The following is a 51,285-nucleotide window of genomic DNA, read 5'->3' as shown; positions in this document are numbered from 1 at the left end:
TTTTTTTTGTTGAAAGCAAATACATTAACTTAAGAGTCTATTACAGTATCCAAATTAAAAAACAAAACATAACAGTAAACAAAGTAATACAACAAAATACATAATTGAGGAATTGCGTAAAATAGCTTCTAGATTGAAAGATGAAACTAGTATTTGTCTTCCTGTAACATTGAAGATGGATTAACAAACACCCGGAGTTCTAGAACGAAACAAGGGTGTCTGTAGGGTGGAACCAAAAGATGGTTCCAAGTTATCCCGCCAGTATTCTCCATATGCAGAAACCATATTCGTTCGAGTTCCACAATGTAGAATTTGATCAGATACCTGGAAATTGGGAACGCCGTCATAGCCCGAGTATAAATACTCCGCTAATCTGACAAAAGATCGCAAATGAGTTGCGAAGAGGGGTGGAAGTGAGCATGTTAAGGACCTTGGATAGTTAAATCTATTCGAACATCAAACACGAAAGAATTCGACAGAGATTGAACTGAAGCGTATGAAACAAAAAGTGGGGTACCAAGATGAACAAAAATATTTGAAACGAAGTGTCTTCCTGGGTCGAAAGGTAAGTTAATACTAATGTTAAATCTTTTATAAGACAGACGATATGAGCTCCTAATCCATAAGGTTAAGCGATGAATCCAAATTAATATGAATTGATCCCAAACGTTAAAACCTTTCTTGGTGATGCAATGTAATATAATAGATAACGGTCTGAGGTTAAAGTAATATTCAGTTAAAGTAGAAGAGAAATTTGAACCTAAGGTATGATCATCGGTAAACCGGAGGGGGGTAAAAACCGCCAACCGATGATGAACTCTAACTAAAGATGCACATCTAAAAGCCAAGAGTGATAGAATACCTAATTAATAAAACAATATTTTAGTGTAATGTCCAAAATATGCACCTTAATGACACAATAAGGCTACTATTAGCACTCCTTAACAAAAAAGAAAGACCACTATTAGCACAAAGTCTGTCAAAAGTAAAAAAAAAAAACACGAAGTTTAAAATGCACAAAAAGAAAGAAATCATTTTTGTATAATACTATTTTGTGAGATTCAACAAGTAAATTATCTTTGTATGACATTGTTATCTTATTGCATCAAACAAAACGTAAATAATCCTATACAGTTTATGGCTAACTTCACACAATTTGGTTTGTGTTGCGTACAAAAGAAACCTGTTCCTATACAGGGGCGGAGCCACGTAGGGGCCCATGGGGGCGCGGGCCTCGCGGCTCCGAGATAAAAACATCTTTAAGTGTGAAAGTTTCAGGATCGACTTTGGTAAAATACATGTGATTGGCAAATTATATCACAAAGTCTTAGTTGACTTGGTGGTTGAGTCACTCGCTGTTCACATAGCACATCATGGGTTCAAAACCACTGTCTTATTATTTTTAGATTTTTTGGGTGTTTTATTGTGAGATCTTTTAAAGGTGCCTTGTTTTAGTGTTAAAGGCGCCTCTCTCAAGTTTGTCCTGAGGGAGGCGCCATTAATACTTATAAGGGGACTTTCTAAAAATTTCAATTTATTTTTGCCTATCTAATTGGTACCTCAAATTTTCTTTTTATTCAACAAAAAAAAACTCTTACTTTTTTTTTTATCAAATTTCTTTTGTTCCAATTTCTTTGTAAATTCATCCAACTTCAGATAGAGTTATTTGCATCCCCATATTACCCTTAGGTCCTATTAATTCTTCATTCTTATGTATATATCCAAACATTATTTAATTTAACTGCAAATGTTATTTATTTATGTTTAGATTTTAGTCAAAACAAGTTATAGTTAGTTGTAGCCTAATTAGTTGATAGTATTGCTAGGACATATAGAAGTCATTGGTTTGAAAAACATATGATTTTCTTTTTTTTGCAATTTAGACTTATAACTGATTCCGATAGAGGTTAGTAAAGAAGCTCTGCAATTCGTCATTAATGACGGTATTCCTTTTTTTACTGTTCAACAGTGCCATCCCAAACAAAAGTTTTTGGCTTCGCCACTGTTCCTATACATATCTAGATATTCACTGAACAATCAACACATTAGTAATACATTTGTGTATTTATACGAGACAAAAATAAATATTAAAAAAATAGATTTTTTACCTATTTTATATTAGACCTTAAACTTAATATATTTTTTATTTTGACTAATGGCCATTGGCGACCCTTAACAAACGTATATAAATAAATAAAATATTAAAATGGTATTGATATTTAATTATAGTAATCTCTGCGAAAATTTGAAATTAATTAACTAGTTAATATTTAATTATAGTAATCTCTGGGAAAACTTGCATCACATCTAGCAGCTACATGCAATTATTTCAAGATACACCTTAATACATTTTTATAAAAGCCAAATAAAATTTAGTCCTACTATTTACGCCACAATTTGGCCTACACCCTTTTCTCCTTATTGCTTTTGATAAAACTTAATAATTTATATATCTTGCTTCTTTGATTGTAGTATTAATATGCTTTATGAACATAACAAATATATGAAGATTTGGCATCCCTCTACTTCTTTTCTTCTTCTTCTTCTTCATAGTCTTGATTATTATAAGCACTGAAGGCTTCAGAGAACCAATTATTCTTCCGCCAAGTTTTCCAACCCATTTCTGCACATATTTCATCGCTATGGTTTATACTAAATGTAGAAATGCAATGTCTTTTGTAGAATCTAGTGGTTCTCTTCGCCACTTCAATTTCTTCAGATGTTTGATCAAGCATCTTTTTTATCGGTGGAAGTTTAAATTTATCAGCAAGGGCACGTGATAGCCATTTACAGCGTAATTCAGAAGAATGCAAATTTGACACACTTTCAATATAACCAACAAATGCCATCCCTGGAATTAGAGGATGGATTGTACCCCTACAATATTGTTATAAAAATTTGGTTAGTTTTACAAAGGAAACTATATTTAGAACAATAAACTAAAATTGAACTTGGGTACCTAATTTCTACATAAATCAACACAAGGCCAATTCTTTCTAGAACTACATAAATAGGGCTTTTTGACCTTGACCTTGACCATAACAATGACCAACATGTTTGACTGTGTAGTTTTCAAAATTCAAACAAAGGCATATTCAACTTCTTTTCTTTTCTTTAGGCACATTCGACTTTCAGCTGAAAAATTTAATCGTCAAACAAGTTGAATTATGGTCAGTTACGGTCAAGGTTGGATAGAAAGACCTGTAGTTAATTACGCAAATATTAGGGACTTAATTCAAATATGTAGGAAAAATATTTGGAACAGACCTGTAAAGAGGCATAATCCCAGAAGTATCCTCAACTAAACTGCAAAATGGCTCGGGTAATAAAGATTTAAGTTTTTTCTTGCCATCAAAACCAGTAGCAAGAACTACAACATCAGCATCCAACTTTGTTTGATCTTCCAATTCAACCCCTCCTTTCCAGAAATTCCATTTTGAGGACTTCTTAAACAAAATCCTTCCTTCATCTGCCTCTTTGAAGAAATTCTCTGGCAAAATTGCCATTTGACAGGATGCATAGTCTTCCTCGAACGAATGCTCTGGTTTCAATCCGTGCTTGATCAATGGAAGCTTCCACGTTAAATAGGACTCAATAAATTTTGACATGCCTCGTCTCTGTTCCATATATATTCAAATAAAAAATACATTCAGTACCATATACGAACGTGTACCTATTCTATTGTTTTAAGCAAAATCAATGTAAATTATTTTAGCCGGACCATTTTTCCCTTTTTCGATTAAGTTGAGTAAATATAGGTGAAAAGATATGTAAATTGTTTACCATTGGAGATAAAAAGAAGCAAAGGAGAGCTTTCAACAAGCCTTCATTAGGTCTTTCATGGAGGAATTGAGAGAACCTTGTTGAATAAAACAAGAAAAAGGGTAGGCCCCAAATCGAGTATGAAGGGACAGTCCAATGCAAAGTCCTTATCACCATGGTGCATGGTTGCCCATTTGGACCTATAATTTAATCAAAATAACAAAAAATGAGTCAAGATCACCAACACAAGGCATTTAAGCTCAAAAATTAAGAATTAGTCAATCATATAAGAGCTTATAAATTTCCAATTTTCTTTTATGTACTTTGTTTTTATTGACCTTATAAACTAAAAAAATTATACTTAAATTTTTTCTTAAGTATTAATTCCTAGGTGAGTGACATTCAAAGTAGAAAATAATTTGTCAATTCATGTCATTTTGTTTGATTCCATTGGGTGTCACAATTGTGCTCCATTTAAGGATATTTTTTTTCTTGTGAAAATTATACTATGGATTTAGGAAATGTCATTGTTTTTACTACTTTTCTTTTTAATTCTTGACCAGACTCTAAGTAAGTTATTATTTTGATTCACTTCCATTTCAAACAAACAACATGTGAAGGACGAAAATATAAGAAGTTTTTCTATACATTTAACCAGTCAATTAAGGAAACGGAAAGCTTCCAAGTGCTAGTCAACATTTTCGTAGAGTCTGCATAGGACATGATCTTTTTCGAAAATTTTATCATTCTATATTAGGGTTTATTCTTCGTAACCCCCAACTTATGATTAACCTCACCACTTTAGGTAGTCTTGTTGTCCAATTGGACATTTTTTCTCTCAAGTAAACAAAATTAGGTACTAAAGTGTCAAAAAAAGTTGTATGCTATCCATTAATTAATGGAACCCTAATATTAATATTGATTTAAATCAAACACTTCAACTTCACTCTTAATTGAGTGATGATCTTAATATACCTTGGTTGGCTTCAGCACATTCTGTGGCTAAGTCGATAGCCGATTTCTTATAGCCCACCACAACAACTTTTTTTCCTTCAAGGAGTTGATGTGTTTCTTCCTTGTCGAGTTTACAATAATCAAGAGAATGCAAGACTTTGCCATTGAAGATCTCAGGTCCTTTATGATTTGGAAAAACAGGCATTCTTGGTATATCTCCATACTTCCCAATACATACCACCACATACTCAAATGCATACCACTGCTTTCCAAATGATAAACAAATTAATAGGGTTTAGTGAAAATTTAATGTATATTTATAAGACAGGAAACATTAGTGTTCGTAGTACGAATATTAGATGAAGAATGTGCATGAAGAACAAGGTTAAGGTCTAGTAGGAATATACGAAGAGTAAGATAGATAAAACATAGACAAACAAGCAGAGCTAGAACGACGCATGCTCATAAATGAGTGCCATTACCTGCATGAGTTGAAATTTATTTTCTTTCATGTATAAATGTATAAGAATCTTGTCATATCTATCTCAATATATGAAATTTTCATGCAAAAAAGAATTTAAAGTTTAAAAGACTAATTTAAAAAAATAAATACTATATAATAATAATAATGTTCTAAGTAGTTAAAGAGGAAAGAAACCTTTAAAATGCAGAAAAACTTAACAAGAAAAATTAATAAAGAAAGATGAAAACCTCGATGGTCTCGGATTGATTAGTTTTGACACCAACTTCCCAAACTGGTTTACCAGTCAAGAGACTTCCATTCTCTAAAGATTTCCCACCGACGAACCGAAACTCAACCGCTTTTGTGTTGAACTTGATGTACTTCAACACATCGTTATGGTTCGCGTAATTATACAAGTAATCAACAATCTCAGTATGAGTAGGGAACTCCGGATTATCTCTTTGAGGCCATGGATAATCTGAAAACTCATAATCGTATCGAGGCGTTTGAAGTTTGGTGGAATTATATGAACAATGTTTCCAAACACCACCAATGGAATTTGTAGCCTCAAAAACGACAGGGTTGTAACGCTTTAGCTCTTTAGCTGCAGCAATACCACTTATTCCAGCACCAATTATCCCAACTTTATGAACTTGTATAGTTTTTTTCACACTTTCCATGTTGAAGAGAACTAAACAATAATAAATAGGTAGAATTCAATCGATAAAAAAAAGTTGGATATAAGTTTATAAATTAAATATTATGTGTAATATATCAGATGATATAAGGTAGAATTCTTTGTACACGACTTCAACTACGGAGTTTAGTTGAAAAAGGATATAGCTAGGGATATAAAAAGATGTAGAGAAGGGAAAGGGTACAAGTTGATTTAAGAATGCAGAGGATTAGGTTTAGGAAGTTTGAGAGAGGATGAGTTTGAGAAAGAGCTAGGGAGGTTGGGGTATTTATAAGGTTTGATAAGGAAGGAGTTAGGGTTTGGGTTTGTATTTTATTAATGTGAAAGTTGCATGTAAAGTTAATGGATTCAAATATATTGGTCAAAGAAGAAATTTCCATCTCATGGGGAATAATGTAGTCTATAGTTTTAGGTAGTTACTCAATTTGATATCAGAATTGAGCTCCCTCTGGACACTCAGACCATCCAAAGAAGAAGAATAAATTAGGTTTTTTAGAGGACTAATTTAATATTTGTCCTTTCTATGATTGTGTTGGACCATATACACTCATTATAGGCAGCTTGATATAGTTATTTTCCTTCACCCTCAGTCAGAAATTATGACTAATTCTCATTCAATTCATAACTTACTATGGGCTTAAAAATTTTCAACGTTCAACTCTATCATGTGTAGTACTAAATATATGATAAGACGTATCATGTGGTCTGATCGAGGACATATCATAAGACATAAATTTTTTTATTCTTAAAATTTAAAATCTTGAAAACAAGACGATTAGTGAGGAGAGTCGAACATTTTACTTGTCAAAATGAAAAGTAGGTATTATGACTTATCAAGTCCCCTTAGGGCGTATGATGGAATGACCTTTTTTCTTAATTAGGGATAAATCTAAACACTTTGGATTAGATGATGTCCATTACCACTTGAAGTAGTGGTTGGACATAATCTCTGCACACCAGAAGTCTTAAGTCCGATTTCTATGTAAGTGGAAATCTATGATTTATTGAACTTCCATATAAATTAGCTAAATGTAAGAATGGATGGGCTCCCATGCCCCATATGATGACCGTAAGGGGCTTTATATGATTCGTAGGGTCAAAGTGTGTCTGTGATAATAGTTATTGAGTTTGTCTGATTCATGATGTATATATAATACATGTCATGTAATGATGTAACAATTCTTTAGGATAATAGACACTTCAAAATATGAGTTGAAATGAGGTTTAGCACTCTAGATGGCAGACCCAACACTTGCTTAGGTACAACGTTTGATGTATACAATGTAGAGGCACATTAGACCTTAACAAATTGAAAACCTGTTAATTTACCGGAGAGACGGACGTATTAAGAATTGTTTTTTCTTAATTATATTTACTTTCCAGCATTTTAATATTATATATAACCTCGAATTATGTAATTAATTAATTTTGAAGTTGTTGTCAAGTTTGAAAATTAAGAATCAAAATCCCTAAAATTAATTTTCTTAACAAAATGATTGTCCCAACTCCCATGCCTCCTGTACAAGCACATGATAGCTTTGTACTCACCAAGTGCACAAATCTTTAATTAAAAATTAGTTGAAGTTTTTGTGAAGATGAAGATTTAATTATATAATTATCCAAGTTGTCCGTTTCCCTAGTGAGTGAATCACAATGAAGGCGAATTCAGGAGAAATTTCATAAAATTAATCAACTTTGACTTGAAGTCTATATCACTAACTGATTAATCTTATTATTCCTCTAATTCTTTTTTATTTTCTTAATTTTTTAAAGGGATAAAAATAATATAATTGGACTCTTGGCGATTCAGTTCATACATATTTAAAATTTAAAATTTAACTCTGATCGGATGTCTGCTGACTTGGTTCATGTTATGATGAGTCACCAAACCTAAGCAAAAAACGGAAGTATAACACTGGGGAATAAGAAAGACTAGATAGATCTTCTGGACAGATATATTATGTGACTTGCCCTCACACTTCTGATAATTTTGATTCACTAAAGTGCAAATCACGACAATTCACGTAAGATTGTTATCCAGAATATGTCTCGTTTTCTTGTTCCATAGTTAATTGAGCTTAGACTTGGTGACTTCATCAAAACATAAACAAACTTAGCATACATCCAGTATGATCAGCCAAGAAACACATATATGAGGTTGGTTAGTGTGTCACATACATAATTGGTCCTACCATGTGAATGATCCAAAAATATATTACTAATTTAGAGCAACTTTTAGTTTTGATTAAATCTTATTTTCTACTACATAAGTGTGTTTACTAAATATATTCTGTTCTCACTTAATTCAAATAACCATTAAAATAGTCAGGAAACTATAATTCACTAACGGTTGGGCATACAGTTCATGATCCAAACCTTCCTCCAATTACTAGATTGGCCAAGCAATATTCGGAGCATAAGAGATGCGATGGATGATCTAAAGTTTAAATAAAATGTAATTTCATTTTTGATCTCTATAAACGAAGAATATTCGGAACAGAATAACTAGAAAGAAAGTTGAATCTTGACTTATTAGAAATACTTACTAAAAATAAAAAAAAATTGGCTTTTAAAATGAGAAATAAATGCCATTCCACTCAAGTCCCTTTCCATCTTTTGGAGGCCAAGGTAGTCTCCATATAGAGAGGCTTATCCTAACTTTTGTTAGGGACATTTAGAATTGGGAAAAGAATCTCATCCGGTAGTTAAAAAACTTTGCAATCCGACAAACCAAAGAAATCAACAAGAAGTTTGAGAACATCCAATTCACATTTACGACACGCACTCAGAATACACATGCGGACAAACTAGCGAAATGGTCAAGGAAGGCAAATAAAACTAAATTCTGGAAGTGTGTTTTAGTATATGACCCTCATTTATTTACCTATATTAGGACTACACCCCTAAAAGCATTTTCGTTTAGTCGTTAACCCCAAAAGCCCATTTTCCCATCAAATAGATGTTAATGTGAGGGACGTGCGAGTCACATGCTCAATCTCGGACCAAAATACCCCCGTCCTAATCCCACAGCTGGAAACATTTTTAGTATATGACTCCCATTTATTTAGCTATATTAGTACTACACCCCCGACCAAAATACCATTTGAGCTTCACAATCACCTATTTCTCAAGTATCTTCTTCCTCTCAGCCATCAACTTCACAACCTGCAGTACATAAGGAAGGTTGTCTAACCTACTTTGGGAGGAAACCAACGTGATGAAGGGTCTTGATCTAATCCCCCCTTTTTGTAGCTGTTGGAACATCATTCCCAGATTGCCCTTCACCCCCTTCAACGGCCATAACGCATCCTCTATAAACCCAAAGCCAACACATGTCATTCACCTTCACTTGGAAATCTTTGCATATCTTTAAAGCAAAAGCAAGTGTTAGTCGACCGATTCCTACCATGACATATAAAACCAACGTATAAAACCCATCATGTTTACAAACCCATCATGTTCTTGGATGACCTAAACACCTGACCAATAGGCCTAGTTGGTTTCCTCCCAAAGTAGGTTAGACAACCTTCCCTATATACTGTAGGTTGTGAAGTTGATGACTGAGAGGAAGAAAATACCTGAGCAATAGGTGGTTGTGAAGTTCCAAGTGGTATTTTGGTCGGGGGTGTAGTCCTAATATAGCTAAATAAATGGGGGTCATATACTAAAAATGTTTCTAACCGTGGGATTAGGACGGTGGTAGTTTGGTCCAAGATCGAGCATGTAACTCGCACCCCCCTCACATAACGACTATTTGGCGGAAAAATGGACTTTGGGGGTCAACGCCTAAACGAAAATATTTTTAGGGTGTAGTCCTAATATAGCTAAATAAATGGAGGTCATATACTAAAAAACCCCATTCTAGAAGTACATTCTCAATTATCTGTCTGATATGTATTGTAACTATACTCTTGTGAATTAAATGCGATGTATCTTTCAACATAAAAACAAAAAAAAAGCCAACGTGCTTAGGTGTTCTAGCAATTAAAAATAAATTTAGTTGTTGATAAATCTGAGGCGATTGCATTGGGCACAAAAAAGACCAATAATGGAAAATAAAAGCGAACCGTGTTCCACAATGGCAAAAAGAAAACCATTGAGGTAGAAATTATAGAAAAAGGTATAAAAAATTAAAAATGATCCGGAAGTCTTGCCTATAAATCTCTGTTGTTTTGTCTTCAACCATCTTCAACCCAAATAGGAGGATTCTCTCTCTCTCTAGATTCTAGTTCAGGCAAATAAACTACTGTTTCTTGTCATTAGTGTCCTAACATATGTTTGGTCAGGGGCGGAGCCAGGATTTCTTTTTAGGCAGGGCTGGCTCAACTAATGTTTTGTGCATGAAATTTGAAGGCATTATTACTTTGGAAAGACGATGACATTTTTTGTGCAATACAATTGCTTCTTATATTATTATTTTACGACAAAATTTTCTACTTTCTACCGTTAGGCATACCCAGAGTTTGAGAAGCGAAAAAAGTAAATTTTGAAGTTAAATTTTTGACAAAAACACAAAAATCAAGGACGTAAACTCGTTTGTCTTGACAAGTAGTTGAAATGAAATATGGTAGATAGTTAGACATACCACGATAATTTCTCTAAGAAGTAGGGGAGAGGCCTATGGTTGAGGTTGAAGTGCTAATAGAAAAAAATATCGAAAAAGAAAAACAAAAAAGGAAAAGAGGAAAGACAAAAATATTAGGAGGCGAAAAGAAAGTCTAGACACAATTAGAGCCAAAAAACAGTTGGTTAAGTGTTAGGGGTAAAATCAGGACTTCGTTATAAATTAGGGGCCAAAAGGTGATATTAAAACCTAGGTAAAATATATATATAAAAAAACCTAAGCTGAAAAGTGGATTCAAACCTCCCACCTTAAGTATGTGAGGCCAAAATTCGTCCAGTCGGGCTGCCTCCAATTGATGTTGGTAACTTGGAGGGGAAACTTAAGACCTAACCCAGGCTATAGCCTGGGTTAGTCTTCACATAGTTCCGCCCGTGTGTGTGGTTACTGTTTGATTTTGTTTGTCTTGAATAAAATGGTATTTGTCTTGAAAAAAATTGTTGATTGCTCATTTGTTTTTATCGTTTTCCCTTATCGTCATTTTCTCAGGTAACCTGTTTGTTGCATTAGCGAACATTTTGCGTCGAGCAAACAACAATTTGCATTTTTCATACTCATGTACACGAAAGTCGAACTGTCTTTTTTAAACCTCAGTCAGAATAAGTTATTTCATATGAGAGGATAATAATATAACTATAAATATCGACCAATTATTCATCGATGTCCACATATATCTGGATGCCCAGGAAAATCCAAAAATACATTTTTGAATTATTCGAAAAACTATGTTAAATTATATGATGATAACATAATATTATTATTATTAATAATAAAAAATATCAACAAATTGTCCATTAAGATCCACAAATGTTATTATTTCTACGAAAATCCAAAAATATCAGTACAAATATGTTATTTTATAGAGTTAATTCCTATTTGGCACCCTACTTTGTGACCAGCTTCCTTTATGGCCCCCTATTTTTTGTAAATTCAAATATGACCCCCTTTTTTTGATGTAAATGTCCTAACTACCCTTCCTTTAAATATTTTTTCAAAATAAAATTAAAATAAAACATTAATTCTACCTCATTTCCCTCTCCACCACACATCTCTCTTCACGTCGCCCCTCTCTCTCTCCACTCCACCTCTCTTCCCAACTCACCTCTCTCTCTCTCCAACTAACTATTACCTTCTCTGACGAAAGTCGCCGGCCGAAAACTTTTTTGGCCGGGGGCCTTCAAATTTTTTATTTCTCTCATCTCTCTAAACACTCCGGCGAAGGGGGTTTCCCTTCGCCGGAGTGTTTAGAGAGAAGATGAGAGAAAAAAAAATGTTTTTTTAAGGTCGCCGGACAGAAAAATTTCCAGCCGGCGACTTTCGTCGGAGAAGGTAATGGTGAGTTGGAGAGATGGGGGGAGTTGGAGAGAGAGAGAGTGGTGAGTTGGGAAGAGAGGTGAGGTGGAGAGGGAAATGAGGTGGAATTAATGTTTTAATTTTATTTTGAAAAAATATTTAAAGGAAGGGTTGTTAGGACGTTTACATCAAAAAAGGGGGGCCATATTTGAATTTACAGAAAATAAGGGCCCATATTTGAATTTATATAAAATAGAAGGTCATAAAGGAAGCTGGTCACAAAGTAGGGGGCCAAATAGGAATTAACTCTATTTTATATAATAATAATAATAATAATATTAATAATAATAATAATAATAACACTAATAATAATAATAATAATAATAACAATAATAATAATAATAATAATAATAATAATAATAATAATAATAATAATAATAATAATAATAATAATAATAATAATACTAATAATAATATCCACTGCACATATTGTCTACTGACTCATTACGATAATTTGTCTATTATCCAATATCTTGAAATGTTTACAGGATATTTGTCTACAGACATAACATCTTGAAATGTCTGTAACATATTTTCTCCATAGATGAATTGTGTTCAAATGTCTACCATACATTTTGTATATGAATACCAACAAATCTCTTTATCCAGTACCTAGTATATATCTCTAACTAACATCATTATCGAAGAACTCTCCGCATGAAACGAAAAACAATTTATTTAGAAGGATCCACGGAACTCACACACACACACACACACACACATAATATGTTGGAATCAAAGCCGATATTGACTCGATCTGACTTGTCAAACTTACAATTTGAATAATCCATTGCGTTTGTCTTGTCGAGATCTTAAATTTTGAGCCAATAATCACTCAAATCCGATTTCAGATGAATGAGAAATCCAGGTTTGAAGTTTTTTGGTTAAAGTAAGGACTAAAATGTAAGATGGAAAGTTAGGTTTAGGGTTATTTTTGAAATAACTTAACCCCAGATATGACGGCTCCGATCAGATCTGAAAACAATAATCCTAACGGCCCGTTGTTTTAGTCTCCGGGACACTTTCTGGCTCAAACTAGATCCTATGAATCACGTTTTACTCGCCCCTTGCTTCTCGATTTGACGGTCAGGATGCTTGTTATATCGGGATTCTTTCGGTATAGCTTTGTAGACCAACGATTGGCGTTTTTTCTGCCATTTTTTCTTGATCTAACGTCTAAATGTAGCCGATAGTTAAATCAGCAAAGTGTGACCTTTCTTCATAAAACGTTGCCTTTGTTCCAACCAACACGTCCCTACGGTGAGTACGCATGTCCCAAATACTAACACTTGTTTGATTCTTATAAATGAACCAAAAACAACTCCAAAATTCATTCTATCTTTACCTGTACCCTTAAATTTGTAGTCATCCAACTCAAAATCAATTGGCAATGAGTGGAGAGGACCTATACATTATATTTTTGGTTGCTAGTTACCCCTTCTCCTATGTGGGACTATTCTCACACGCCCCCTCAGGTGTGGCGTGGTTAGCCTAAAACATGTTCTTTTTTGTTTTAGGTGGCGTGGAGTACGTGTGGCTTTTAAGCCTACCACGTGTGGGCCTAGCTCTGATACCATGTTAAATTTGTAGTCATCCTACTCAAAATCAATTGACAATGAGTAGAGAGGACCTATACATTATATTCTTGGTTGCTAGTTACCCCTTGTCGTATGTGAGATTATTCTCATATGTATATTCAACACTAAGAGTTCTATATTCTTGTGTGTCAAGAATATTGATTCTAAGACGTTAGGAGCATTCTAGTGTCTCTAGAACAGCACCTCAGTCGGAATAGGGAAGGACTCCATTTTGTCTGAACTCATCTTTTGAGTTACTTAAGCTTTCCATGTGTGTCTATAATTCAAGATTTAAATCAAAATGGAAGCAATAACATGGAATCGAAATCATTCTAGTATGTCTAGAATATGGAATCGAGAGTATTCCATAATATCTAGAATCTAGAAACAAGAGTTTTCTAGTATATCTAGAATCTAATCATGGGCATTCAATTGGATCTAAAACTTGGAGTTTGGAGCATTCCATTGTGCCTAGATGACAACACCAAAGTCAGGAGTTATCTCAAAAACCAAATCCGGAGTTATCTAAAAAACCAAGTCAGGACGAGGAGTTAAACAAAAAAATTAAGTCAAGAAGGTCAAGTCAAGAAGTTCATATTGCTTACAAAGGTTCGTCCGCTTTTAGAACGGTGAAATACCATTGATCACAACCCTCAAAGAAAGTCGTTCTATCATAGGAGAAACGTCCAATTATTGGTACTGTTACATGGATGTAAAATGTCTCAAGAAAATATAATAGGGTTCGTGGGTATATGGCCCAAAATAATGTTCAAAAAGGGTTTAGGGTCCAATCTTCCCCAAAAATGGATTTTTAGTCCTTTTGCTCTTGGGACTAAAAACCCTTAATATATATTACATAATTCCTTCCATGTCCCAGTCGTTTTTCACGGGATTTTAATGTGTGGGGCCGCACAAAAATTTCAAATGGTTTAATGTACCTTGATTTTAGGATAAATTTAGGAAAAAACGGTTAGATTCTCACGAAAATTTCTCTCTCTTCTATAATCTGTTTAGAAACAAAATCTAAACTTTCCCAAATCAATTTTCTCTCTCTTCTTTACAGATTTAATATGGAGATTTATTAGCCAAAAATATGGAGATTTATTAGAAAAAAAAAAGATAGAAACAAATCATAATTTCTCTCTCCTCTAAACAGATTTGGAAATCAAATTATCTCTTTCCTATTATCTGAATCAATCTAGGATCAATTTAGCGTGATTTGAGGGTTAATATACAAAGGCCAGCGCTTTGGGGAAAACAAAATAGTTTCCGGGGTGTGAAGACTTGGTAAAAAATTGGTCAATTTTGTTTGACAATTTTATTTAGGGGGAAAGCAAAATAACTTCTCCACCTCAGCTCTCTCTCTCTCTCCACCTCACTTCTCTCTCTCTCTGCCACCTCATCGTCTTCACCGGTGAAGGTCGTCGCCGGCCGATTCCGGCCGGCGACCTTCAACCATAAATTTTTGTTTTTCCTTCTCCTCTCTCTCTTGATCTGATCTAGAGAGAGGAGACCTCCATTGGAGGTCCGAGCAGACCTTCAATGGGTCTGTTCCAGACCTCCATTTGGAGGTCCGAACAGACCTCCATTGGAGGTCCGAACAGACCCATTGAAGGTCCGAACAGACCTCCAATGGAGGTCTCCTCTCTCTAGATCAGATCTAGAGAGAGAGAAGGAAAAAAAAAAAATTCTTATGGTTGAACGGCGCCGGCCGGCCAATTTCTGGCCGGCGACCTTCACCGGTGAAGACGATGAGGTGGCGAATACATGAGGTGTTAGAAAATATTCCCCATAAAATATATATCCCCGGAAAATTTTCAAAACTTTACATATTCCCTTTAAAATTTCACACCCGGAAACTATTTAGCTTTCCCCAAAGCGCTGGCCATGTACAAAACATATATATCACTTTCTCTCACTTAACTTTCAGTTTTGGAAATAGTATATTTTTCTGGGAACATTAAAGCAGCATTTGTTTTCGTTTTTACTCATACATAAATACAAATCGAATACAAATTATGAAACAAATACGTAAATTATGTATTATTTATGACGAATAAACCATCATTAGTCAAGTATACAACGTAATTTATCAAATGTATTTGGGTCTTGTTCAGTAAATTACACATAATTTCTATTACATAACACATAATTTCTTTTACATTACACATCGTTTACATTCTGTTACCAAAAATTCGTTTACACTATATTGTCGAAGAGCATATGTAGTCTTGAGCAGGACAAACAACATTTACACTATATTGTCGAAGAGCATATCCAAATGATTTTGCACCACCAGGAAACAAATGACCAACTTCAGTGGCAAATTCCATAAGTAACAACAAAACTGCAAAAAGAAAACATATACATTTGTTAACAAAACAAACAATTTACTAGAAACGACATGTATAATGGAATAAATTATGCATACTGTTTGTTAAACTTCATAATGTGTTAGGAGACAAACATAACGTTAGTTCGAATCACAAGGTCACTGTTATGTGAAAAAATATGTATAATGTGCAATAAATTACATATAATTTTTGGAACATTTATTGTACTATAAACGGCAACTGTTTTGTGAAAAAAGTACGCGTAATGTTGAATAAATTATATTTAATTTATGCAGATTTATAAGATGTTTTTGATATTATTTATAAAGTATGTATAATTTGTAACAAAATACATATATTTTACATTCTGTTATAAAAACATCGTACAAAAGACGTCTGCGTTATGTATGTGTTATGTTCAGTAAACATCATGTAATGTCGTGTAAATTATATATCGTTTACATTCTGTTACAACCAAATCGTACTAGATCTACTCTGGATAAAAAATGATATGTAATTTATTGTAAACGATCCGTAATTTATGTTAAATTATATATCGTTTGCATTCAGTTATAACAAATCTTACGAGATCTTCTCTGCATCAAAAATTGTACGGAAACCTTGATGAAGATTTGAAGAAATGATCTAAAAATCTGTAACCTAAAACTACTAAAAAGTAACAAAATACATAGATACAAACACTTCTTAATCGCATTATCTTCAGTAAAGACGGATTTAACATTAACATAATAAAATCGGTTATGAATCTTAGAGAGAGAAAATCCTGAATAATGATGAAGATTTGATTAGATGATACAGAGAGAAATTCGATATTGAATTTGTAAGAATCAGTCATGAAGGATTGTCTCATCAAAATATATATCATTCAATAAATTTTTAGAGAGAGAAAGACAAGAATTTCATATTCATTTGAAACAGAATCATTTAAGAAGATGATTGTTAACCTGTTTAACAATATTAAGAAACTGTTTTTGAATATCTCTAATGAATATTAAACACAAATTTCTTTGCTTTAATGGAAGATTTTCAGTAGATTAAGGTGTAGAGAGATAATCAATTATCATAAAATAAAACAAAATCACAAAAACTAATAACTTGATTAATGTTTTACCTGATTAACAATGGTGATTTGATTTCAGCAAATCAAAAGAATATGAATCAAGGTGTCTGATTTAATAGAGGATTTACTTTCGAATCAGATGAAGAGAGAGAGAGAGAGAGAGAGTGCAGAGACAATAAGGTTTCGGTTAGAAAACTTACTGATTATGAGAAGATCACGGTTTCTTAATATAAAAACGTGATTGGAGAGAGAAACAGGGAGATAAAAATGGAAAATATATTTGGTGATTTTGATCTTATAACTATTTTTATATTTAAGAAAGGTTAGTATAGGTATTAATATTTAATAGTTATTCTCGGGATTTGTGTTTTCTCTCTAGATTGAACCAAATGGACCAGATATCTATTTGTAATATTATTTTGGTTTTTATACCCTTTATGGGATTAGAGAGGACTAAAAGTCCTATTAGGACCTATTTTTTGGGCCATACACCCAAAAATTCAATATAATATATTATCGCTTTGCCTTAATTTTACGTCTATCTCTCCGAATGAATACTGGTAGGCAGCAACATTGTATATCACCCTAATAATTAGAGAAAAAACCATTTTGGTCAGAGTACTACAAAAAACTCTGCTTGAGAAAATAGATTAGGTGACAACTCAAAATATAACTAGAAGCTTCTATTTTGATTGAGAACAAAAACTTGATTTTCATGATTCAATCAGAGAACGTCAAGCCTCTAACCGAACCAAGAAAAAGACAACATATATGTACTTATGTAGAGCATTGACTATAAATAAATTAAATATATATATATATATATATAATGAAATTGGAGCAAACAAACAACACAAACATATTGTTGGTAGCTCTGGCATAGAATGTGTGGATGGAAAAAAATAAACGGTTTGTAATGAGTCTGCAAATGGAAATCAAAGTGTTTCCCAACTGGTTATATCAAAAATTCCTTATGATCCTATCATTCCTTGAGATGCCCTAGCTACTTTGCAAATGGAAATCAAAGTGTTTTTCACAAGATGTAACTTTATACTTTATTGACTCTTTAACCCTTTAAGAGATGTAATTATTGTCCTTGTGGATGTATATCAATACATAATTTGCCGTTTCAAAAAAAAAAACAAGCTGCTTCTAGTCATGCATGTAGAACGTTTTGAATGCATTTCAAAGTTTTAGTCTCCCATGCATGAATCTGCCTCTCTCTCTCTCTTTCTCTCTCTCAACCCCTTCAAAGTTTTAGAGGAAGCACCCAGGAAGGAGAGGCTTTCTAGACATCTCTCACTTCTCTACATTCTTTTTCAACAACTAGAATGTATAAACAAAATCTAAGTGATCACATTGTCACAAAGAAGAACATTAAGGAAGCAACCAAGAAGAGTAGAGATTGTAGAACTAAGGAAGCTTCAAAGAAACGAGCGAAAGTTGATTAATCATCATCTTAACTAATAGTTTCTTGAGAATCAAAATACTCCGCCGAGAATAATACACTTGGATCAATAGAGTTATTACAAAAATAGTTCAAGGGAAAGTTTTTAAAACTCTTTATAAATTTTTTGTTTTGGTGAAAAATGATTACTCAGTTTTTTCTAGTCTTCAGCTCCTTAAATATTTTTGTAATTAATTTTCGAAAAGTGATCGCTCGAATTATATTCAAACTTAAACTCCTTGTAAACTAAAAGTCCCTTACATGCTAACTTAATTTTGTATCTAGTACGAGTAGTCTCGCATGACCAACACACATTGTTACCACCACCGGGCATATTTATGTTAACGGTTAGGTCTTTTCCACTCATCATGCCATCACCTGTTAGTGGCTAACTGGATTTCTACAAACTTAACCTAGACAGTGGTGGATCTAGACATACACTAATGTGATAGGAATAAACTAAGGTCCTCACTTATTTTTAGTTAAGTTGTGTTCTTTTTTTCTTCCTTCATGGAACCAATATATGGGCCAACTAGCTTATGGGTAATCAACCCAAGAATTAATGAAGTTTTTTTTTTGTTGAAAGAAGAATTAATGAAGTTGAACCCTTCAATTCAAGGTCAAGGGAACCAAAAGTAGCTCTCAAGTTAATAAATGGTCATTGTGTCTACTTCTAGAATGCCATTTCCCAACAAAATTCTAGTCCTAGAGTAGTAGCTGCCAGATGTAAGTAATGGCAGTGAGAAATCAAATCTTAATCTTCTGGTCTGCAAAATTTGGTCCAAGGCCCATCTATATTTTTCTTTCCTTAAAATGACAATTAATACAACTTTTTAAATACTCTTAAAACCAAATCTAATCAAACCCCGACAGACTTCAGACCCATCAGTCTTCTTAACACCTCCTACCAGATTATTACCAAAATTCTTGCTAATCGGCTGAAAAAGTATTTGCCTGACCTTTTCTCCCCATTCTCAAGCCACATATGTTCCAGGCAGACAAATTACAGACAATATCATCATTAGCCAGGAACTGGTCCACTCCTTCAAAAGGTTTCGGGGATCCAAATTATTTTGGTCTCAAACTTGACATGTCCAAAGCCTTCGATCGCAATGAGTGGGACTTCTTGGAAAGCATTATGGCTAAGATGGGTTTCTCTAACCACTTGATTCAACTCATTTACTCGTGTCTGACGTCATCTTCGATGGTTGTTCTTATCAATGGTCGTCTGGGACCTACTTTTGAGGTTAGCAGAGGAATTCGTCAATGTAACCCCCCTATCACCTTTCCTGTTCACTATTGCCATAGAAAGACTTAGTCGCCTTCTAGATAACAATGCAGACCGAATCATTTCGTTGGTTTCCCTGTCCCTAATTCCAGCTTAATTATCAAGAACCTGCTAATCATCTTCGGTTAGAACAAGCTGGAAAACATTTATAAACCTTAAACAGATCCTCAAAAGATTTAGCGAGGCTTCTGGCCAAATGATCAACTATGCGAAATCCACCATCTTCTTCTCCAAGAATTCTCAATCTAAATTCGAAAGAATGATCATTCGTAATCTCAAAGTTCGTCAATCCTCTACTCTTGACAAATACCTTGGCACAAACCTCTTCATTGGTGGAAACAAGAGGCAAGCGTTCTCTTCTATTCTTAATCAAATCCAGAATAAGTTGTCCAAGTGGCAAACCAATCTTCTTTCCCAAGCTGGTCGCTCTTTTTTTATCTCCACAATAACAGCGACCGTTCCCCGATACCAAATACAGTGCTTTGCCCTTCCAAAAAGTATAAGTAACCGCATTGAGATCTTCAACGGTCTTTCTGGTGGGGAAAATTCAAAACCATCCATCGATCTGCCTCCCACGCAAATTAGGAGGTCTCGACTTCTGCCTTCCTACTCTAGACAACCAAGCCTTTCTCAGCAAGCTGGTCCGGTGCATGCTCAAAAAACCCTCAAGCTATTTGGGCTAAACTTCTCAAAGCCAAATATTTTCCTAATACCTTGAAACCTTCTCCCCCTAAACCTAATCACTTATGGATTTGGAAGTCTATCCAGAAACAGTACAATCAGGTCAATAGCCTTATCTTTTGGGACATCAATTATGGCACTAATATTGATATCTGACACGATTACTAGATCCCAGATCAACCCCCTCTAATTCTTAACCCTATGAACATTAATTTAACTCGGGTGGCCCAACTCATGAATAACAACGAGTGGGATATGAATTTAATAAACTATTGTTTTACTTACGAGATTAGAAATGCGATTTTAAGCATTAATCTGTAGAAAAACGGAGAAGATACAGTCAGATGGTCTTTAACAAAATCAGGTAACTATATTATCAACTCTATTTACCATAACCTCAAGACTACAAGGTACGCTACTCATAACGATACGATTGATTGATTTTTATTTAGAATATTAATACGACGCCTAGGATCACACTATTTATATGGAAATGTTGTACGAACAGTCTACCGGTCAGAGACAAAATTGGGAAATACATTTGAAATAACTATAAATGCCCCAACTGTAAAAATAACGAAACTATTGATCATGCTCTATTACACTGTGATCATGCTATATCTATATGGTTCTATTTGAACATACTGACGGACTACACTAACAGTGTTAGAGATTTGATACTTCAACGGAACGATCTAGATGATGATTTGGTTAATCTTTATGCTAAAATTTGGTGTTTTATATGGAAGGCTAGATGTGAGAAATGCTTCTCTACGTAGACAGAAACCCCAACACAGGTAATAAACAAAAGAGTTAATTCCTATATGGCCCCCTACTTTGTGACCAGCTTCCTTTATGGCCCCCTTTTTTTCGTAAATTCAAATATGGCCCCCTATTTTCATGGAAATGTCCTAACTACCCTTCCTTTAAATCTTTTTTCAAACTAAAATCAAAAAAACAAACATAATTCCACCTCACTTCCCTCTCCACCACTTATCTCTCTCCACCTCACCTCTCTTTCCAAATCATCTTTCTCTCTCTCCAACTCACCTTTTTCTCTCTCCACCTCACCTCTCAACCTAAAAAAATAATTTTTTTTTTTTAACTCTCATCTCCCTCTCTCTCTAAAAACTCCGGCGAAGGGGGTTCCCTTCGCCGGAGTACGGGTCTGTTGAAGAACAGACCAGATCGGTCTGTTCTTCAACAGACCGGAACTGGTCTCATTAGGGTTTCAATTCCCTCCCCATTTCTTCACACACTCTTCGAGTTCAATAACATAAGGAAACACCAATCAAATTCTCTCACAACTTGTCTAGGGTTTCACCTGATCTTCTGATGTACTAATTGTTAAGTTCTCTCTCTCTTTTTAACTTATCATGCTTTGATCTTGCTGGTAAAGCTTCAAAATTTGCTAGAATGGATGCGAAATCTCTTGCTAAATCCAAGAGAGCCCACTCTCAACAACATCAAAATAAAAAACCTCATCCAAATCAAAAGGCAAAAGCTTCTGTAATCACTAGTCCGACTGACGAAACTCAAAAGAAGCCATCTGGGAAACCAAATTCCCGCCAGATTCGTGGATCTTCAAGTAAGCTTCCATCCAATTGGGATCGGTATGAAGACGAGTTTGAATCGGGATCAGAAGACCCCTCAGTCGGTAACCCTAGCCAGCCTACTGATATTGTGATGCCAAAAAGTAAAGGAGCTGATTTTGCTTACTTGATTTCTGAAGCTCAATCTCAATCTAGCTCCACTTTGGATAACTTCAGTTCCTTTCATGATTCTCTACCTGGTAATCTCTTTTCTTCTATTAATTAATTTGTTCTACTCAAGTTACTCAATTTCAATTCTGTATAACATTTGGTCCATTTGGAAAGTGAAGTATTTTGGGTTGCGGAAATGATGACCAATTCATGGAACTTTGTTTGAATGATGGGAACGTTGTGTAATAATGGAATTTGGAAGCACTACGGAAAGTTCTTCAACAGACCCGTACTCCGGCGAAGGGAACCCCCTTCGCCGGAGTTTTTAGAGAGAGAGGGAGATGAGAGTTAAAAAAAAAAAAATTTTTTTTTTTTTTTTTAGGTTGAAGGTCGCCGGCCGGAAAATTTTCCGGCCGGCGACCTTCATCGGAGAAGATAGAGTGAGGTGGAGAGAGAGAGAGGTGAGTTGGAGATAGAGAAAGATGATTTGGGAAGAGAGGTGAGGTGGAGAGAGATAAGTGGTGGAGAGGGAAGTGAGGTGGAATTATGTTTGTTTTTTTGATTTTATTTTGAAAAAAGATTTAAAGGAAGGGTAGTTAGGACATTTCCATGAAAATAGGGGGCCATATTTGAATTTACGAAAAAAAGGGGGCCATAAAGGAAGCTGGTCACAAAGTAGGGGGCCATATAGGAATTAACTCTAAACAAAATCAAGCGACGTCAACCAAACCACTAAAAGCAAGCACCAGGGCCCACAACAAACATTATCATTTCTGGTACACCCCATCCGCACCATATATCTCAAAATCAATGTATATGCCTCATTCAAAAGTCTAACCGAATTAGCAGGCATTGGTTGCATCATGAATGATGATCAAGCAAATTTCATAACAGCCATGATAAACACAACCAGAGGGCAGAAAGCAGAAAAATGCGAATGTATAGCAATCTGGTGGGCAATTCAATGGGCAATCGAGCTACAAATCACCCATTTGCATATTAAAAGAGACAACCTCAATGTCATCAACCATATTCACGATTCTAGTAGATCAATCCAATGGCAATCAAGCAAGCATATACAAGAAATCTTTAATCTCAAGGAAAAATTTAGCAACATCATTTTCTCCTACATCCCAAGAAGAAACAACAACCAGACACCATCAGAAGCGCATATGGAACTCCCCTCCAGATTTTCTTACTAGTTCCAATTTGTTGTAATTTAGTTGTTGCTTTTTTTTTCTCTAAAAAAAAACAAGTGCAAAGGCAAACTAATGCAACCATTGCAAACTCAGTAAACCACTGTGAACCTAAACCCACTACAAACTCCGTCATAACATAATTTTTTTTTTGAAAGAGTGCATGAAAAGTCCAAAATCTAGTTCTGTGAGGGTGGGAAATCGCGGGTCAAGAAGTCAGCTGGAACGGGCCGTTGACCGGATGTCGAACCTCCACCTGTTAATATTTTTGTGAGCACCGACGACGTCTTTGGGCCTAACCTGTGACAATAGACACAAGAACAGACGTGACCGTGAGATCTTAGGGGACACCGAGATGGTGCCGGCCTAAGGGGGCTCCGACGGTCAAGTCAGTAAGCTTGCAAGAGAAATAATATATTCGTGGATATTAACCTTAGGATGTTACCGTTAGTTGGATGATGGTCGGAGTTTAGGCACGGCTCGTAGAGTGGCCGGAGCTCGCTCTCTACGGGCAGACTGACTTGTTTGGAGAGAGATTATCAAGCCTGCCTCGTGTATGAGACAACCCTGGAGAGTTTTGCTTGTTCAGGGGTATGTATCGTAAACAAGTGGGAAGTTTTAAGGACCCGACCTTGTAAATATTCACGTGGATGAGATATGGAAAGCCTGCCCTCTAGGAGAGATAAAGTAGCTTTGCCTACGTTGATCGTCAGGAGAGATAATGGTAGGTCACCCTTCCTTGGTTGTCAGGTCGCCCAATAGAGCAAAACTAATAAAGTGATCACTCAGTACGCTTGTTGATGATTGGATGGTTGCTCTGTATGAGAGAGACAGTAGTGGGGGTGTGTTCGGCGATAACCAGATGTTCGAGTGTTTTAGTCGGGAATTCGATGATAGTATTGAGTCTGTACTCGATGTGTTTACCCGGAATCAGATGATCTGTATCATCTTCTTCTTGGTCCTTTTATAGAGTCTTCGATCGACTTCTAGTCATCTTTAATGGTGGTAACGCATGAGTTGTCACCATTAATATGAATTTCGTAACCCCCTGATGGATATATCCGGGTTATTGTCATCTTGAATGACTGTAACGTCCTTCCAACGGATATATGGCAGGAGGTCCGTTGAGGATTTGAGGGTAAACCTCTCTATCCAAAGCTGGATGTGCTTTCGTACTTTGGTTGTCGAGGAGGCGAGGGGGACCTCTTCCTCCAGGGCTGGAAGTGGTTCAATATTTCAGCCTGGTAAGGGGGCGAGGGCGGACCTCTTCCTCCAGGACTGGAGGTGCTTCTTTACTTTTGGCGTTGCTTAGGAGCACCCGAAGGTAAATGTGTCGGGGACCATTAGCCCTTAGTTCATGGGCTTGATCACCAAGTAAGCCCACTAATCATGAATTTCTCGGGGCACTCCTGGTGACGTATTTTGGCCCATACAGTTCTTGTCTCAGAAAACGTACATCGAGAAGGTATTAGAATGTTTGGTATGACTGAGACAAAACCTGTCGGTACTCTATTGGCAGCACACTTCAAGCTTTTGGGTGAACTGTCACCAACAACTAATGACGAGACAGAGTACATGTCTCGGGTGCCTTATGCAAATGCAGTAGGTAGCATTACGTATGCTATGGTGTACACAAGGCCTGATATTTCACATGTTGTTAGTGTAGTAAGCAGATACATGGGTAGACCTGGGAGAGGTCATTAGCAGGTTGTGAAATGGATACTGTGGTATCTGGGAGGAACTGCGGTATCTGGGAGATAATGCGGAGCTTAGTTTGGTTTACGACAGAAAGGCTAACACTTCTGGTTCGGTAGTTGATTTGTAGATTCAGATTTTCTGGGGGATCTTGATAAGAAGAGGTCGCTGACGGGCTATACGTTCACACTCTGCGGGAGTGTCATTAGTTGGAGAGCAGTGCTGCAGTCAGTGGTAGCATTGTCTACAACAGAAACAGAGTACATGGCAGCAACAGTGGCAGTGAAGGAGCCAATATGGTTGAGTGGTTTAGTTCGGGATTTTGGGCTGAAGCAGGAGGTGACAAAGGTCTACTGCGACAACCAGAGTGCGATTCATTTGACCTGTATCATGAGTGAACTTAACACATTGACGTCAGGTATCACTTTATCAAGGACTTGATTGAAGAAGGGAAGATCACGATGAAGAAGGTGTCTCCGGTAGATAATCCAACAAATATGTTGACAAAGGCAGTTACAACTTTTAAGTTTAAACATTGCTTAGACTTGATTGAGATTTCTAGGTGTTGAGCCCTTTTGAGGGCAAGCCCTGACATGGCTGGAGCGACAATGGCTCAAAGGCGTTGAGCTATGATGGTGCCAGATTTAAGTCAAGATGAGCATATTCAAGTCAAGGTGGAGAATTGTTGAAAGTGTATTAAATACGGGTTGATATCTAACGCGGTTTACGACACACCAACCCGCTTAGGTCTCGGCGCGGAATTTTGGACCTTGTTAACGGAGCCGATTACTGCGACAAGGTTGGTATGTGAAGCAAGGCTTAGAGGCAGAGCTGGACTCTAAGACAGAGCTGGAATGCGGAGCAGAGCTTATGTCAGTTATTAGTGTTAACGTATCCATGTGTTTTCGGATTTAGAAAGAGAGGGTCGGTGAGGCGGTGGGATTAGGGTTTTAGCGTCTATATAAACTAAAACCCTAGGAGATATCTGTGTCGAATTCTCACGAATCTCTTGTGTAACTTGGTTGCTTATCATAGTGGCAATCGTCGCGCCGTTGTCGCCGTGCAGTAGGTCTCACCAACCAAACCACGTAAATCTCTTGTGTTTTGTGTGTGATTGTTCTTTATTTTCTATTGCTTTTCTTGGATTACTTGATTCCGGTCATAACAAACTCCAATTGTCATAACAGTCATCAACCTAGACTCATTGCAAGAAGAAATTCGAATATAAATCATGACTCATGGGGTTCCCTTCATTCCATATTTCTTTGAAGTTTTAATATAAACCCTTTCTTCGCCGTACTCTTTGTCATCTTTTTCATCTATAAACTTGATTGTTATGAAGTTACAGGAAGATACAATTTTGGAGGTGGGTATAGTAGACGGTGAAACCAATTGTATTTTGAAGGTAACCATTTATATAAACTAATCTACCAACCCTCGTTTACATCCAATTTTCTTTCTTGTTGTTACCATTGTTTTGTTTTTCTAATTATAGTAAATAATCATCACTGCCTGAATGTTAAATTTGAGACATATTTTACTATGCTTTTGACGTGGGACTACAAATAATGATGGCGTGGAGTAGTCTTCTGTTTACAATGGTTTTCTAGTAAATGAAAGGTAGATTATGAATATAAGTTGGTCGTTTGTGATTCTTTGTTAGAATAAAGGATACAATTTCATTTTCATCTGGAACACATAATTATCTACTCTCACTATTCCAAATAGAAATAAACGACTTTGATGGATGATTTTCAGTCATGAGACATTTTTTTAAACTATAGCCCGTGAGGCATAATTTTCTGTCATGGGTTTGATTTTGTATGTTTTGAAATGTAGGAAGATGTCTTTCTCACATGATTTTGAGATTGTTGCATGGTTGTCTATTGTTGTTGCATGGATTTCCTACCATAGATGTTTGGCGGAGTTGTATGTAGATAGAGAATCACCTAAGAGTCGTGAGTTTGAGAGACATCAAATACTTGCTTGATTGTACTCTGAGGCTGATACCACCAGATTTGTGTTATATGTTGGTAGCCAAAGGGTTGAGACCTAGTAAGTGGGTTGGTGTGAAAGAACAAGTAGTTATACTCCTCACTATTGGTCACGACTCGGGTATGAGGTACAATGGGTTCAACTTGATTAGGTCCTCTGAAAGAGTGCATCGACATTTTAATAATGTCTTGCGATTTATCTTGAGACTTGGTTCTGAGGTAGTGAAGCCGACACGTGAAAGTTTTTCCCCAGAAATGGGTAATAGACATGGTTGGCCATTAACATATTTTAAGGATTGTGTTGGTGCAATAGATGGTACATACATATCAGTAACTATACCTATAGAAGACCAACCACGGTATCGTAACCGCAAAAGAGATTAGACATAATATTCTAGTAGCTTTCTCATTTGATATGAAGATAACATATGTTCTAGTTGGATGGGAAGGGTATGTCCATGATAGTAGGTTGCTGAGATCTGCCGTCACAACTTGTGAAGACAAGTTAATAGTTCCTTCTGGTATAGTTATGCCTAGGGGTGTACTCGAGTCGAGCTGAGCCGAGTAGTAAGATGTTCAAGCTCGGTTCGTGTATTTGACTGTCGGGCTCGAGCTCGAGCTCGTTCGATTAATTGTCCACTTGTTCAAGCTCGGTTCGTATAAGTTTGAAAGAGCTCGAGCTCGAGCTCGAGCCCGCATTCTTTTAAACTCGTTTATCAAAATACTTCAAATTAAAACTATCTAAATTATCAAAATACTTCAACGATCATTTGTCACATACAATAATAATGATTAATGATTAATATTCCGATAAGTTTTTAATGGTTTATATTTCATGTACAAGTTTCAATACTAATACGTAATTATGTACTACAATATTATAAGAATATGAAACGAGTTGTTCACGAGTATCTCGTGATACACTAAAGAATGATCAAGCTCGGCTCGTTTACATAAACGAGCATGATTTTGGGCTCGTGTTATGCTCGTGCTCGTTAATATTTGAGTCGAGCACGAGCAATAGTCGAGCCGAGCTCGAGCAGTTCGTTAAGAGCTCGGCTTGTGTACACCCCTAGTTATGCCACGTTTGAGCTTTATTGATAGTTGACACCATTGTACAATTTACTAATGCATAATTTTTGTTTGATAGACAATTACTACCTTAGTGATGCATGTTTTCCATTTGCATCGGGCTTCCTGACGCCTAATCGTGGGGCTAAATACCATTTATTTGATTATAAAGGACGTAAACCAACGAACCTAGGGGAGCTTTTCAACCACCGACCCACATCTTTACGTAATGTGATAGAACTAGTGTTTGGAGTCTTGAAGAAAATATTCGCCTATTTACGAGCATTTTCGTTTTATTCGGTGGATTCGCAAATAAAAATAATACTAGCTTGCTGTATTATGCACAATATAATAAGAGATGTAGATCCTGATGATATAATGGTGATGAATGGGAAGATGTCATCGAGGAAGAACATGGTGAAATAACTAATCAAATGGACGATGTAGTAGGACCCGAGCCGAATCCGAATTGGACAAAAGTTAGAGATGCTCTTGCGCTTAGGATGTGGAATGAGTATCATCATTAACATGTTTTAGAATAATACGAACTTATATTTTAGACCAATGTGTATTTGATGTTTTAAAATAATATGTATTTGGTTTTTTAGAATGATACATATTTGATGTTTTAGAATGATATGAATCATGAATTTGTGTGCTTGTTTCATTTACATGTTTATTTTGTTGAACTATTAGAGGTGATTGAACCTGATTCGCAAAAAAAAAAAAAATGTGACATTGATTGTTCCAATGGACAGAGCAATGCTTGACACTTTAAACGAACAAACTATTCTTGGAAACAAAGGTAGGGGTGGTAATGTCGGTTGGAAAGGACCTGCTTTTGTTGCTATTGCAAATGTTGTTCAACCCTTGTGTCGAAAAATCAGCAAGGTCAACATTTAAAATCGAATAAAAATAATGAAGAAGTAAAAAAAAATGTGGATGAACTTCTTAAACTCAGCGGATTGGTTGGAGCTCTAATAGGAATATGGTTATTGTTGAGGATCTAGTATGGGATGAACTTCTACAAGTAAGTGAATATAACTTTATCTAAGTTTAGTTAGAACAACATTTCATTATCTTACTTATATTTGCTAGATAGGTTTGATTAAGTTCATTCATGTCCGATCATTATATTTGATTAGTTCCATCATATTTGATAGCATGAAACATAGCATGAAAAGGAAACATTAGCATGAAACATAGATTTTCTCATTATATTTGATTAGTTTCATTATATTTGGTAGTTTGAGTGAAACATAGCATTAAACATGGCATGAAACATAGCTTATCTCATTATATTTGATTAGTTCCATTTTGTGGATTTTCTTACATTTTTCGATCTTTTATTCGCAGACAAGACCACGTTTGAAGTTTTTAAGATAAATGTCTGTTGACTTATACCTAGAGATGCTTGAAGTGTATGGAGACGAACCAGCGGTTGGGGATAAATAAAATATAACACAGTTTACGACAGATGATGACTCTAACACAAATGAAGGAACTCCTTCTACTGGAGTTGATGTTGACTGTAATTCTTTTGTGGTGGTGATCATTGTCGCTCATTTTCGTCCAAACGGGGTGGCTACGGGTTAGAGTCACTTAATAAGCGCAACCGTTCTATTTCGGCAACTTGGAGCCAAGAGATGACCGGAGTACGTGCTACAATTGAAAATGTTGCTAACTCAATGGCCCAAAGCCCAAAGGAACAACATGGACAACAATTGTTGGAAAAACGTAAAGAAAGCACTCGACACCCTCGAGGTAGATACAAAAACGGAGATCAATTGCTTGGGATGGTTCCATCATGATGTTGAAAAAAGAAGATTTTTGTTGACTATGGAACCAGATGAACAACTTATGTGGATCGAGAGAAAATTATTTTAGCACGAATAACAAATTACTTTTTTAATAGTATTTACATTGTGAACTATTTTCTCGCTTATTTTTAAGAAAATGTTTGGATGAGATTTCGTTTTTTGGATATTATTCATGAGTTTGAAGGATATTATTTCAGTTAGAAATTTATTTTGTAAGAATCCAAATATGGTAGCCAAACAAGTCAAAAGACTTTAGATGAAAGAACCAAGAATCCTATAATTCTTACCAAACAAACCAAAAGAAATTATTTGGGCTCATGAATCCTGCAACCAAACCCAGCGTTAATTTATTTTCCATGTAAGTTTCGTAATTTTTTTATTGTTTTTGTCTCCATAAAATATTTCTTTTTCCATAGATTAGCCACCATTTTAGTTGGTTATGTTTTTAACAAAACTCCTACACGAAACAGAAGCAGCTCACCAAATAAAGGCCGGGGGAGAGCTTCTCAAATATAGTGGTCATAACAAACAGAAGTTAGAAACAAATTTTAGTAAAAAAAACAATAATCAAAGGCGTCTCGAGGACAAGATATTTGGATTGTACAATAATTTTAAATGGTAGACTACTTTAAATTCAAGCTAGTATTAGCGTAAGAGAAACGAAGTCTGCCTGATTAAACAAATCAAGATAAGAACATAACTTGTCCATAATTTGAATTTATGTTCTTTTGTACCTTATTTCACTCATACAAAAGTAAAATGTCTCTCCTAATTCATCTAATTGCTTGCCTTGTAAATTTACACATATTTCTAATGAGTAGCGTAACTCCATCCATCAACCACAACAAAAAATAAAATCTTAGTATTGGTCAAATACAACATGTGTTTAATCATGCACCTTAATCATTTGGTGGTATTTCATCAAAAAAATAAATATAACCTAGCTACTACCAATCACCACCCATATTGCAATCTTATAAAAATGGGTTTAAAATTCGGATCTACCTAGGCATCTTCGTTTTTAGATTCTTGGCATGTACCATTTTAGATCCCTTTTCCCGGCAAAAATAGATATAATCCAACGGTCTAAATCCATTCACAAAAAGAAAATCTAACTCCTCCCTCTCTATATTTATATACATCAATTCATTTAGGTTACCATACCCTGAACCAAACAAGAAATCATAAAGGTACAAACAAAATTGAAATCAAAGTCTAGGGTTGTTAGATTTCATCAAGAAGTTTTGGTAGCCATGAATGTTTTAGAATCACAAGTTCAAGTTGAAGCTCTCATCTTCAATTATGTTAGTGATTGTTTCCATTCAACTTTTAACAATTTTGTAACTCTAGTTGCGGTTTTAACAGCTGCTATTAGTTTTTGGAGATTAAGAGTTGTTGGTTTCCTCGTCTTTATTCCGGATAATGTACCCGACGCTTCTCCTCTGCTCGATAACCATGGAGATAATACAGGGTTAGGTTATGACCAAGAGCTGGTACAACATGAAGAGGTAAAGGAAGTTGAAGTTTGTTCATGTTCAATATTTGATAGTACTGACTTTATCGTTGACGGAGCCGTTAAGGGTGGTAAGTTTACCAAACGTTTGGAAGAAGTGCTTGACGGAGTTATTAACGATGAAATAACGGTAACGAGGAATTGGGATGAAAATGAAGGTGGTCTTTTCGAAGTTAATGGAATATTTAGATTCGATATGAGTTGGGAGCAAATTTTGGTGACGAGGTCAGGGGATTTGGGGTGGTATCGTTATCAGGATCTAACGGTGCTTAACGGAAATGTTGTAAAATTATGGGACAGTGTTAGACATTGATCGAATTCATATCATTAGTTAGGTTAGTCGAGTATTAGGGGTGTAAAAGCAAGTGTACATACATTATTTTTGTTGGTGTTGTAGCTGTTGTAGAAGAAAGGTTGTATTTCTCTTAAGGGGATAAATTCCTCAATAAAATCTTCCTTTCCAATTGAATAAACAAATTTACACAATTCTATTTAGTCGACATAATCTGTGGTTTTGGGAGAAATTAATTACTAGAATTTTAAAGTTCTCAAAACTTTTAAGAGATCTGGGACAAAAAAGTTCTGAAATTTGAAGGTTCTGAAACTTGAAAGTTTTGAAAGATGAAACTTCTGAAACTTTAAAGCTGTGAAACTTTAAAGTTTCAGAACATTTTAAGTAGAACTCCAAAGTCTTGAAACTTTTATTAGAAATTTAAAGATTCCATTTTAAATCTAAGACGTTAAATGTAATGATCGAGATGAAAACAAGCTATAGAATATTTGAAGACCTAAAATTAAAAAAATATTTGACATCTTCATCGAGGATGTCTGGTTCCCAGATTTAGTTTCGTCAAGGTTTGAAAATCAGACGAAACCAAACCTTGAAGGTATAGTTTCTAGACGAAACAAGATCTGGTTTTCGTCAAAGTGTGGTTTCCAAGGAAAACCAGACCTTCCCGGTGAAGGGGCATTTCCCCCTTTCCTCGAAAACGAAGAGAGAAAAAATATAATAGCGGAAGATGAAATTTAGGGTAAAAGGTCGTTGGTCGAAGGTTAATGGTCGACGATCTTCTACCGAAGAACAAGCATGACATGGAGAGAGAGAGAGAGATTAGGTGGAGGAGAGATGGATTGGATGATAGAAGGGGAAATGATTTTGCAATTAATATTTTTTAAATTTGCTAGGATTAATTCTAGTTTGGCTCACAAGGGTAGTTACGAAAAAAAATAAAAAAAAAATAAAAAAAAAGGTTGAAATTTTGGTTTTTGGGGCCAAAAAGGCATGTTGACCACAAATTGGAGCCAAAACAAAATCAACCTTACTTTTTTATGTACACCCTTGGTGGTTAGAACTTCAAAGATCCACCTCAACAGGTGGAACTTTGAATTTGATAAATTTGTCTCCAAAAATTCTTGGCCCAAATTTTGAGCTAAAAATTCTTAATTTTTCAAAAAAAAAAAAAGAACAAGATTTCAAAGTTCTTAAAAATGTAAATCAATAACACTGCACTTCAAGTTCTGTAAAAAGACTAAGCCAATAACGCTAAACTCTAAAATTCTTAAATAAAGTTCTGAAGAAATTACATATATATAGAGAAATAAATCAAGTGGCAGACTTTCTTTCCAAAATGAGTTTACAGGTGGGTTATACTGAGATGACACCAAATGAACTTCCGGACGAGTTACAAAGGCTCATACGGGAGGACAAAAGAGGAGTAATAAGAGTGCGGCATCCTTAGATTTTCATTGTTTTCTATTTCTTAGTTCAGTTTTGAGTTGTAAGAGTATGGTTTATTTGATTTCTTAGACTTACACTTTTTGGTTTCTTTCTTTGTAAGGGTCGGGCCCCTAAATCCCGTTGCCAATTTCAAATATAAAAAAAACAAAATTTCGAATTAAGTTCTGACCAATAACGTTAAACTATAAGGTTCTTGAGAAATTTGAAGATCAGATAAAAATTCTGAATAAATAACCCCCACTAACTAACTGCAAGCAAAAGTATTGTGTACTTCAATGTTATCACAAATGTGTTTTAGTTATGTTATATCAAAACATCACCTTATTGGATATGCTCAAGTGGTCTGGTTAAATCAAGATTTTATTAATTTTACTAATTGTGTGGTTGTATTGAAAGTTGATCTTGTTAACTACAAAGATAGCTAGTCTCTCTTAAATATATAAATTTCAAAGAAATCCAGCATCTCCTCTAGAGTCTGAGATTTCAATAAAACGAACTCCACGACGTTGGCAAGTAAGCAGCACCAAGAAAGTGGTGGTAACCCCTCCTACAATATTTACAGGCACTCTGCTTGAGCAATGGGCCTACGAATATACTTAAATTTAAGTTATGTTACCCGACACCCACTTGCGCGAAGCCCGACTTTTCTGTGTCATTAACCGGCCATAGGTAGGATTTGAGCCATCACAATTTGGATCTTACCCACCAGATTCACCCGAGTACAATAAGCCAATTATGTAATTTGTCAGACCTGCCTCAACCCGAACCAACACTGTCAGTGGGCCTTCGTACCTGCCTGATTCTCATCCCTAAATGGACCAGAGCACTTGGAAATGCATATATAATAGGGTTAATTTGACATTGACTCTCAATTATTTAGTGATATTAGCACTTCACCACCAAAATGAAAATTGTGTTGGCGTTAACCCCCAATTGTCTTTTTTCCGTCATGTTCTCGTTAAATGGTTGTCGTGTGAAACATATGCGTGGTTCGTGACAAAAAATACCCTCCATCTAATCCTCTATCTAATCTAACGGTGAACAATCTTTCTCGTGATCAACGGTTGTGAAATAACCCTTCAAAGTAGTTGTTGAAATATTATCCTAAAAAACCCTTGAAGCTGCAACTGTTGAAACCCTAAAGTTGTATAAAAGCAAGAGTTTCAATCAAGTGATACTGAGGTTATGTGAGGGTTGAACCAAGGAAGTAAGTATTTTTGCCAAAACGATGGGAGGATGAGCTAAGTCTAGTTCATCAAATGAGGTACACTTTCTTCTCTTCTATTTTCGGTTGGGGGTCTCTAATTAACTTATTTATAGTGGGGTGTTATCTCAATAACATGTTTTGTTTTCGTTTACATGAAGTCTTGTGTCAAGTTTGTGAGATGAAGACTCAGTAGCTTTAAATTGTCCTTTTCTTTACTCGGCATGTACGAAGAGAAATTACTATGGCATTCGAAAAATGTTGGTGTTGAGTATTTCAAAACCCCAACATAAAGTATTTGAGATGCCAACACCTCAAATGTGAATGTTTTCAGTGGCTTAGATGAAACCATGCTTCAATATCAAACTCAACATGTAAAATCCAATCATTAAATCTCATTAACTTCCTTAATCCCAAATTGGAAGAAGATCCAAATTTGAAATCCAATCATTGAATCTCGTCAATCATTTTTTCTGAATTAATGGTCTAAAAATCATGAGTCGGCTAATGTTTTTTATCTTTGTTTTTGTTTTGATTGGAATTGTGAAATCCCAAACCGAAGGAGGTGAATGGAGTTGTGAATCTGACTCTGAGATTCGAATTGGGGCTCATTTAGAACCTGCTATTATCCTTGATGATCATACAGATGATTGGAACAATATTGATGGGTTTGGATTCTCTCTCCTTCCTGCTCTTGATCCACATGAAGATGATGAGTACCTAGGTAGAAAATTGATTGTTACGGTATTTTTATTGGATTTCAATTCTACATGGGACTTCAAAATTTGTAATGCTAAATTATTGATCTAGGGTTTTACTATTTGTTTGAAACTTGTAATGGGTTTGTTCTGTTTTAGACTTTAAATGATGAAAATAATGTATTCTTCTTGTTGCAAGTTGATGGGAAGTATGTTCTAAAGGGTAAAGGTTAATCTCAATTCTTTGCTTCACAGTTTTCGCTTAATTTTGATTTGTTATACTTCAAAATCCAATTTTGATTTAGAGTTTACTGCTATAAGTTTCAGTTGATTCATGGGGTTGGAAAGTATAGTATATATAAATAAGAAGATGAGTGGGTTATTTTCGGGTGTGATTGGGATTGATAAGTGGATTTTTGGTGGTTTACTTTCTTACTCTATAGACTAATTACTTGGATCTCGTTCATCTCTTAATAATAAGAACGGAGATTCTCTCTCTTGTAGTTTCTTAGTTTTGAATTTGTATTTTGAAAAGAATTATGGAAATGGTGGCGATGATGATGGTGGTGGTAGTCCGTGAAGATAACGATGGTGACCATGGTCATGGTGGCAGTTGAAGATGAAAGATTGTTCACCGTTGGATTAGATGGAGGGTATTTTTGTATCAAACAAAGTGTGTGTTTCACACGACAACCATGTAACGTAAAAATAACGGAAAATAGTCATTAATTGAAGGTTAACACTAGAACAGTTTTCATTTTGGAAGCGAAGTCCTGATATCACTAAATAATTCGTGGTCAGTGTCAAATTAACCCTATATAATACTATACAATCACATGAGCAACCCCTCGTGGACATTAGTACAATCACATCCATATATTTCTTTAGTTTTCTTGGATCTACTCTACCACAATTTTCATTTTATAATATTCTTTGGCATCTTCCACCTCCTAATCCCATTTTCGCCACAAACTATCAAGTGGTTCTGCTTTACTCACCTAGCTAACCCTCTCTCTCTCTTTCTAGATGTCTCTCTCTCTATATATTAATATATAATACACATTACATAAATTGTCATATCGAAATCAAAGTTTTCAAGTAAACAAATCTAGGGTTTTCTATTATCACCTGTCATGGATATTTTAGAATCACCAATTGAAGCTCTTATCTTCAATTTCAACCTTGATTTTTTCTTCAATAATAATTCACTTCTTCATAGTTTCTTTACTTTTCTTGCTGTTCTTACAGCTGCTTTCAGTTTCTGGAAAATCAAAGCCGTTGGATTCTTCCTCACCTCTATTCCCCATAACAAATCCTACGCTTCTCCTTCATTAAATGATTCTGAAATAGAAGCTATTGAGGACCTAGACGTAGCCGAGGATGAAGATATAGAGGAGAAAAAGTTGGAGCCAGTTCAACTTTGTTCTGGTTCGTATAATTTTGGTTCCGCCGTTAATGATGATAGCATTCCAACTAAAGAGGTTAAGTTTACCCTCCGTTATGACAGTGATGATAACGGTTTTTGTAACGGTGAGGAGTTAACGGTGACGGATAGCTTGAATTACATCATGGAAGACGATGGTATTGTCTCCCTTAGGGAGTGGGATGCTCATCGGTACTACTCGCCCTCGGAACAAGTTATGGTTCGGAGCCAACTAGCCGGAGCTTTGGGGTGGTACCGTTATCAAGATTTAACGTCTCTTAGAGGAAGTGTCGTTAAGTTATGGGACGGTGTTAGACGATCGTCAAGTTATCCGTCATGTGGGATACAGACCAGGCAAAGAATTAAGTAGTAGGATATACCTGTATTTTTTTTAATTTGTTAGAAGAAGCAATGTTGTACAAAAAATTGTGGTGGTACCATTTTTTATATCTATGAACTATGATACGATATAACATTTTTGGGTAGTAATCATGGGTTTGTTGATATTCATGACCCACTAGATTGTTCTTTTCTTTTTTATGGTTTTATAATGCTCCTTCACTACTCGAAATGATTCAGATTGTTTATTGTAAATTATCTATTCATTTCGTATATGATATCTACCTGACTGTATGCGTTTAAGATTTTTATGAAATAATTGAAAGACCGTAATAAAAAAAATAAGAGGTGTTATTTCTTTGTTTGGCCTTAAATAGAAATTGCATTAAATATTTTTATTTGTGAACACAGATTTCGTATTATTGAAGTTTTTGATTTCATTCCTAGTGCACGCTCGTATGAAAATTACAATGAAATTTGGCGCTATAAACTCTTGTGACGGTGTCAAGTATTGCAAAATTTAAGAACAAATGACATTATTATTACGAACCAATGATTCAGTTAAGCGGACTCAACATTTACTTATATATCCAAGTATATCCAAGTTATCTCTACGGGCGCCAATTAATCGTATCCTTGCTTGACTTCAACAAGAAAAAAAAGAAATAATCGAAAATTGTTTAAAGAAAATAGTTAAAACTGGTGAAAATGACTAGTCAATAGTTGTTGGCCTAAGAATTTGTGGTGGTTATATTATCTAATTCATTTCTTAATGTCGACACCTGGTTGCTCAAGTGGTTGAAAGTGTTGACATAAACTCAAAATTTTTAGTTATCGTGTTTGTCACATCTTTGATGTATCAAATACCGTTGTAATAGGGTGCTTCTAAAGGCAGCGGGCCAAAAGGCTGTTAGCATCCGACAATTTTATTGACTCGGGTCAATCGTCATTGACCCGAGTTCTCTATAAGCATCGGTTTTTAATGTGGGTGACGTTCACCTCCGTTTGCTTCTTCCATCTTCTTTCAAAACCAAAAGAATCACAATTAATTTTTCTTCCAAAACAAAACTCTAGAAAAGAATGCAACATTCTCCGGTGACGGCAACGGCACTTACCCGCGACCATTCTTTTATTCGAAACCATCAATCCGAGTGATTTGTTCATCATTCAACTAACAAAAGAGTCCAGGTTTTAACCACCAATCCATAAATTCACAACCAAACACACGGATTAGCCAATCCGTGAGTATGTGAAGAGAAACGGATTAGCCAATCCGTGAGTATGTGAAGAGTAACGGATTGGCTAATCTGTGACTTAATAGAAACAGACGGACTGGATGGAGGGGATAAGGTTAACTACACTTGACTGGTGCCTACATAGTTGGGTGGTGCTAATAGAGAAAGGAGCGATTGAGCTTGGTGCTGACAGAGATGGATGCTAACAGCTTTTTGGCCCGGTGCCTTTAGAAGCACCCATTGTAATAACTTTTGTAATCACCTTCCAAAAAAAAGTGTGTTAATTTGCATTGTTTTTTCAACATGAACTATATGTCTTGCAATTCCATCTAGATTAGCTAATTATGGGTTATTTCCCTAATGGCCCCCTACTTTGTGACCAGCTTCCTGCCTAGCCCCCTACTTTACGAGAAATACCCATATGACCCCCTTCCGTTATAACACCGTCACTCTCTCTCCTCCATCATGTTTTCTCTCTCTGCCAAGTCATGTCACAAAGTAGGGGGCCATTAGGGAAATAACCCGCTAATTATTTATTTTATATTTTTCTATCACGTGGAAAGAACACATGTTAAGACATTAATTCCTTTTATTTCTGAAAAATAAACAATGAAATCTAACCCAAGAAAAATCAAACTGATTCAACAAAAATAAAAAAACAAACTTTTATTTGTTAAAAAGTTAAAGATTTGATATCTTAACTACACAAAAATAATTCCCTTTATTTAAATACACCAAAACAGCCAAAGCCAGGATCAATCTTATGTAGATAGACATTTCCTTTTATTTCCAATTTAATGTATGGATCAAACTAGCACAATATTTAACAAGGGATTGTGAGAATCTACAGACTTGATATAGTCTAACTATAAACCAAACAAAAGATTTTCGAAAATAAAAAAACTTTTATGTTCTTTCTCCTTTTAATAAGCCAATTTTCAAACTTCCTTCAATTTTCTTACAAAATGTACCTCTTTTCATGATAAAGAATATTTCAATGAAAAGGAAAATATCCCATCCAAATTCTAACATGAACATTTCATTAACTTTTATAAATAGTAAGGCCTTAAAATCCAAATCTCTATTTCTCCCTTAAATTCCCAATTAGCTCGTTCCTAATCATTTTCATGCAGTATCTTCCTTGATTATTCTCGGCATCTTATCCCATATTCCATTATTTTTCATAATATTCCTCCCACCCAAAATCAAATATATAAATCAAAACCCAAACCTAAAAATGTATCAAGCAATCAAATCTTGGGTTTCACAAGGGAGAACGAAAAAGTTTTTGAGAGATAGAGATTTCAATATCAAATTCATTGAAGGTATTATGGGCGTGCAGTTAGAGCCATCCCTTGAAGTTGTCATCATTTTCGACTACATTTCTGTTAACACATATTGGTCAGTATTCTTTGCTGTTGTAACAGCAGCTCTTGCCATTAGCTTTTGGAGATTCAAAGTTGTTTATATCAATGTTACCCATACCGAATCCCACGCTTCTTCTTCCTCTCCCATTTCAGAGCCAATAGAGGATAATATCGCAGAGTACAAGAGAGTAGTTCCAGTATGTTTGGCTTCTTATAATTTTGGTTCCACGGGCCGAGAAAATGAAGAAACCGTTAAAGTGGGTAAATTTACCCACCACTACGACAATAACGAGGATGACTACGACAACCATGATGATAATGTATTTCTCACGGAGTTGGAGAATTTCATGTCCCCGGCCTCACCAAAACAAGTAATTGAGAGGAGCTTGTCAACTGGAGACTTGGGGTGGTATCAGTGTCAAGATTTAACGTCTCTTAACGGAAGTGTCGTTAAGTTATGGGAAGGCGTTAGAGGGAGGTCAAGTTCTCCTACATGTGGATACAAGATCAGGCATACCGTCAGCGGACTAAGGGCATAATTGGAGTAAAGTGGTGAAATTTTGTTACAAGATTTAAATTTGACAAGGATAATGCTAGTCAGACTCTCAAAGTGCCGACAAAGTCACGAAATCAGGCACTTTGGTAGTCTGTGTTGTAAACCACTTTGACCAAAGTGGTTTGGGTTTACAAACCCACCCTCTCAAAGTGTCTGATTTCGTGACTTTGTCGGCACTTTGAGAGTCCGACTAGCATTATCCATTAAAAAAAATTAGAGAACAAGTAAAATCATGTAGATTTTGGGGAGAATTTATGTAGTTTATTGTAATTCGAGTTTCATAGCATTATTCTTATAACTTCATACTATTTCTTGTTCGGCTAACTAATTCAAAACACATATAGTTTGTCTTTTCGCAGATCTAGAAATATCTATGCCATTTCTATAAGCATAATACGTGCAGTTATGACCATTTACTTTATTCATTTGGAGATCTTAAAGAAGTAATAACATGTTAAAAATGATAATTGTAACCTCTATAGTCATAATAATAATAATAATAATAATAATAATAATAATAGAGATTTTATTGGTTATTTGAAGAGGATTTTATTGGTTATTTGAAGAGAAAGAAGAAGAAACAGAAAAAAAAAAAAAAAAAAAAAAGAATTTGGGGAATTTAAAGAGAAAGCCGGATGAGAGAGAGAGAGAGTGAGAATTTATATGAAGTGGCAAGGTATTTTGATTTGGGAGATTTTATAGGCAATCCCCAAAGTTGTTACTGGTAATCTCGTTAAAGGCAATCTTAATTTTCGTTAGAGCCTTGTGTTTAAGAAGTAATGCCTCAACCAACGTTTATAACGAAGCCAATTGTCGCGAGGTTGGGCCGGCTACCGACCGCCGACCTTGACATAATTTTTTTTTCTCTCTCAAGTTAATCATTGAACTTACGCTATTTAGGTTTAAACAACTGAAATTTTCATCAATTGTTACCTGCAGTATACATTTTCCACTGCAATTGATGTCTCCAACCATTCGTCCATAACGATCTTCCCCATAAACACGCATCAGCAAACTCTTTTCCTGAACTAGCTTAAGTGTTTAACCAATGCATCCTTTGCCTTCTTTCCGTAAGGTATTTCACCTTTTGGTGCATCTATACTTTTGTTCTCTATTCAAAGAAAAACACCCAAAAGTTGCCAAATTATACACTGTATATGCCCTAAGCTCCATAACACCTGATTTTACTTCAATCGGATTCGGGGCCTTGATTGTAGGTTGTACGTTAAAAAATGAGTCCTTGTCGTCTGGAAATTATGCCGCTGGCGAAGGGGGTCCTCCCCTTCACCGGCAATAGAGAGTGATGAGAGAGAGGAGAAAGAGAAGATTTTTTTTTTTAATTAAAATCGCCAGCAGGAGTTTGCCGCCTGACGATTTTTTACCGGGTGGGTGAACTTAACCCTTAAAGGTAGCATTGCCTCTAACCAAACTTGGTCATAATGAGTTGACCAAGTCAAATATGCAAAATACATTGTTTTTAACAATAAAAAGCATTGCCTTAAAATCTCCCTTTTGTTGTAAAGCAATCCCACATTGGTGGTGATGCGGTGGGGTGCTCCTCTTAAGAGGTTAAGCACCCTTCCCTGATGAGGCTTTTTAAAACCATGAGGTCCAAGTGTGTCAAAGCGGACAATATCACTAGCATCCCAGAAGGTTGGTCTGCACCATCCTATAACACGTTATCAACACGATTTGCTCTACTGTGATGTGGTCTTAAGAGGATGTGTTGTAAAGCAATCCCACATACGGAGTCTGATGCTCCTTTTAAGAGGTTAAGCACCTTTCCCTAGTGAGACCTTTAAAAACCGTGAGGGTCAGGTGTGCCAAAGCGGACAGTATCACTAACAGCCCAGAAGGCTGGTCCACACCATCCTATAACACATTTTAATTTTTAAACATTTATCTTGTAAAGATTTTTGTCAAAAGAAATGTCAAGATTTACCTATAATACGACGCAGATTTATGATTGTCAAGTTATGACATGTGAAAAACCCATGTCATTTGTTATATAGATTACTAAATAGGCTTGCCTTGTTATAGCTTGTATGTACTTGTGCTATCTTGATTAAGCCAATGAAATTTTTTTACTTATTTTCTTCATATATCTATCTCTCTCGACTATGTATCTCTCCGTCCCTCACCCTCCCTGTCTATTTCTATTCTCTGTAACCATAAGTTCTTCAACTTCACAGACCTCTACAGGAAAATCCTATAGATAAATGGATAACTAATGATGTTCTCTTGAACCCATACCTAACAAATGAAAGTGGTCCACTAAGAGGTAGATATAAAGGTGTGCATGTGAAACGAGGCAGACTTGTCCTAAACAACTAGCTTTACTTGAACCTTCTGCAGTTGTGCTTCTACTATGGTATTGCAACTAGGTCCCAACTTGATTAATGATATGTGGTTGCATACTTGCATTTCAACCATGACAACTTTCGTCTTCCTTAAATGCTACAAGTCATATAACTTATTTATAAATTAAATACGGCACACTAAATAATTTTGTATAGTCGGAAATTTGAGACGACCTGTTCCGTATTGTCCAGATAGATCTGCGATGACTTGTCTCATAATTAAGATAGATACATTAGACGAAATTGTGTCTGAATCGTCCGAGCCCAGCTCGCCACAAGCACCTGATTTGGTCATACCAGCCATATATAGATAGAAAAGTAGCTGATGGAAAGAGTAGGTAGAGGCATGATTTTTGGACGGGCCGGTAGTAGTTGAATCATTTATATTTCATAATTCAATCTTCCCCCAAAATTTAGCCTTTATTTTAGATAGAAATAACGAATAGACCACAGGGAACACACAAATTAACTCTTTGCAGTAGCATTAAAAAGAAAACAGGGAGTTGGCTGTTAGGGCACATCAGATTGTTAGGGCACTTAATAATTCCCTCTCTCTGACTCTCTCCCATCCCATTCTTCCTCTCTCATTCTCTTTTTGGTGGTACATTTCTCACTTCAGCCACTATGGTCTATATATCTATTTTATTGTTGGAAGTTGGTCCACTAGTTTTTATTCAATTAAAATTGAGCTTTTATTAATGACTTAAAACGCTTTTAAGAGGTTGACAATGACCTAAAACATTAGTTTAAGGCTAATTGATGTGATTGGGAGTGGTCCAAATGATGAAATGACCAAAATCATATATGCTTAACCAATGCTCCTTTTGTCGGGGCTAATTTTGGAGATGAGGGTTATCCCATTTTGGTTAAAGGAAAATAACAAATATATTGATTATCTCAACAACCAAAAATAACCGTTCGCGGAAATTATTTTGATTATATCCTTCATGCGTCTTATTGTGCAAGGAAATGAATCTAATTGATGCACTACGTTACCAACCGGCATAACTTGACAACTAGGAAGAGGATAATCTCTTTTGAGATACCAATAATTTGTCTATTTGAGCATCTCCATTGCAAGACCCAATCGTAAAATTTTTGAGTGTCAAATAGATTTTGTAGAATTTTTCTTTCACAATTTTCTCTAATTTAAAATCTCTAAGAAGATGGTGTGGTAGTTAAATAGGGGTATACTTACCTAAATGTTGTTTAGTAGGGGTGAGCAAAAATGGGCCAAACAGGTCAAACCTAATCGGATCGATTAAAAACCTTCTGGTCAAATATTTGAAACTTGGTGAAATACCTCCAACTGATGTAAATGAAGCCCAAAGAGTTGAGAGAAAGAGTGTCTCATACTCTCTTATTGATGATCTTTTTTATCTCGAAAATCTTTCATTGACCCCCTATAGAAGTGTTTGTCAGAAAAAGAGATAAGAATATGTAATGAAAGAAGTACATGGAGGTCCTCGAGGAACCACACTATACCTAGAGTTCTGGTCAGACAATTGCTAATAGTAGGACTGGCCCACGATGCAAGATTCTTGCACAAAATTTGTGAAATATTGCTTGTCATGACAATTGCACTCGAACATACTCAGGCAACATTCTAATGCTCTTACTCCTGTAGTAAGTCCCTGTCCCTTTGCTCAATGGGGCATGAAGCTCGTGGACCTCTCCCGAAAGCAACGAGAGGACAAACAATGTTACTAGGAGGAGTAGATAATTACTTTACAAAATGGGTAGAGGTTGTAGCTTTAATTTAGACAAAAACACCGAACGTCCTATCCCTCATTTGGCAAACACATCTTCATCAGTTTGAGGGTCGCCGGCCGGAAATTTGGCCGGCCGGCGACCTCTGCCGGAGAAGATGATGAGGTGGCGTAACAGGTGATGTGGCGTGAGTTGGCAGAGAGAGAAACACATGATGGAGGAGAGAGAGTGACGGTGTTATAACGAAAGGGAGTCATATGGGTATTTCTCGTAAAGTAGGGGGCCAGGCGGGAAGCTGGTCACAAAGTTGGAGGCTAGTAGGGAAATAACCCTACAAATTTTACGGTGGAAATGAACAAATCAAAAGTATATGGAAAACTCTAGAACCATGTAAAGATTTCAGCTGAGGGGCCACTAAAGGCAGCACCCATATATGCATGGGCCACTAGATGGCATATTCGTAATAACAACCATAAAACAAGGATTGCTTAGTAATATCTCATATGTCTTCTCTTATATAAAAACTAACACACCTATATTCAGTTCATCCACTCCAGTACTCCCATTGCCCATCAAAATGAGGCTTCTCTCACTCTACATCTTCCTCACCTTGCTAGTTTCTTGCTCTCTGTTAACCTACTCCACCGCTGCATCAAACTCCGGTACGTCTGAAGATCTCGTCCGTTCATCATGTGTCCACGCAAATTACCCAGATCTATGTTTAAGAACACTCACTGATTGTCCAGCAAAGACACCAAATGACGTAGCTCAAGCTGCCGTAACGGTTAGTCTTTCTCGTGCCCGAAAAGTTTCAAGATATTTAACGGATCTAAGAAATACTCGTAACAGTGGTAAAGAAAACGGTGCACTAAATGACTGTGTTGAAGAGTTAACTGATTCAGTTGATCAATTGAAAAAAACGTTATCAGAACTTCAACATCTTCGTAGAAAAACGTTACGATGGCAAATGAGTAACGCTTTGACTTGGGTTAGTGCTGCTTTGACTTATGAAGATACTTGTGTTGATGGATTTAGGTCCGTTGATGGACAAGTCAAACTAGATGTAAAGAGGAGATTAACGAATTTAGCTAAAATTACGAGTAATGCGTTGTATCTTATCACTCGTCTTGATGATTCTCGTGGGAAAAGATCTTGATTTTGATATATCATGAGTCATGGACGGTTGTGATTTGTTTAATATATTTTTCTCTACTTATATATAAAAATATTATTTTTATTTTCATCATCCTTCTTTAATTATAGATCTGAATGTGCTGGTGTTTCTTTATCAAAAAGAAAAAAATCTTCATGTGTTGGGAAGTTCTACTGGCGCCTTAGTTTATTGCTATAGCGCCCCATTGTAGGCAAGGCCCCAAGAATATGGTTTATGTCTGTTACATAGGGTTGAACATTTAGTATCAGAACCGACCAATCCGATCTAAACGAATTTGGACGGTTTGAGGATGTTTTCTGGGGATTGTTTTCTGGACTCACCACATATTGATTCTTTCAATTTGTTATAGGATTCGAAAGATTTAGTAACGGATTGATGGTGTGAGAGAGGAAGAAAAGAAGAGAGATTTGAGATTTCTAGGGTTCAACAGGAATTGAGACAACAACATTTGGCTGATTGAAGCTTCTTGAATCTTTAGATCTATCAAGTAACAAGCCTAAACAGAAGGACTCAAAGACTTGTTCGGCAGTAATGGTGGTGGTTGGCCTTGCGATTTACATTCATCAGCGGCGGTGGTTCTCTCGGTTTGAGCAATTTTAGTATTAATTCTATATATTTTGTCGACTTTTAGGGTCTTTTCATTCTCGATCTTCAGGATCTTTGGTCTATCTTTAGGGTCTTTTGTTTGAGTCTGTGTCTGGTCAATTTCTTTCTCTTCATGAGGCACTTTACTTATCGTATGTAATCTCATGTAGTTCTCAAAGAAATAAAAACTATCATCCATGTAACTTGTGATTGAATCACTTATGAATAAAATATAGTTTCAAAAAAAAAAAAACTTCGGTCCATTAGAAAAAACACAACTTCACTAATTATGTATTAATTAATTATAATAAGACACTTACTTAAGAACGCCATTTTTGGAGATTAGTAGTTGACCTTCATTCATTTAAAAAGAAATAACAGAATTTAAATATACTTCCATACCAATTAATGCCCAATCCAGAATACTTTGTTTTTTTAATATTCAACTGAAAATATCCCGGGCAGTTTTTTGAGGAGAGAGAAGGAGCCGGCTGACGTAAGCAAGCCGATTCATCTTCTTCCTCCTTTCTACTGCTAAATCTCAATACCATCCATGAATCTTTCTCTAGGTTGTCATTAAAGCTACTAAAAAGCTCATGCAAAGATAGATACAAAACGGATCAAGACAAACACTGACTTTTACAGATCCATCAATACTCATAAAGTTCAATCAGAGATATAGAGAGAGAAAGAGAAGATTCAAAACATTCATTCCCCTCGAGAATAGAAGCAAGCCTGGAGATAGACCTCGGGAAGGAACGAGTGGAAGATTAGCCGTCTACATAGAGAAGGTAACCCTAATTCTTTCCTCTTAATAACATCTGTTGAATTCCTATTTGATTTTACAACATGTGGCATAACTAACTCATAAACCGAGATAGACTACTCTACAAATCCCACGCATGCGCCGGATTAACAAGATAATCTGCCGTTAGGCCTTCCTCTATTTCGTCTGAGTTAGGGTTTCTCCAAGTGGAGTAATTATCCTTTAATTCTCGAGAAGTTGCGTTTTGATCCTGAAGAGTTATACACGTGGATCGACTTACCTGCATGGCCTTTAAGGAAGAGAGATCAAGGAAGGAAAGGGTACTGGCTACTCATAACCCCTTCACCTTCCTTATATTTAAGAGAAGCAACCCTAGGGTTTCTAGTTCCTACAGACATCTTCTTCTTCTCTTAATCCTTCTAATGTCGACTAACTACCCTGATAGCATCGAAGAACTCTCTCAACTTATGTCGATTCAACTAAGCATGTCTGACTATGGCAAGTTAACCATTAACTACCCTAAACCATCTGAGAACAAAGAACTTCCCATTATCTCCTCTGGTTTCTTAGCCCGTCTCTGTTGTCAGTATGATTATGGGATTGGTTTCATTCGCAAACATCTTTCTGCCCAGTCGAGGTTCTTTAGAGAAAGTAAGATCATCCCTTCTTCCACAGGCCCAAATCATTTTATGATCAAACCCAGAAACCTCATAGCTATGAACGAGATTAACCAAGGTCGCCCTTGGATCATTAGAGGGTACCTAATAGTCATGCAAGAAGTTGACTTTCCATTTCATGGAGAGGTTCCTGCTCTCATGCAGGAACCTATGTGGTGCAGCTTCTCTGGATTGCCTTCTTCGATTCAGAATAGGCATGATTTGGAAATCATCTTCTCATGCATGGGTTTCATTCTCCAAATCCAACCGAAAAATTTCAGTAAGGTCACTAACTCTAATATCCGAATCCAATTTCTTTATGATGTTCGTACCCCTCTTCTTGCAACTCTCAATTCAATTTTCACTGATGGTGGAAAGCCAGTCAATTTTAGTTATTTCAAGTTCCCGAAAGCAATATGCCACAAATGTAGAATAGTGGAACACCCAGTTATTCCTTGCATTCAGACTCGTGATCATTTGGACAGTGAACCCATGGATGTCAACTTTGTCGCCCATGGTCCTGCAGATAACTGGGCTCTAACTATAGTCCCTCCCTCTCAAGCTCAATCCAAACCTATTCCTCCCCACGAATTGTTTAATCAGAGAGGTAAACGTAAGGATTTGGATAAGCTAGTCGAAGTTAAAATAGAAGAAGATGTCAGAAGAAAGCTTATGAGCAAGAGGTTGAAGGACTATAGAGAGGGTTTCACTTCTCCTTTCTCAGGCAGTCCTCAAAGTTGGAATTCAGGAAACTCTTCCGGATCGTCTTCATTCACAGGTTATGGCCCCTCTAGTTGGTATACTCCTCCACCTGAATCTGTAGATAGTGCTGAGGAAAGGCGTAGGCACAAACTCGCAGATTCTCTCCTAGAATCCCAGGGCTTTTCGATGGAAAAAGATAGTGGTGGTGAAAAAGAGTAGTCTGTTCTTGGTTCATGTTAATCATAGTTAAGTTGGTTTTTTATCTTGTTAAGTTAGATTATGTTTTACTCTGTTGGAGGATTACTACTGTTTAAGTAGTATTATTTTGTTTTGTGATAACTTATGGTTATTTTGTTTTAGTTACTTCTTATCCTTATAGTCGGATAGAAGTTTTCAGTTCAAGCATCTTGTGATAGTTTACATGTAATCAGAATTATAACATGTTTTATTTAGTATTTTAATGTTATCTTCTTCTTTAGATTAGCTCTGTGGTTAGTCTCATAACTCTTAATTCTCATTTGCTTAGCTTCATCAAGTTAGTAGATCCAGTTATACTTTTCTGCTCCTGTCCAGCCCCTAATTTGCCTCTAATCACATACTTATCTCGTGTTATTGTTGGGCAGAATAGTAGGAGTGCCCTTAGTCTAGTGCCTATTTAGTTTATTTAGTTAATCGTCTAATCCCCTCTCTCAAAGTAATCTGATCAGGTGGATCGAGAGAGCTTAGATAGCATCCATTTGGGCCGGATACTAGTATCTTAACATTAGGGTAGAAGGTGCCCCTAAAGTCGTTTTAGGAGATAGATACCCTCAGTAGGCTTAAGGGCCTAAGCAGTTCACCATCGTTAGTTTTACCCCTCTACCACTGTTATTAACAATATCAGTAGCTAGGTTTCCATTATTAGCCTCTCAGGAGTGCCTTTAGATAGACCCTCTAAGACTGTTGGCTTTCTTGGGGATAGTTTAGGATAGGAGTCAGTTTCCCCTTTCTCGATGTCTTCGAACTCCTATTATGACACTACTATTCTTAGCTGGAATGTTAGAGGTATCTCTTCTTTCATTACTAGGAAATACTTGATGAAACTCATTCACAAACACAACCCTGACATTATCTTCTTATCGGAAACGAAAACTAAATCATTAAATATTAATAAATACATAAAACTTAATAAACACTACAAAAATCACTTCGTCGAACCTAACAAAAAAGCTGGAGGCCTAGTGATGTACTGGAAGCATAACTTAAATTTAAAAATAGAATTCTCAGATAATAACATTATTCATACAGTAATTTCTAATAATAATAATAACTCTCAATTCCTGGTTACGGGTTTTTATGGTTGTCCACACCATAAGAATAAATGTAAACCATGGCAAACGTTAGAGAATCTGCACATAGATAAGAACTCGCCATGGATTTTGATAGGCGACCTCAATACGATCCTCAATAACCAAGATAAACTAGGAGGTTCTGTAGCAGCTAGTTCCCACACTCCTAGAATCTTAGAGCATATCAATAATCTTAATCTTTTAGATGTAGGTTTTAAAGGTTACCCGTATACGTGGAATAATAAACAATTCGGTGAAAACTTCATCCAAGAACGCCTAGATAGAGCCTTGGCTGACCTTCCATGGTTCTCTAAAAATAGGAACTTCAGTGTTAAACATCTAGAAGCGGTAAGATCGGATCATCTCCCCATCCTATTAACAGAAGAAGTAGACCACCACAACAAGCCGAAACCCTTCAAATTCATTCGTACCTGGATGTCTCATCCAGACTGTCACAATTTCATTTCCAAAAAATGGACGAATAATAAAAATATCCAAGTAAACCTAAAAAATCTGAGCAGACATCTCACAAAATGGAATAAAGAAGTGTTTGGTAATGTGGAGAATAATATTAAAACCATTATAATTAAGTTAAACAATACCACCAATAGAAGCGAGTACAACATGTTAAGCCAAAAGCTTGAAGAGATGTATATTCTTCAAGAATCGTTATGGAAAGAGAAATCTAGAAATAACTTTCTAGAGTTAGGCGATAAAAATACTAAATTTTTCCACTCTCAAGCGATTCAGAATAACAGGAGTAATAAAATTAGAGCGATCAAGAATAACCAAGGGGAGTGGTGTGAAGAGTTGACGAAGTTGCACTCTATTTTCACTGACCACCTCCTCAACATCAATACCTCTACTGGGATTTCCCCAGACCCTAAAATCTTAGACCTTTTCACCACCACTATTACACTAGATCAAAGTAGAGACCTAGACAGAATCCCAGACCAAGAGGAAATCCAAAGGGCCATTAATAATTTAAAGAAAGAAGCAGCCCCGGGCCCGGACGGATATCCCCCATTCTTCTTTCATTCTAACTGGGACACCGTTAGCAATAACACCCTGAGCCTAGTGCAAGACTTCTTCTCCACTGCGGATCTTCCTACGGAGACTAATGACACCCATATTTGCCTAATCCCTAAGACCACAACTCCTCAAAACCCAGCAGACTTTAGACCTATCAGCCTGCTTAATACGACGTATAAAATAATCACTAAAATATTAGCTGATAGATTGAAGGTTTCCCTTCAAAACATTATTTCCCCCTATCAAGCAGCTTATATCCCCGGTAGGCAAATCACGGATAATGTCATTATAGGTCAGGAAATCATTCATTCCCTGAGAAATTTAAAAGGTGCTACTGGGTACTTTGGTCTGAAATTAGACATGTCTAAAGCATTCGACAGGATCGAATGGAAATTCCTGACGGAGATTATGCATAAACTGGGGTACTCTAGTCATTGGATTCGCATGATCTCTCAATGCATTTCAACTTCTTCTATGGCTGTCCTGGTTAATGGTCGCCCGGGTCCCATCTTCTACCCCTCGCGAGGTATAAGACAAGGCGACCCGCTTTCTCCTTTCCTTTTTACCTTAGCCATGGAAGCTCTTAGTAGGCTTATCAATGCGAACCATAATGGTAACCAATTCATAGGTTTTCCCACTAATAACCCCAATCTCACCATATCTCATCTCCTCTTCGTAGATGATTGCATCATCTTTGGAAGAAATTCCCTAGAGAATATCCACACTCTCAAATCCATTCTTAAGATGTTTTGCGACACATCTGGTCAGATGATTAACTATAGCAAGTCTAATATCTTCTATTCAAAGAATTCACATCCTAAATTCAAAAGATTAATTACTAAAACGTTAAAAGTCAAATACGCTTCCACATCGGAAAAATACCTGGGGGCCCAGCTTTTCATAGGAGCCAACAAAAAGAAGGCTTTTAATGACATTATTGATAAAATTAAAAATAAATTAGAGAAATGGAATTATAATTTCTTATCTCAGGCTGGTCGTACTATTGTCGTTTCGACAATAGCGGCAGCTGTACCCCGATACCAAATGCAATGCTTTGCCCTTCCCAAAGGCATAAGCAAGAGTATTGCGACTTTGCAAAAGTCATTTTGGTGGGGTAGGTCTAAGGGCATTTGTACCAAGAGTTGGGCTTCCATTTGTACACC

General features: G+C 36.0%; 4 protein-coding genes across 4 annotated transcripts; 3 read left to right on the top strand and 1 right to left on the bottom strand.

Moving 5' to 3' along the window:
• Nucleotides 1-2,294: 2,294 nt before the first annotated feature.
• LOC147539329 (putative flavin-containing monooxygenase 1) lies at nt 2,295-6,098 on the bottom strand. Its single transcript, XM_086642352.1, has 5 exons — nt 5,428-6,098; nt 4,738-4,978; nt 3,784-3,962; nt 3,268-3,617; nt 2,295-2,877 (listed from the first exon to the last, which is right to left on the bottom strand). The coding sequence occupies exons 1-5, from the start codon at nt 5,857-5,859 to the stop codon at nt 2,523-2,525; spliced, it is 1,557 nt and encodes a 518-aa protein (XP_086498478.1). The 5' UTR covers nt 5,860-6,098; the 3' UTR covers nt 2,295-2,522.
• A 24,811-nt stretch (nt 6,099-30,909) lies between these two features.
• LOC147539328 (uncharacterized) lies at nt 30,910-31,726 on the top strand. The gene has a single exon (XM_086644257.1). It carries the CDS (start codon nt 30,990-30,992, stop codon nt 31,560-31,562), a length of 573 nt encoding a protein of 190 aa, XP_086500383.1. The 5' UTR covers nt 30,910-30,989; the 3' UTR covers nt 31,563-31,726.
• Nucleotides 31,727-35,903: 4,177 nt separating this feature from the next.
• Nucleotides 35,904-36,682, top strand: LOC147539327 (uncharacterized). The gene has a single exon (XM_086643103.1). It carries the CDS (start codon nt 36,023-36,025, stop codon nt 36,680-36,682), a length of 660 nt encoding a protein of 219 aa, XP_086499229.1. The 5' UTR covers nt 35,904-36,022.
• Nucleotides 36,683-44,417: 7,735 nt separating this feature from the next.
• LOC147539326 (pectinesterase inhibitor 3-like) lies at nt 44,418-45,122 on the top strand. Its single transcript, XM_086643949.1, has one exon. It carries the CDS (start codon nt 44,457-44,459, stop codon nt 45,033-45,035), a length of 579 nt encoding a protein of 192 aa, XP_086500075.1. The 5' UTR covers nt 44,418-44,456; the 3' UTR covers nt 45,036-45,122.
• The last annotated feature ends 6,163 nt before the right edge of the window (nt 45,123-51,285 follow it).

This window comes from Eschscholzia californica, unplaced genomic scaffold (genome assembly GCF_041429995.1).
Source record: "Eschscholzia californica isolate CP2 unplaced genomic scaffold, dmEscCali1.0.p SCAF_5, whole genome shotgun sequence".
Taxonomy (NCBI): Eukaryota; Viridiplantae; Streptophyta; class Magnoliopsida; order Ranunculales; family Papaveraceae; genus Eschscholzia; species Eschscholzia californica.
The sequence above is the reverse complement of the archived record's forward strand: the minus strand, read 5'-3'. Positions and strand labels throughout refer to the sequence as shown.

What these genes read in the sequence shown, in the direction of transcription:
- LOC147539329 (XM_086642352.1), bottom strand. Translation starts at nt 5,859, where the DNA reads ATGGAAAGTGTGAAAAAAACTATACAAGTTCATAAAGTTGGGATAATT. An exon ending in ATCAATCCGAGACCATCGAG is followed by an intron (nt 4,979 to 5,427) that starts GTTTTCATCTTT and finishes TTTGGAAAGCAG; the next exon opens with TGGTATGCATTTGAGTATGT. An exon ending in ATGTGCTGAAGCCAACCAAG is followed by an intron (nt 3,963 to 4,737) that starts GTATATTAAGAT and finishes ATTAAATTATAG; the next exon opens with GTCCAAATGGGCAACCATGC.
- LOC147539328 (XM_086644257.1), top strand. Translation starts at nt 30,990, where the DNA reads ATGAATGTTTTAGAATCACAAGTTCAAGTTGAAGCTCTCATCTTCAAT.
- LOC147539327 (XM_086643103.1), top strand. Translation starts at nt 36,023, where the DNA reads ATGGATATTTTAGAATCACCAATTGAAGCTCTTATCTTCAATTTCAAC.
- LOC147539326 (XM_086643949.1), top strand. Translation starts at nt 44,457, where the DNA reads ATGAGGCTTCTCTCACTCTACATCTTCCTCACCTTGCTAGTTTCTTGC.